This window comes from Protopterus annectens, chromosome 11.part0, assembly GCF_019279795.1.
Source record: "Protopterus annectens isolate FY-2018-M chromosome 11.part0, PAN1.0, whole genome shotgun sequence".
Taxonomy (NCBI): domain Eukaryota; kingdom Metazoa; phylum Chordata; order Ceratodontiformes; family Protopteridae; genus Protopterus; species Protopterus annectens.
The window spans coordinates 992068088-992140176 of NC_056745.1; positions in this window are offsets into that span (position 1 = coordinate 992068088).

Genomic DNA, 72089 nt, shown 5'->3' on the forward strand with positions numbered 1-72089 from the left:
TACACAAGATGTCATCCTAGTCCAAAGTTTATTACAGCTTTAAAGCTTTATGGGCTTTCTGCAACTGCTGTCTGGCGGCCACTTGGTCACTGTTTATGGTCTAATATGAAACTAGAGCTAAAGACAATGAATGGTGCATAATAAACATCAGAAAGGTGTTTAACAAAGCTGTCTTCTTCTCAAATTCAGAGCCTATTTACTGTGCAACATATACCAGATAAACTCTGTGTGTGTGTGTGTGTGTGTGTGTGTGTGTGTGTGTGTGTGTGTGTGTGTGTGTGTGTGTGTGTGTGTGTGTGTGCATGTGTGTCTGCGAGCGTTTGTGTATAACATTTATGAAAGATGGTACAGTAGTACAGAGAGTAGCATTATTGCCTCAAAAAAGAAGTTCTCCATTTTGGTTCTCAACTGGAATACCTTCTATGTGGGGACTGCTTGCCCTCCCTGGGTTCATATGCGTTTTCTCTGGGAAATATGGGAAATGAAAACTACAAGCCCTTTTGGAGCTATTTTGCATAAGCTGACAATGAAAAACATTATCTCACTAAAGGCTTTTTTAATCATAATCAATTTATGCTCCAGTTCTCCAAAGAGTTTATCAGAACTATACTGGGTGAGGCAGTTACCCCTGTTGTAGAGTTCCAGCCACTGAAAGGGATTTCCAGCAGTTTTAATAGAGCCAACAAAATGTTCTCAGGACCACTGACAAAGAAAATGTCTTGTATGCTATATTTGGGTATGGAGTCTGTAGGAACTTCTGATGTAGTTAGATCAGAGAGAGAGAGGCAATCACTTTTCTTCAGCCTGGATTGTTGAAGAAAAACAAGCTAAAATAGTGACTGAATGCATATAGCACTAGGTGTTTGGAGTATAAAACAAATATTATTAAATTAACAATAGTATGCACTTTCATCTTCCTTAAAAATACTTCTTTAGACTGAAGATAATTGTGAACAATTAAATAGCCGCAAAAAGCCATTACATAAAAAAAAGAAAAGTTCCAACAAAATAAAGTAAACAATTAAAAAACAATGAGTCAGGTTAGGTAACATATTAAGAAAACTATTCTCACCATTAGCAATAATGCTGTTGGAACCTGTATTTTAAAACACTTTTGAAATTCAAAGCTGTGTTCAAATCTTATTAAATGCAGGTATTATACTGATGCAGAAATTAGTGAAGTAGTAAAAGTAACAGATAGGCTGGACAAGCCCTGGGATTCAGGAACATTCTCAGCGCCATTAGTTGCTGGCTATTGCTTGACTGCTGTTATCATGTTGGTGAGAATCTGTGATACCAAAACATAATAATGTCTCATTGAAACACACATCATTAGTATTTCATTATTATGTCTCTGAATCCCACGTCATTCTGTCATACCTGACCTTGCTAGTGTTTCCCCCAGTGACCCATGCATCATGATTGTACAGGACTTACCAACACATGCACAGACACACATGCTCATGCACACAAATACACACACAGACATCTAACAAATATATGCACAGACATCTATGCACACTTGCACATACTCATAGCCATTCACACACCATGCGCCCACATTCACACACACACACACACACACACACACACACACACACACACACACACACACACACACACACACACACACACGTATGCGGTCATGCATACAAACACACACAAGGGCATCCATGCACACTTGCACATATTCATAGCCATTCACACACCACAGGCACGCACACACACCCACACACACACACGCGTGCTCGCGCGCGCACACGCACACACACACATACACACATACACACACGCACATGCACACACGCACACACGCACGCACACACACGCACACGCACACACACACAACACACACACACACACACACACACACACACACACACACACACACACACACACACACACACACACACACACACACACTCATATACAAAACACATAAATTTATAAGAATGAGTGATATCTAGATTTCTTCATAAATAGTGACCATTCTTCTATGCACTGTATTTTCATCTCTCAGTCTTTCTCACACAGTCCTTCTTCATTTTTAATATGGAAACTCAATAAAAACAATGGAGTACTTATAGGATTTAGGAAAAGTGCAAGCATGTTCTTGTATTAAAAATGAGAAGACACAATTGTAAAATCACAGTCTTTGCTTACTTTAAGTAGTGGTCCCCTGGGTGCATGAAAAGGCTATCCGCACACTAGAGAACATTATGTTGATGGGCACATTGTATGGGCTTTGTTAGATATGCATGTCCCACAGACTGGAAATGGATGACTGTCTTGTTTTCCTACATTTATGGATACCATAGCATGTGTAACACTTACCACAATGTCTACAGGAACTCTTTGGAGACAAACTATGAATACCCTGGATATTTTGTAGTTGTCAGCTTGTAGAATATTCAGGATGTTACTCCATGTACTTTCTTCTTATGTAGAAGAGCATATCTGCTATGACAATACACCAGGGTACTGAACTACCACTGTTCATGGCTTCTATAATATCACATCTCCTCCCACAAGTGCCAGGAGTCCTAAATTGCACTAATGTGGTAATAAAGGCACCGACAGAGATACCTCAATGGGAACGTCCATCATCCCATCAATTGGCACTTAATATGCAATACACAGTGGCTAATAATCCTTGTGTTCACACAGGAACCTGGCAGTAGCCTATAAGTCTAAAAGTATTAAAAGCGTGTAACCAGAGTCTAAGCTTTAGCGGCTTTTCATTTTAGTTGTGGTCTTGTAACCAGCGTTTGAGTAGCCTATAAGTCATCAATATCACTGTTTCCTGAATGGAAACATCAGATAGAGCCATCTTGTAGGTAAACGTAGGCACACTAGTACAGCTGCACATCCACAGCCTTATATAAAATGGATACAGAACATTAACTCCATCTCAATTTCATCCCCCATCCCTAATGTGTTAGAACTAATGCAGGTTACCTCTACAGCCCTGGCTATTGATTCTTGTATGGAACCTAAAATGCATGACAAAACAGCAAGACACCACCGTCCATGTTCAGACTGGAAAAGTGATTGCATGTGTGTTTGGCCCAGTGAAGTAATAGTTATGCTACCTTGGTATGTCTGAGAGGCTCTGCACTATGTATGTACTACAGCATGCCACATATTCAGCATGCTGCCTTCTGCATAACATATTCTGCATCATCAGGCAGGACAGGTAGCATTACCAGGACCCTTTGGCAGTGCAGAAGTAGGGTCCACAGTGACTGAATAAGCATCCCCCAGTAGTGACCCGGACACCAGCAGATTACCATAAGCAGCAGTGCTACACCCTTCCAGATACAGTCATACACTGAATATGACAGCACAGGCAAACATCTAAACCATTTCTATGAGCCCTGACATGTACACAGTGGCAGTGCAGTGACAAACAAAATAAAATGAGACATGCAGTGTTATTTAAATTCTATGCTGGGTAGTGAATGGTCGAATCATACTATGCATCAGATACCTTCACTTATACCATACAAATTGGGGGAAGGGCTTGGGTTACAACCATCCCATCATCATTTGCACAGGTACCTGATACACATGTACACATGCCAGCCTTACACCATCTGGAAGTGGATGACTAAAGGCCACCATAGGATAAGATGTGGTTTATGGAGATGACTGGAATCTGTGTCAAATATGATCTCCTCAGTGGTATAGGTGGTGGTTGCAGTACAAGATCATGTAGTAGGGAGACTGCAACAGGTGGTTATGGGAGAGGCAGTCTTGGACCCTGCAGTAGGAGGTCAGCACTGTGAAGAAGACTGTGCAGCCCCAGATCCCCTCCTTGTCACAGATGTGGTTGAATGGGAGAAACAGGACTAGAATAGTACTGTCAAATGAAGTGGCCCTCCCAAAGCAGTCCTGCAACATGGTTGATCCCACCATTTGCTGTGGGTATAGTGGTAGCTGAACCACTGCAGGTGCAGACTGTGCATTTTAAGGTCATCCTGTGTCTCTACCATGAGTGCACATGCTTGCAGTCATGGACCATACTGAGGTGCAGGACACCAATTTTAGCACTGGCTAACATTCTCAGTGAGGTGGGTATTGTTGTGATGTAGCCCATCTTGGAATGCCCAGGGCTGATCATATCATTGTTCCTGACCTCCACTGTCTCCTAAAGGCCACACACACAGCAGTAACCATCTCTGGTTCTGCATGTGTAACAGTGGGTTGTGCATGAATTATGGTCCTAAATATTTTTTGGTTGAGGTTGGGAGGTGACGATGTGTAAAAGGCCAGCTGAGATGATGGATGAGGCTGTATCACATCTTTAACCTACCTCACAGTGGGTCTATGAATATAAGATCTAGTGTGCTCATCATCTCCTCCTAGGCTTCCATTAGTGGTTGCCATGACATCAGTCAAGTTGTTGGTTCTCTAGTGTGGGTGGTTATTATAGCGCACTTTGCAGTTCATCGAGGGTGCTGTGGGGAATCTACATTGTTATCATGACCAGAGGATGAATGCCACTCCATGAGTGAGACTGACAGTGTCACTGCATCTGGTGATTTGTGACTCAGTATGCATGCTGACATTGTGATTAGACCCTGGAAGCAGACTGACCTCTGCCTGCTGCTGTTGCCCAACCAGTATAGGTTTGATGCTTCTGTTGTTGCTTCCCATGGATACAGGCGCATAACATACTGTGTGACAATGTTCAGCCCACATGCACCATAGTCCACAGTGTACATTTTACTGACAGCTGCAGATCCACAGTCAAATATGAAAACATCCATGTAGCAGTGGTTCCCCCTTCTATATGTTTGAGGCACCTGTGAAGAACAGAGGAAGGGGGTTACTGCATGCAGAGCTTTGTGGGTGCACTCACAGAGGCAATATTCCTTCTACTGTCTGGGTATATACATGGAGAGATTTGAGGCATCTAGCCTCTCTCAGAACCTCTAATGATACCTTGTGCTTTGATGCCTGTTCAGTCAGCATTACCATACCATGCAAGGATGCAAGAAAGGATTTTTCTTCTGTCATTGTGGAACCTGAGAGAGGACTATCCCTGATGCCTCTTGCTCTGCTGCTATGTTGCTTGCCTTCGTTGAGATCCTTCAATATCATTTACATGGTTGCGACATTTATGTATGGTGTGCATACTTCCACCCACAGCATTCACTTCATCCACCCTTGTTTCCAACGTGCACTCATGCACAGACTTAGGCACCTCCTCTCCTGAACAGCTGCCATCCATTTGCCCTGAGTAACTTTCGAAAAACAACATTCTCTGTGAGACTGAACTTGTCCAGTTTCTGTTTTTCACCCCATTTAGATGGCATTCATACACCTATGAGGGCAAGACAGCATAGATTGTAAAGGCAAGTAGGGGGTGCTCAGTGGTACCTATTACACAGTGAAAGTAGGCTGGTATGTTAGGACGTAGCTGTGTATGCCAAGATGAGTATACCTTGTGGACCTCTTATGTTCTGCACACTTTCTAGGACTGTATGTCTGAGGCGGGGTGGCCATTCAATGTCAGTGGGCTGCCATCCCTTGGGAGGTATGTGAAAAGGTGCATGAATGCAACAGGTTAATGATGCTGATATTATAAAGGCTAGAGCTGCCTTGATGGGGGTGCTAGTTGTTGAGTGTTATTTGACCATCATCCCCTGCTAGGAGTGTATGTGAATAGGTTCAAGAGTACAATGATTTACAAATATTGCTGTTATAAAAGGAAGGGAAGGGCTGCCTGCATGGGACAGTTGTCTGTCCTATGTCAATTGATTGTCACTTGCTAGGTGTGTATGTGGTCAGGTGCATAAGTGCACTAGGGTACAGCTGTAGCTGCTTTTTGCAGCATAAGTACATTTGACCACTAATATTAACCCAACAATTACTGTCTGGCTGCTATAGTATAAGTACACCTGCCCTCTAACATTATTCCAACAATTAGTGAGATATAGGCAGCATGCAAAAAGGAGATAATCACTTGTATGTGACATTAGACATATATCTGTTAACTTACTACTGTAAACCTCTGTGCAGCACTTATGGGTTGTCTGTGATGACTGCTCTGATTCTGTACTAGTTGAATGTGATTCAAACTGCTGAATTAGGTTTGCCACTTGTTTTTCCCTGATGTGAGCTTTGATGTACAAAATGTCAGAGCACCCATGATCATACCTAACAAATTTTAGTTTGCACTTTAGTTACACCACACTAATGAGGCTAGATCCCAATTCCTCTTTGAATTGCTGTTTCACGTGTGCACATTGGTGACATGGCACAAGTGTACATTTAGCTGTATGTCAGTAGCATGCTTGTTCATGCAAGCTTTCTGGGTAATGTCTTGCACATCTACAAGGTGCTGGGGTGCACTACCTGTGATTCATGAAGGGCAGGAATCTCATTCTGCTATTTTGTTTTGTATTGCATATGTATAGATGATTCCTATGTTAGTGTCACATGGACAGCAACTGTTTGGTGTGCAAAGGAGAACAAAAGTATGCTATATCTCCTGCTTATCCAGTTCAGGGGATGTCTGTTGGAGTCCTTTGCAGGTCATTTCAGGAAGATGGATGCCTGGTATGATCTGGCAGCTCTGCTGTCCAAGAGAACTTTCACTTTGTGTACTGGTGATCAGTGCAGGCACTGGTTTGTTACTGTTTGACACCATCAGCCTGAAGATCACTATTGGTATAAAGCAGAGGTTAGGCAAGGATGCTCCGAGTGGGATAGTAAATTAAGTCTTTCCATCTGCTGTGTGTTGTGCATTTAACTAATGTTTCTACTGTTTGTAAAATATTTATGTCTAGTTTTTAATCTGACAGATCCCAGGATATTCCAGGTTAACTGCTGGTTGTGTTTGTATGTCTGCTGTATGTACTGGTGGTGACAGCTGTTCTGCTGCGAAAAAAATGTTGTACTGTTCACAGGGCTGTTACCCTAGGGCATGATGGACACCATTTCATGCTTCTGCATTATTGTCCATAGGTATGCTTTGTGAATGCTGCAGTCTCTTTTCATTTGTGCATAACTACTTTGTGTAGACTGCTGTCCTACATGACAAGAACCAGACAGCATTTAGAAGCTTTGCATATGGCCATGCTGCTATAGTTATATATTGGGCTGTGGGAAGCATTTAAGGCTACTGCTTGTTTGCATGTGTGTGATGTTGTATAGTTACCCTATTATTTGCATTTCACCTTTCTCATATAATTTATGTGATGGATTTGCTTTTCCTTTTCTCTTTCTGCAGTGACTAAGCATGTGGAGAATGCTGCCAACCACCACAGGGAATATTACAGACTTTAGGCACATTGGTATTTGTGGTATCTATTGTCCTTTCCTTTGTTATATTTGCTTTATCTCCACAAGGTCCTCATCACTCATGTCATGTTTCACAGCTTTGCCTTCCTTCTGCAGATCTCCATGGTCCACCAGAAATGAAGGTGCATTAGTTTCGGTCTGTTGTCATTTCAGCCTAGTCTATAGCTGAGACTGGTGAGTAGGAGGGGATTGTTAAGGGTGGGTCCTGGCCTATCTTAGGCAGCTAACCTGCCCCAACTGCTGACCTCGACTACACCAGGGCTAAACCTGGTAATGGAAGCTGTGGCTGACAAAGAAATCAATGATCCATTAGTTTACTCTTCTTCATCACCTCCTGCAGTATGTAACAGACTTGCTGGACTGCCCTTGTCACTGTGCTGTTGGACCCAGAACCACCACCTGCTGGGTCCCAATAATCTATTCCCTCTGGACTGTTCAGTGTCTGGCAGGCTGCATGTACACAGGCCTATCCCCAATAATTTATCCTTTGTTTATCTCTGTATGTATCTCATATCTTCCCCATTGGGTGTCCACATTTGTCCTTGTTTTTCTTTGAGTGCCCATTTAACTCTGCTGACTGCCGCACACTCCATTCTGCATCCCCTATGTATTTTACCCTTCCTCTCTTCCATTCTCTAAATAAAAATGGCTTTTTTATCCATCCACCAAAAAATACCCTACCTTCCCCAGCCTGCTTTACCTTAAAAGGGATGCTTCTGTGTGTTCCTCTGCTTGTTATACCTTAAATATTTTATTTGCTGTGCTCCCCATTCTGCCCTTTTAATTAACCAATAAGGTTTCTGACTTGGTGGGTACTCTTACACTGCTCCTTTCTAGTCCATAATGCTTTTACTTCAGTGTGTATGCCCCAGCACTTGCCATTATGGATGACAACTTGTGCTATTTGCTTTATTTCCAACTCCCATTCTCACAAGTTTTGTGCAACATAAGCAGAGATAGCTCCCTTTTGAAAAGTTGGCACTTGAAATGCCAGGTACTGACACACAGAGGGAAAAAGATCGAAAAGCCAGGGGAAGAGTAAATCTTGAACATTGGAACACCAAAACCAAGGTACGCCAGCACACCCTCCAAGAGTGACAGGCTTAATGTTAGCAAGGAAATGTCCACTTCCAAGAATAAACACAGCAAATTTTATTGCCACATAAATACAGCAAATTCTATTGCCACATTAACACATTTTCATCAACAAAATACATTTTCATCACAAACTTCATCAGACAAGACACCTGAAAGACAAATATAGGTTCACAGGTTCATAGGTAGGTACTAGGCTATCTTCTCAAGGGCCTAAGTAAGCCTAGCCAACAAGGTTCCCTGGATTATGCCACCTAAGAAAGTTAATTTCCTGTGCCCATTTTGAGCAGAGCCACAGAAGTGATCCCCGGGGTGTATTTCCTATTTCCCATCCACTCATCAAGATTTTTCTTGAAGAGTGCTAATCAGGAACTTTGCTTGACATAGATGGGTAGCTTGTTCCAGAGTATAGGAAGTCTCTGGGACAGGAATCTATCTCTCCAGCATGTCCTGTTTATTGTGGTGACAAGGTTTGGGTTCCTAGAGCATGTAGCTCAGAGGGATGGGATTTCTTTAGGTGTAGCATGTCCAATAGCTCTGGGTTTAACATAGTTTTATATATTAGGCAGAGAACTCCACGGAGTAGGCGATATGCTACAGAGTAAAGCTGGAGTTTTTTGATACGGTCAGTACAGGGCATCTGTTTGAGGCCAGTAATCCTCTTTGTGAGGTACTTCTGTGGCCTTTCCACCTGCTGCAGATGTCTTGTGAGGTACATTCCAACAGGGGCGTTGTACTCTATAATGGGTTTAATGAGTGCCGAGTAGAGGGGAACAATGACCTCTTTTTTCCTGGATGAGAACCCTTTTGTGATGAGGTGTGCCACGTAGACCCTCCTTAAATATTGTAATCAATTAAACAATCAATTAATAAGTTAAGCCACCCTAAAATTTAAAGCTGCAAATTAACTTTTTTAAAAAATAAGTTCTAACTACACAACTCTAAAATGCTTCCACATTTTAAAACTTTATGTAGGAAAATCGTACGTATATGCATATCATTACACACAAAGCTTTTTCAAACATTTCCTATCTAAAACCTGTTTAAAATGATGATAGTACATTTATTAAAACTTTAAACATTAAAATTACAACCAAATTGTGGGAAATGGTAATAATGTAATAAAGCATATCTTATCAAGTAGTTGCCAGCGTTGCAAACATTTTCATACATAACATGCAGGTCTAAATTCCCTGCTTATAATCTTGCTGCTCTTAATTTTGGTATGGGTCCAATCATTTTTCACAGGGGAACTGAGTCCCCCATACCCCTGCTACTTATATACACCAACACAAATATCACAGATTAGTGGTGAAAGGGATAAACTTTCTTTACTTACAAAACTATGATCTCAGAGATAAAAACTGTATTGCTTCACTTTTCAATCAACTACAAAGCTTTCTCTCTCTCTCTCTCTCTCTCTCTATATATATATATATATATATATATATACACACACACACACATACACGTGTGTGCGTGCGTGTATCTTTTGTTTTTCATTTTTCTGTTTCTGTGATTACACATATTTTTTTGTTGTTGTTGTATCTTTCGGCTTTTCCTGGTTAGGGGTTGCCACAGTGGAACTCCGGTCTGCTAATGATTGGCAGTAGATTTTTACATGCTGAGTTACCAGCTCTGATGCACAACCTTCAATGAAGGTACGCCCATTCACGCATGTCTCCACACAGAAGATGCTTTAGCTGAGAATCAAACAGGACAATGTCTTACTGTGAGGCGACAACGCTACCGCAGCACCACCACCGCAATACTACACTGATATATATACCTGCGGATATAGTTTGAAATATTAACGTTTAAATACATTGAATTAAAAAGCAAGATGTTGAGAAAAAAAGAGAAGTAATTTTTTTTGCAGGAGACAAACCCCCTGCTAATTATATATACCAACTCCAAGATCACTCTGTAATGGGAGAAAGGTAAATTCCCCTCATCCCCACTACTGGTGAACTCACAAAAGCTTAATGCATTTCGACCACTTCTGCCAGTTGAAAAAATGTTCAAAATTACAAACGTTCAATTGAAGTCACTAAATCATGACACATGATTGAGTTTCAGACCTTTCAGAAAATGCATAGTACCACAAAATCTATTATTTAAGTTTATAAGAGCAATATTTAAAATCTGCCCCTATTTTTGGGCCTTTGTCCTCCCATTATTTTAGGATTTGCCTAGACTTCTTGCACAAAGAGGTTGAGAGGTATGGAGTTAGATAATGTCAGAAGAGTGGAAAGGAATAAGCCAAAGGGCCTGCTTTGTTATATGACTGTCCTACTAATCACCTTAATATTTGAACACAGAATAGAGATTGCAAGTTTTGTTATGTGTCTGAAGAAGTTCACATGTAATAAAGTGAATGAAAGCGCTAGATTTTGTGTCTGTGCTTTTTGGCTCTACAACTTGGGGCAGTTGTGTTCGTTTTGTTTTACAGCCTAGATTTTAGTTTTTTTGTACATAAAGTAATTTTAACTAAAAGTCTCATAGTGTCAGCTGCATTATTTATCTCTATAAATATATCTGTATTGTGTGTGTGTGCATGTGTGTTTTTATATATATGTGTGTGTGTAGGTATATATATATATATATATATATATATATATATATATATATATATATATATATATATGTATATATAGATATATATATTTATAGGTGTACCATCAAAACATTGAGCACACATTCACGAATGTGCATATTGTTAACACCTTTACTTGAAACCCATAACACAGATGTTGCAAAATGTCGCAAAAACACCGAACGTCGACTTTCCGACCACTCTACAACTAAAAGCAAGTGCTAACATGGGTCAAAAAGGGGGTGACATTTTGCCTGTGTGTTTGTGTGGGTAACTGAAATTAAATGGAACACCCAAAGATCAACATCTACAAAGTCGACCACAAAAAGTTGACTTTGTAAACATCGACATGCTCCTAAACATGCATACATTTTTTTTTTTTTATTTTTTTTAGGGGACAAGCCCATGAGGGGTTTGTGCCCCTCCCCACACCCCCTGCTATATAGTTATATCTATAATTGTAATTATGTGTGAATGAACATGTTGCAATAAATATGTGCAAATGTACATAAGGTCAAGCATCTATTGGGCTGTAAATTTTAAGTGAATGACATTTAGAGAAAATTCCAGTTTACACAATTGGCAATAATGATGAATTGTTGCTTTATGTTGGTTACTAATGTAACTATGTAGTGTTTAGAATTCTGCAGCATATCTCTCATTTTGCCTTCTATTTTGCCATGTGTTTCATAGTATTCTTGATTTCCTGGTTAATTACTAAGGATTACAGTCCATACGTAATGCCAGAAGTTGGGGCTCAGTACTTTATTTTGTTAAGAAAGTTTATGTTGATGCAAAACCCGTTGTCCTATTATCTGTTATGAGAACTAGGGAAATATTAAAAATTGCCCTTGATTTCCTGTTCTGCTTTATGGAACCTTTTGTCATTGTTTCTAGTTGATTTGACCATGGAGATGCCATATTAATGTACAGAGGTGTGCGAGCATATGCTTCTCTGCAAAAACTCTTAAATAGCCTAATCTTTCAAATTTTTTAGTAATATTTCATAACATACATTGTCATATACCATGGCAAAAAGAAGAAAAACAAATCCCTTGTAAAACAGTATGCATACAACCTAGCTTAATTTTTTCATAGTCTGAATTCTTGCTAGCAAACAGGTCCTATACTTTCATAAGAATTTTTTGGAATATACCACTATCATGCTGGTGGCAAAATCTCAATAGTTTATTTTGTAGACATTCTATCACACATCACTCCATATGCATAGTAATAGAGGTTTGGATACACAGTCCTTTGCAATTTATTACTGATTCCCTCTCCCCATATTTTTATCTGTGGGCATCACAGTGGTTGCATTTTAAAGAAATTGAATACTATATTATATATGTAAGAGCAATGTGTGTGTGTGTGTGTGTGTGTGTGTGTGTGGGGGGGTCGCATCCAAAAAGATGATTTGTGGATGAATCAGTGCTACTTGTGGCCATCTGCCATGCACTCATTGATATATATATATATATATATATATATATATATATATATATATATATATATATATATATATATATATATATATCCGCAGTAAAAACCAAATGGTGCTGGCAAGAGTTACCTCCTACAACAATAAAATGAACAGCAAAAACCAAAGCAGGAGGTAGCAGCCATGGCTATGTAGAATAACAGCTTTATTAGTAAAAGAGGTGAGTGCTTTTGTGGCACCAGCCACTTCATCAGACAATCAAAGAAGAGTAAAGCACAGCATTTATACCAAGCTTATCATTGCCATCAACTGCCCAATTAATCCTTAAAGCCATATACTTAGTATAAAAAGTTTTATATCTAGTGTGAAAAATTTTAAAAGCTTAAAATTAAAAACAGCTCAACAATAGAAACAGCATATTACATCATGCAACTTAATACATACAATATAAAAGTATAAATATATATAAAAGTGTAAAAATATATAAAAAAGTATAAAAAAGTATAAAAGGTCGAGGGGGGAGAGGGGTACTACCTACTACTTCTTTAAATCTCTATTTAGAAGAATGGGTTTAATATTGATTTTGTCATTCAGGCCTACCCCAATGTTAGCTTGTAGCCTTATAATCCATTCTAGTTCCCTAGTTTCTACTCTATTCCTAATATCTCCACCTCTGTTGTCGGTATAGACTTTATCTATTACTAAAAATAAAAATTTGTGTGCCTCATCATGGCCCCTCACATGCCTGGCTAAGGCATTTATCTCTATTCCTCTGGTGATATCATATACATGCTTCCTCCTCCGGTCTCTCAGCCCTCGCGTTGTCATTCCAACGTAGAAGGCAGGACAGACTGTGCAGTGTGCCAAGTATATAATATTCATACTGTCACAGTTAGCTAATATTCTGAAGGTAAACTCCTTCTTTAGATCTGAATGTAGAAATCTACTTCCAGTGTCAACGAAGGTGCAGTAATTATTTATTGCAGGGGAAGGTTCCATATCTGACTGCATTTTCTATTCTTGTTTCCATGGGTTGTGGTCCACATAATAATCTTTTTATAGATTTTTTATTCTTATAAGCAAATCTTGGGGTCTCACCTACCAGCCTTTTAACGTCATCATCAGCACATAGTATATTCCAGTTTTTTTTATATACTTCCTGTAAAGATCTAATGTTACTCGAGTAGGATACTTGTACTCTCATGTGTTTCTGACTCACAGTTCCTTCATCTATGATAGTATCCATATCTGAAAAGTATGGCTTACCTGTTCCTTCCCTTGCCTCAGATAGACCCACTAATGACTGTTGTATCTCTTTTTCACTGTATCCTCTATGTATGAACCTTTCCTTCATGTTCTTGATCTCTTCCTCATACTTAGTTTGATTAGCTGTGAGTCTTGATGTTCTCAGTCCTTGGCCTCTTACAGTGTTCTTAAATATATGTCTCGGGTGCATGCTCTGTCTATGGAGATAGCTATTCCTATAACATCCTTTCCTATAGATTTCAGTTTCCAGAATACCTCTATCTTTTTGAAGTATCCTGACATCCAGATAATCTATAACATCATAGGAATGCTTCAATGAAAACTTAAGGAAGCTGGTACTATTCTCTATTTTGTGGAAGAATGATAGAAATGAGGCTACATCACCTCCCCATAGAATAAAGAGATCATCCACAAATCTCCTGTAGAACTTCAGATGCCTTCCCATCTCAGTCAGTAGGAATTCTTTCTCCCACATAGCCATAACAATATTTGCGCTCCCATTTGCACATGAAGTGCCCATGGCCACGCCATCCTTTTGTCTATATAAATTTCCTTCAAACAAAAAGATATTGTTCTCTAATATCAGTTCCATCAACAGTGATAATAAATCAATAACTTGTAAATCATATGTTTCGTCTTCCATTAAATACTGTTTGAAGAGCTCAACACCTTTACTATTGGGGATGACTGTGAATAGAGATTTCACATCCAACGTAATCATGAGCCATCTATCCTCCACAGATATACTCTTACAAAATGCATACAGATCTTTTAAAAACTGTTTTGTGTCAGTTAATATATATATACATTCTTTTTCAACACAGTTTTAAGGTGGTGCTCTACAAAAATGGACAAAGGTTCAGTACACCAGCCCCTCCCTGATACAATGGGTCTCATGGGGGGGCACTCTGGGATGTTTATGTATTTTAGGGAGTCCTTTTATGATGGGTAGAACAGGTTTGTCTACTATGAAGTACTTGAATAGCTCTTGGCTAATAACTTGACACTGTAAGCATTCAAATAATGCATTGTATATTAACATGCTGCTTACATGCACCTGTTGATAATGCATTGTATATTAACATGCTGCTTATATGCACCTGTTGATAATGCATTGTATATTAACATGCTGCTTATATGCACCTGTTGATAATGCATTGTATATTAACATGCTGCTTATATGCACCTGTTGATAATGCATTGTATATTAACATGCTGCTTATATGCACCTGTTGAATATCTACTTTCTGATAAGAGATGTCATCATTCAACATTGTCAGCATAGATTCCTTATAAAAAACATAATCCATCACCACTAGAGAACCACCTTTATCAGCTGGTCTCACTGCGATGGAGCGATCATTACACAACGACCTTTTATACTTTTTTATATATTTTTACACTTTTATATATATTTATACTTTTATATTGTATGTATTAAGTTGCATGATGTAATATGCTGTTTCTATTGTTGAGCAGTTTTTAATTTTAAGCTTTTAAAATTTTTCACACTAGATATAAAACTTTTTATACTAAGTATATGGCTTTAAGGATTAATTGGGCAGTTGATGGCAATGATAAGCTTGGTATAAATGCTGTGCTTTACTCTTCTTTGATTGTCTGATGAAGTGGCTGGTGCCACGAAAGCACTCACCTCTTTTACTAATAAAGCTGTTATTCTACATAGCCGTGGCTGCTACCTCCTACTTTGTTTTTTACTGTTTATATATATATATATATATATATATATATATATATATATATTCATGGGAAATATCAGAATGGGATAACGCTTCCTGAAGACCAGTAGGTCATAAGTTTGACAAGTGAACCTAAGAACTTATGAACCTGTGTAAAGGGAAAACACAAGTATATTGGAAACTCTGTTAGAAAGATTGTCTAAGAGGCTACTATAGCTAGCACAGTTTGTTTTGTACTGCATGATAGCTGCTATAGCTGTTATTTATACTGAAGTTATGCATCAGTTAATGAGACTTCAGTTCCTTGCAGATTAATGGAAAGGACAGTTAAAAAAACAGGTGAGGTTTGTGAAAAGTTGAGGAGTTTTAAGATGGGGAATTGAATAGATTCCCACAGAAATGGTCATTGTAATAGTATGCAGAAGTTCTATGTCTTTGTGACCAAGGTGAATGATAAAGATATGCATGCCGATATGCTTATGTTCGGGTATGTATCTATTTATTCCATTTGTTGACTGCGTTAGTCTGAATGAGCAAATTACTCCTTTTCAGCTGAGTCCTTGAGACAAAATGCCCAACATACAAACAACATAGAGAAAGAGAGAGAAAAAAAAGATGCAGTCAGTTGTAACAAATAATTCTACTAACACAGTATAGTGAACTGCCACAAAATTACTAGCAAAGAATCATTATGTTTTCAATTTTTTGAAGTGTGCACCACATTGCAGGCTGCAGTGTACAATACAGATTTCAGCAAGATCTTTGAGGTGTGCCACACAAAGTGGGAATTATATACTTTTGCCTATGTCAGTGAAGTAATGGCCACCAAGGACTAATGCTGAGAAGTAAACAACTATGGGCTTAAGAGTGAAGAATCTTATTAGGAACCATAGAGAAGTGGTGCTCAGCTCTCCAAACAACAATGAAACAGTATTGGTTTTTACCACCATAATTATTCTCAAATGCTTAGAAAGTTGCAGAGTATTAGTGCAAAAGTTAAATATGATTTTAGAGTGCATTGTTAAGAAATAGGAGTTGAAATTTGAAAGGTTATCCTGTGTGTTTATGTGATTGCGTGTGTATGTATGTGTATGTGTTTGTGTATGTGTGCACATGTGTGTGAGTGAGCAAGTGTGGGGAAGTGCAAATGTCTATGTGTGTTTGTGTATATGTTTGCATGTTGTTGTTTTGTGTGTGTGTGTGTGTGTGTGTGTGTGTGTGTGTGTGTGTGTGTGTGTGTGTGTGTGTGTGTGGGTATTCCTTTTATGTATGAAGTGCTCCTTTGTTAGGGATCATAATGTGACTTTGGAGATTATATAAAACATGGTGTGATCTCAGAGATCATATAAGACCATATAAGATTATAGATGATGCTGTCCCTATTGTTTCCCTTCAGCTTATGTCAACAGAAACAAAATATAAAGTATAGTGAGCTTTGTTCTTTTCTCTGATGCATTGACAATTGTATTATCAGTATGTGTAAATATTTTTTAGTCTGTACCCCAGAAATGGCTCATGGGGATCAGTGCACTATTGCGGTTAACAAATCACCTAAATAAGTAATGATAAATAGTTTGTGGAGATAAACTATATATTCATACTATTACAGAAATCTCTTGCAGTGTACTGTATGTTATGCAGCATTATGTATGGTTATGAAGAATAGTATTAGGAAAAGGATATGAAATTCCTTGAGAGATTTTTTCCTAAATAAGATAATGAAGTTACTCAAATATGATTAAATCAGGGAGTGTGTAGATCAGAGTGTATGCATACTTTTAAGAAGCTTTCCATTGGCTTGCACATGTGTATAAATACTGAGCATGTGCGAGCCAGACTGCCATTTTGTAGAGAGCTGTTGAGATGTAAGCATGTATGTATGTAATGGTCTGTCAGTTAATCAGTTTGTTTATATTTAATGTTACTGCTATGCATCCTTGATGTGTTTCTATATAATAAAAGTATATAAATGAATTACCCCAACTGTTTCTCTTGAATTATAACATCAGACAAGCAACAGTGTGTTTGTTAAATCTAGTAAAAAGACAAGTGAGGGATATGATGTGGACATACAGAGTAGTAAGAGAGACAGTGAATAAATTTCATTTATTTATTATTTGTTTATTTTTATTTGTTAACAAGGCTAGTCTGAGTTAGTCAAATGGTCTATTTTCAGTTTGAAGCCTAGGGAGAAAAGCACCTTTGAGAAAGTTACTGCAGTTAAATGTTAAGCATTTTCATACACAAATGATGCTCATAGACATTAAAAAGAAGTGGCAGTTAAAAATCAAACTGACACATGCATTAAATGTACACATATTTACATTTTGTATACAGTTATAAACTATGTAAATAACAGAATAATAGTCATATCCTACATGTGAGCCTTTTTGAGGGGTTTAGCTTATCAAATCATTGAAATTCACTACATAACAGATAGGCATAGGATTTTGGACTCTTTGGATTGCAGTAGGCAACATTATTCATAGGCTCATAGGTTCATAGATGCTTACTAGGTTAATGACCAGAAGGCCCTTTCTAAGCCTAGCCATGCATCCCAAATCCCTGACAAGTTCTGATATCCTTGATAAGTGAAAGCATTGGCCTGGAAGATGAACCATTTACAGGTTACCTGTGTCCATTAGAGACATAGGTGCTAAACCAGGAATTAATTTCCAGTTTCCCATCCAATTGTCCATGTTGCACTTGAATTGGGTTAGGGAGGAACTCTGCTTTACATGCATGGGGAGTCTGTTCCATAGATGGGGTAGTCTCTGGGATACACACCTATATCTCCAGCAGGTCTTATTTATATCAGAGGCAAGGTTTAAGTCTTTAGAACAGGCAATTTTGGTGCTGTTTGTTTTGTGGATATGCAGGAGGTCCATCAGAGTGGGGTCTGACAATGCCCTGTATGCCAAGCATAGATCTCCTCTCAAAAGCCTGTAGGAGACAGAATACAGGGATGGGGCCTTGAGGCAGTCTGCACAGGACATATTACACTCTGTATTTTTTAATGAGGAACCTCTATGGATGTTCAAATTGTTGGATATGCTTGGTTAGATATGTACCAAAGGGGGCAGTGTACTCAATGACAGGTCTGATGAATGCCAAATACAGTGGAACAATGACTTCCTTGGACTTAGATGCCATACCAGATGCCATACCTTTGTTTATAAGTCGCTCAACATAGAATGATTTCCTCACCACTGTAGACAAGTGATGATCAAAGGCTAAGATTACTATCTATGTGAATCCCTAAGTCCCTGAATACTGGGCCAACTCTAAGGGGTATATTGTCAATATGATAGTTACCAGGGATGGGTGATTTCCCAAAGGATACTATTATGCATTTATTGGCATTTAGTTTTAGTCCATGGCTCTGACACCAGTTTTTTGTCTGTGTCAGCCCCTCCTGGAGAACATTTGTGTAAGTGTGAGATTCAATGACAACTCCTAATTTGCAATCATCTGCAAATTTAGTCAGCCAGAGATCACTGACATTGGCCTTGATTTCTGAGAATTAAATGCCAAAAAGGAGCGGACTAAGGACTGACCCCTGAGGGACTTCACTTGTGACTGGCCTCTTTGTAGAGGTTGTTCACATTTTAAAGGTTAGTGGAGCATTACAGTAGCTATTGTGAAACAGAATATATAGATTCAGAGAAAATAAGAAATTAAAATTGGGTAAAAGGATTGCAGGTAGGGGAGGAAAGTGCCAATGAGAAGTAAAAGTATATTATGAGTTAAAGAAGAATAGAAAGGGTATGATATAGGTACAAAGTTAATGGGATAAAGTTGGACTACAGCTGAAAAAACAGTATATCTCTCAACCTCTTAACACCAGAATTCTGAACAGATCCAAAAATTATGGGGGGGGGGACAAAAGCCCAAAAACAGGAACAGGTTTTAAATATTGCTCTTATAAACTTACAATTTTGCTAGAATAACAAGTTTTCCATTAACATGTATTTTCTGAAGGCTATGAAGCCTAAATCTCAAATGTCTGTCATTATTTAGTGACTTCAATCCTAACTGATTTGCCAGAAAATCACAAATTTTGTGAAGAATGGACCAAAATATGAGCAAAAAATCTGGACATTCTTTGAAAATCTGAACAGTTGAGAGGTATGCATACCATCTGGATGTTAGATAAGTTTTTAATTGTTTATGAAATAATTACTGTCTACTATGTTATTTTAAATTTACAGTTCCATTTGGAGGTTAGATATGCTTTTAGTTATTTTATGTACACCTTATGATTGGTTTCAGCTCTTACTTCTGGAGCTAGATAATCCTGCATTTTGGCTGAATAGAGGGAAACCTCATGGTGATTATGCAATTGGAGGGTCATTATCTGGTTTTGATTTTTAGATTGTAAACTTCTTGGAGGGTTATACTCTTATAGTAATTGTTCAAGTGATCGGCATTTAGTAGATTTGTTAAGTTGTTAAGTGTCCCTGGGATTCATGAAGCGTGCGCCAGGTACAGGCATAGCATCGGCATTCCAAAACCAAATATGGCCGGCGAGCGATCCAGGTACGAGCTGTTCCCACGTGCACTACCTGCGTATGCTACGCCCGCACAGCTCCCGGGCCCTGCATGCTAATTAACCCATGTGCAGCAGTGTAGCATGCAAATGAAGGTATGTAGCGATCCAGGAAGTGGTGCAGGCATAGTGTAAGCATGCAGAAATGTAAACCGTAAAAAACGGTTTACATTTTTGCAAACATAAAATTGGAGCCATGACAGCCGACCAAACACATGTATTATATTGTTAATATATGCCAATGGCTAAATATATAGCCATTGGCATAAAAAAAATGTACAAAATATAAAATTAACATTTAATATTTATATTCGCACTATCGCGAAGTGGAAGTGCAGGGCAGCGGCACGCAAACAAGATCGCAAGGAAAATAGAAAATTATAGAATAAAACTGCAATGTAACACATATCATGATTTCCCCATAATAGTGAATGGCAGGCATGCTACACCACACCATGGCGCAAGGGTTGCTAAGGGGCTGTGACAGTATTATGTGTGGTAGCTAGGAATTAGTAGGCAATGCCATGCAAATGAGAGGAGTAATAGTGAATCACAGATTCCTCTCTGGTGTAAGGATGCACCTCACAGTGTAGCATTATAACATCGAGGTGTGCCCTTGAGATAAAGATGACATCAAGAGAGGGGTGTGTCACCTTTGCTGTAAGCACATTGGAGCATTGCTAATTCGGCTTGCCCGTAGCTAAGCAAAGCTGCAGGATAGGGGTTAGCTGAGAGTACACAAGGTAACTGATTATGCATGTGAACGGAGTTGAAAATGTGCTTAAACCCGGCACCGGAGCTGAAACAGGAAGGATATAGGAAAGAAATAAGGAAATGCTGCAGCAGGGAAATTGGAGTACAAATGACTAATTAACACCTAGGAACCTACAGTGGGCCATTGACAATAGCTAACAAGGCTGCAAGCAGCTACCTGCAGAGCAGAAAAGGGGAGGGGCTGTACTGCAAAGAAAACAGTAAAGTGTCACAGCAGAACAAAGCGGATTTGCAGTATATCAGCTACAAGACACATTTTGCAACACATGACTGGGTAGGAAAAGTACAAAACAAGAAAGACGGTAGGTGGATGCATGCCTGATAATGGGAGGGGATCCAGGTTTAAAAGTGAATTAAAAGACAACAGATTAATCAAGGCAGGCAAGCATAACTCCACATTAAAGGCCTCACACTTGAAGTACTCACTGTATAACCCATAATTAAGATATCCTGCAGCTGGAATTGCTGATACACCCAATGACATCAGCAGCATCCATAGCAAAATAGAATAAAGTGTGAAAGCACCTCACACACACTTCTATATTCCTATACACTCTGCACCATTGGTGTATACAGACAGGGATCATTTAGTATGTACATGTTAGGGGCTGCCATAGCTTTGATCCACCAGCTTGTGTTGGAGACTGAAGGTGGTGTGGAGGATGATGCACACAACCACCTCAGGCATCAGAGGAGGAGAAGAGTGTTCAGACCCAGGGTAACCTACCAGGGGCTACATGATCTGGAGATAGTAGAGCATTACAGGGTGAACAGGGACACCCTGCAGGAACTTGTGGAGCTGTGCTGGCTACGCCTCAGAGCCAGAAAAAACAGAGGGGAACCCATCCCAGTGGATAAGAAGGTATGTGTAAGCCTGAGAATACTAGCTACAGGTACAGGTACCTTTCAAAGGCCAACTGGGGATATCATGGGGATCACAGGCATCAGCATCCAGGGTACTTCACCAATTCCTGGATGCTATGTTACCACATGCCAATGAGCACATATACTTGCCCCGAATGCAGGAGGAGTTGGCCAGCAATATGCATCTCTTCCACCATGTGGCAGAATACCCGGAGGTACTGGGTGCAATAGACTGCACGCACATACACATCAAGTCACCACCTGGTGAGCAGGGTAGGCACTACATAAACTGCAAGGGATACCCCTCCATCAACTGCCAGGTCATGTGCAATGCCCGGGTATTATTATGGATGTGTGTGCTGGCAGCCCTGGAAGGTATCATGACTCCCACATCTGGCATGCCTCACAGCTGTATCAGGTATTTGCCAGGGGGGACATCCCATATGGCCACCTGGTTGGGGATGCTGGCTATGCACTGGAACCATGGATGATGACTCCCATCAGAAATGCACACACACCCATGCAGGAATGCCATAATGAGGCACACGCACAAACCAGAATCATCATAGAGCGTGTGTTTGGGATGCTTAAATCACAGTTCCATTGCTTGGACATATCTGGTGGAGCCTTGCAGTACTCTCCAGGCACGTGTGCCCACGTCTTCATAGTATGTGCCATGCTACACAATATGATCCTGCAGAAACAGCTGCAGCAGGGACAGAATGGTGAAGGCCCTCACAGCCCACCACCATTGCCAAGGGCCCCACAGGCACAGAGGTACTCCAACCACGAACACCCTGAGCCAGCCCCAGTAGGCAGATGGAGGCGTGCCCAGAATGCCCATGTCTTGGCAAGGAGGGAACGTATAGCATGCACACTGACAGTGTAGGCACCTAGGGACTGGCACTTTTCTCCACCTGCACACACAGTAAAAATGGATGGCAGACACGCACAAGACTACCTGTAAATTGTCATGTATAGGCAGTCTGCTGTGTGCATCCAACATAGGCAGCCCTGAACTATCGCACACACAACTGCTATTGGCACAAGGTAAGTCAACACCTGAACAGTAAATTAAGCTATCAGCATGTGCTGATACTGTATGTATAGGTTCATAGGTTGATAGGTAGGTACTTGGCTAACAGCCTGAGGGCATTCATAAGCCTAGCCAAAATGTGTCAGTTTTTGTCTCCCCATTGATTCATGAACTGTCCCTCTGTGGAGCAGAGCCAATGGCAGGATCCCTGGGGTGTATCTACTGTTTCCGATCCACTCTTCCAGGTACAGGTACCATGAAGACTGTTAGTGAGGGGCTCTGCATAATGTAATTAGGGATGTTGTTCCAAAGTATGATGAGTTTCTGTGACAGGAATCCATCCCTCCAGCATCTTCCAGTTATTGTTGTGGCAAGGTTCAGCTCACTACAGTGTGTGGCTCACTGTGACATGGATTTCCATAGGTAGAGCATATCTATTAAGCCTGAGTTCAACATGGCTTTGTTGGCCAGCAGAGATCATCTCTGAATAAATAAGATGCCACTGAGTAAAGTAGGAGTTTATTCAGTCTGGCTGCATAGGACATATGTTTGAGGCCAGTAATCCTCTTGGCAAGGTACATTTGTGGACCTTCCAGCTGTTGGATGTGTCTTCCGAGGTACATCCCAAATGGGTTATTATACTCTATGATGGGACTGATGAGTGATGAGTAAAGGAGCACTACAACCTCATTATGTCTAGATGCAAACCCTTTAGTAATCAGATGGCCTACATAGATGGATGTCCTAACTACTTTGGAGATATGATTGTCAAAGGAGAGATCACTATCTACCTTAGTCCCCAGATACCCTATTACCTCATCTGTATTAAAGTGGCTGCCACTTATGTGTTAATATGTGGGTGTTTAACATTCCACAATGGAATGACCATGCAGTTTGTGGCACTTAGCTGGAGGCAATGACTTTGACACCCTGTGTTGGTCTCCGTGGGGCCTCTTGAAGGATGTCTGTGTCAGCTGGACTGTCAAGTATGGCTCCCAGTTTGCAGTCATTGCCACACATGGTCTGCCGTAGTCCACCTGTGTTTGCCTGTACCTCTGAGAAGTATATGCCAAACAGTAGGGGTCCCAGGACTGAGTCCTGTGGTACACCAGTCATGACTGGTTAAGAGTTGGACCTGGAGACCGCTAGTCATACCATGTGGGTTCTGTGTGTAAGCCCACTGGCAACCCATCCTGTGATGTATGGGTGTATGTACAGGCTGGTGAGTTTATCAATAATACCTGAGTGGGGAATGGTGTCAAAAGCCTTGGTGAGGTCCAGGTAGTATGTGTGAACCACCTCTCCCCTCATCTAACGTCTTGGTGAATGTCTGTAAGACGTCAAACAGGTTCAGTAGGCATGAACTGCACTCAGCCAAGCTGACCTGGATTGGGTCAAGTGTTTGGAGATTACCAATGTCTTTGCTAATGAGTGCCATGAGGATGCACTCCCTAGCTTTGCAGACCAGACTAGTCAGGTTTATGTGGTGGTAGTTACCATGGTCAGTTGTGTTTCCACCTTGTTGGAGTAGAATAACCATTGCCACACACCATTGTGTGGGCATGTAGCCTGTGAAGAGGCTGAGGTTGAAAGCTTAATTAGGTGGGGGGTCAGTTTGTCTTGTAGTGTTTGCAAGATGCAGTCTGGGACACCATCTGCCTCCATTGGTGCTGTGTATTGCTGTTAGAGAGGGCCATTTCCACCTGTGTGTCTCTGATGTCTGGGATACTGTACTTTTCGGGTATTGTTGTGGGCTCTTTAGGGGGTGAAGTTTGCACTGAATGTATCTGCAAGGATGTTGGCGATATCAGTAGGGTCAGTATATTTTGTGCTATATTGCACCGGCACAGTGCAAATCTGTGTGTTACCACTTAGATCCTTGACATAGCCAAAGAAGGCTTTATGGTTATCTTTCGAATCCTTGCCTTTTTTCCTGTTGATGTTAGCCGTGGATGATTTCACGAGGGACCTATGTTTCTTACTAATACTGGTCATGGATGTCTGCCCTTCTTGGGATTTGCTGTTTTTCTGGACTACTGTCCTACGTCTGTTGTATAGCCTATTTATTGCAGGGGTCCACCAGACTGGTGTCCTTGTCTAGGAGGAGTGAGTCTTAGTTTACCAGTGATGGCACATTCCATACATCCTTGTAGGTGCTTATAGAGTGCATTTGTAAATCTGTCTGTATCTTGAGCAGTATTTTTCCTTAGAGTGGGGGCTGTGAAACCCCCCACCCTGTCTCTAGTAGTGTGAATTTAGCTGTAGGAAAGGTATACACTGTGGTTTCCGTGGGTGGGGGAGATGGTTGGGTGTGGAAACAGTGAATAGATCATGGTCAGATCTAACCAGTGACCGGTTTACCTCTGCCCTGGTGCACCTGTTGCCCATGTTGGTGATTACCACTTCTAGTATGTTTCCACCCCTCATTAGGGAGTTTACCATATGATACAGGGCATATGAGGTGCTAAATTCCAGGAAGAGCTGGGCCTGGAAGTGAGTACTTGAGTAAGTTTCCCAGTTAATGTTAGGGTAGTTGACATCGACCAATACCAGGGTGTGTGGTAGGACTGTCATGTTTTCCATTGTTTCCAGGTAGGTGGAGTGGTGGTCCTGGGTCATGGAGGGTGATCTGTAGCAGGCCACAGTTTGCATTGCAGTTGTGGCTAATGTTAGCTGCATATGGATGATCTCAGAGGTATCATGCTTCCCCACTAACCTGGAGGTGTAGGTATCCTTGATGAATATGGATACACCCCCTCCATGTCTGTGTCAGTCCATGTTCTGTGTCCAAAATGTGTGGCATGGGTTGTAGTCTGGTAGTGCTGGCGTGCTCTCAGGAGCCTTAAAACAGGTCTCAATTACTACACAGATGTTGCCCTTGTCCATACTGAGGAGTGCTGTGAGTGTGTGCATGTTGTGATCACAAAACCTGGTGTTGAGTAGCATAACCCTCATTGATTCTGCTATTGTGCTGTTTACAGAGGTGGGATTCACCTTTGAAACTTCCCTAAAAAAGGCACCATGGGGGCACCAATAGCCCTGGCCAGTATTCCAAAGCCTAAGGCTGACACATAAGCCGGTATGGTAGTGTTGCATGCATGTTTCCCATCTGTACAAACCAAAAAGAAAAGATAAAACTGAAGACCACAGACAAAGAATCCACTTAAAACACCAGTTTATTGCACCTCTAGCGCTTCAGCAACCGCCTTCAAGGAGTATAAAACATCACATAACTTACACAGTTTATATACCCTAATACATCTAACAATTAAACAAGCAGTTTCCCATCATTTAATCGAACGTTTGCTTGTTTGTTTGTTTAATTTAACTGTGGAGGCTGCCCACTAAAGTGTGCTAGCCTGTGTAACTATTTTATCACTGTCTCTGCATTTTCTGTGTATTTCTACAAAAAAAACAAAAAAACCCCAAAAAAATAATCCTTGTTTTCCCACCTTTCTCGACTAGTTTAGACCAGTATACAGGCATTGTTGTATTCTGGGCTGTGGTGTAGTTCCTGTGTTGTCCATTACCTTACTTGGATAGAAGGAAGTGTCTTTGCTCACAGTGGGAGTGGGGAGCCTTGAGCAGCCTACCTGTCCTTGGGGGAAGTGACCTCAGCACAAGAAGCTGTAGTAATTGGTTGTTTGGGACCATTCCTAGCTCTTTTTTAGTTCACTGCTTAAAATCCACCTCTGGGCGTTTTTTTCTGGCTATACTGCTCAGACAGGCTCCACGTGGGTTTACAGAGTGGTCCTAGCAGCAAGGAACTTGAAAAAGCGACTACCTTCTGGATTTAAGTATATTTGCTTTTTTTTCACTGGAAATAGCTTCTGTTGCTTACTTTAAACTAGCCTGAACTGTTTTTTCCTGATTACTGCATTTATTTTTAAATCTCAACTTAAAGTTACATTTAGTCAAATTTAATCGAAAGTTTGCTTGTTTGTTTGTTTAATTAAACTGTGGAGGCTGCCCACTAAAGTGTGCTAGCCTGTGTAACTATTTTATCACTGTCTCTGCATTTTCTGTGTATTTCTAAAAAAAAACAAAAAAAACAAAAAAATAATCCTTGTTTTCCCGCCTTTCTCGACTAGTTTAGACCAGTATACAGGCATTGCTGTATTCTGGGCTGTGGTGTAGTTCCTGTGTTGTCCATTACCTTACTTGGATAGAAGGAAGTGTCTTTGCTCACCAGTGGGAGTGGGGAGCCTTGAGCAGCCTACCTGTCCTTGGGGGAAGTGACCTCAGCACAAGAAGCTGTAGTAATTGGTTGTTTGGGACCATTCCTAGCTCTTTTGTAGTTCACTGCTTAAAATCCGCCTCTGGGGGTTTTTTCTGGCTATACTGCTCAGACAAGCTCCACTTGGGTTTACAGAGTGGTCCTAGCAGCAAGGAACTCGAAAAAGTGACTACCTTCTGGATTTAAGTATATTTGCTTTCTTTTCACTGGAAATAGCTTCTGTTGCTTACTTTAAACTAGCCTGAACTGTTTTTTTCCTGATTACTGCATTTATTTTTAAATCTGCACTTAAAGTTACATTTAGTCAAATTTAATCGAAAGTTTGCTTGTTTGTTTGTTTGTTTAATTTAACTGTGGAGGCTGCCCACTAAAGTGTGCTAGCCTGTGTAACTATTTTATCACTGTCTCTGCATTTTCTGTGTATTTCTACAAAAAAAAAAAAATAAAAAATAATACTTGTTTTCCTTCCTTTCTCGACTAGTTTAGACAGGCATTGCTGTATTCTGGGCTGTGGTGTAGTTCCTGTGTTGGATAGAAGGAAGTTTCTTTGCTCACCAGTGGGAGTGGGGAGCCTTGAGCAGCCTACCTGTCCTTGGGGGAAGTGACCTCAGCACAAGAAGCTGTAGTAATTGGTTGTTTGGGACCATTCCTAGCTCTTTTGTAGTTCACTGCTTAAAATCCGCCTTTGCTGGGCTTTTGTGGTCTCGCTTGTGTTAAACAAGGTTAAACTTTTCTGGCTCCTGCTCTTCAATTTTTCCCTTAGAACTGTTCTACTTGCAATCTAAACAGCCTATACTCTATCTGAAAAGCTCAGCACTTGCTCACAGGTAAAGCACTCTTAAACAAAGAAAGTACTTCATTCACCTAAATTCTGTTGAGTACCCATCTCCCTATAGGTCCTTTCTGACTCAATTACACAGCAATCTTTTTCACTATTTCTAGCATGTCGAAGGGTCAGTTGCTGGCGTCCTCTCCTGTTCAGCTGGTGAATCTGGGAATCTTGAGGCAATGTTACAATTGCCTCATGTACACAGACAACCCTCTCCTCCTCCCAACAAATACAAATATATGCGAGAGATGCAACTATATAGCCAAACTGGAGGCTGAGCTTTCTCAATTCAGAACTGTCAAGACCAGTCAGGAGGAGAAGGTAACCACGCACACCACAAACCCAGTCTCACATAGAACTATCACAACAGCAAACCAAACACATAAACACACAAAACATACTCGGGGGCTGATTAAAATCTACCAAAACAACAGAGGCCTCCAAAGCAGACACCCAAGCAACCACCACCTCAAGACATAGCACATGCAACACATAGTTCACAAAGTCAGTGTGCTAAACAGTCACAGCCCTTAAGGCCAAACAACATGCCAGACACACTCGTAATAGTTGACTCCATAGTCAGACACACTGACGTCCCACTCACCAGACTGAACAAGGAAAGGGTCACATTAAGCTGCCTGTCGGGAGCTAGAATCCACCACATAACACAAGCACTCAGGTCACTCCACAGCAAGTACAAATATGACTCAGTCATTGTACATGCCGGTGTGAACGACCTGAGACGTACCTCCCTGGACAACATGAAAAGAGACATAGAGGAGCTCTCTGATTATGTAGCCCAGGCCGGTATGACCCTGACCCTGAGCAGCATCTTACCCTCACCAAGAATGATGCCACAGTACAAAGACAAAATTATCAGTTTTAACAATTGGCTTAATTACTGGTGTCATTCTAAGGGGATCCAATGTCTGTCTGCTTGGGATGACATGCTTGACAAGCCCCGCTGCTTCACAAGGGATGGCTTGCACCTGTCACCCCTGGGCTTCCGGATATTGGCCAAGGCTCTTGCCACCCCCATAGTGCCTTTTTAGGCAAGGCTCAAATGACAAAGCTACCTCCTAGAAAACACAAGTGGAAAAAACTAAGGGTAATGCTGCTCAATGCCAGAAGTCTAAACCTCAAGATGCATGCCTGAAGCCCTCCTCAGTATGGAGAACATTGATGTCTGTGCAGTGACTGAAACCTGGTTCAAGGCTCCTGAGAGCACCCCAGCACTATCAGGTTTTACCTCATATCATGCTTTCTGGCCCCAAAACTTGGACCGAACCACAAAAGGAGGGGGTGTATCCATTTTCATCAAAGATACCCACACCTCCAGGTTAGTGGCAACGCACGAAGCATCGGAGACTATCCAGGTGCAACTAACCATAGGCAAAACTGGATTACAGTTTGTAGCATGCTACAGACCACCCTCTCAAACTCAGGAACCCCACACAGCCTTCCTGAAGACACTGGAGAGTAGGAATGTCTCTCCAAATACCATCATTTTGGGAGACTTCAACTACCCAAACATAGACTGGGAACATTACTCAAGCCCCAACACCCTAGCCCAAAGGTTCCTAGAATTCATAAACTCAAATGCAATGGAACAACTAGTCACCATTCCCACAAGAGGAGACAATATACTAGACCTGATCATCACAAACATGGGGACAAAATGCTCCACACCGGAAGTATATCCCTTTGGTAAGATCAGACCATAAATTAATCTCACTGGAAATCCACATCCGCCCCACCCCTGCACAAAAGACCACAGTGAAGAACTTCTCAAAAGCAAACTTCACACTTCTTAAGACTGAAGTGGTATCCTTCAAGGCCCCTGGGCCAGTGGAAACCACAACCCACACTGCTGAATCCTTTGCAAATGCCTTTTATGAGCACCTTTAAGAATGCATGGATCATGCAATCCCAAATAAAACCAAGACCCATTCCCCCAAAGGCAGGCACCCAGTCTGGTGGACCCCAGCCATAAACAAACTTTACAACAGGAGGAGGAAGCTACTACATGACAGAGCAAAATCCCTAAAAGGGAAGGCGTCTCTGATCAGTACTAGCAAAAAACTACGATCACTCATAAAATCATCCAAGGCCAACTTTGAGAGAAAAATGCAAAAGACACAAAAGACAATCACAAGGCCTTCTTTAGCTATGTTAGAAACCTGGGTGGAAACTCCCAGATATGCTCAGAGTTAGTCCAAAATGACACAAAATACACTGAACCCACTGACATTGCCAACATTCTGGCAGACAGGTTCAGTGCAAATTTCTCCTCCCCCCAAAGGAGAAATAACTATCCCAGCAGTGTGTAGCCTCCCTAACATCTCAGATGCCCAGGTGAGAGCCACCCTCTCTAAAGCTAAAAACACAGCATCAATGGGACTGGATGGTGTCCCCGGGCTGTGTACTACATGAACTCCAAGAGGACCTAAACCCACACATAAGGTTGCTGTTTAATCTTAGCCTTACTACAAGATACGTACCCAAAGAGTGGCGTACGGCAACAGTGGTCCCACTTCACAAAGGCGGTGCTTCTACGGACCCTGGAAATTACCGCCCCATAAGCTTGACGAGCCTGGTCTGCAAAGCTATGGAGAGGATCATTATGGAACTCATAAACAAAGACATTGGGGACCTACAGACATTGGATCCTACCCAATTTGGCTTTGTCAAGGGCAGATCCTGCCTTTTGAACTTGGTCGACTTTTTTGAAACAGTCACTAAGGCCATTGATGAGGGTAAGGCAGTTCACACAGCCTACCTTGACCTTGCAAAAGCCTTTGACACAATACCCCACTCGGGCATCATAGACAAACTCACCAGCTTAAATGTAAACCCATATGTCACAAGATGGGTTGCAAACTGGCTCAAGAACAGAACCCACAGGGTCAAAGTTGCTGGAGCTATGTCAGACTCTAAGCCAGTCACAAGTGGTGTCCCACAGGGCTCAGTCCTGGGACCCCTCTTGTTCGGCATTTATTTTTCCGCGGTACAGGCAAACATAGGAGGATTGTGGCTGACAAAGTTCGCAGATGACTGCAAACTGGGCGCCATAATTGATACTCCAGTGGACACAAACATCCTTCAGAGAGGCCTCATAGAAATGGATAATTGGTGCCAGAGCCATGGCCTTAAGCTGAACACCAAAAAATGTATAGTCATACCCTTTGGGAAAAACAAGGTACTGACAAATTACCACATAGGCGGTAATCCATTAAGTACGGAAGAGGTAATCAGGGACCTAGGGACCCAGGTTGACAGTAACCTCTCATTTGACACTCACATTGCCAAAGTGGTTAGGAAGACCTTCTATATTGCCCACCTTATCATGAAGGGTTTCACATCTAGATCAAGAGAGGTCATTGTGCCCCTATACTCTTCTCTTATCAGGCCAATGATTGAGTACAATGCCCCATTTGGGATGTATCTCACCCGACACCTGCAGAAGTTGGAAACACCCCAAAAGTTCCTCATCAAGAGGATAAAGGGTCTTAAACATATGTCATATGCTGCCCGACTGAAAAAACTCCAGCTCTATTCAGTCACATACCGCCTACTCAGAGGTGATCTGTGCCTGACGTACAAGGCCATGTCCAATCCTGAATTAATGGACATGCTCCACCTCAGAAAATCCAAATCCATCAGAGCCACGAGAACAAGTGACTTAAACCTCAACACAGAAATAAATAGAATGTGCTGGAGGGACAGATTCATAACCCAGAGGCTCCCTACACTCTGGAACAGAATCCCAGTCCATGTTAGGCAGAGCCCCTCACTGACTCTATTCAAGAGAAATCTCGACGAGTGGATGGGAGATCATAGGTTTACCCCGGGGGTCATCTCTGTGTCACTACTAGACAGAGGCATAGTAAACTAAACCCTAAAAGGGCGTAGTATTCTCATCCTAAGGGGTGGTGTAAGCCACATACACTCTGGCTAGGCTTATAAATGCCTTAGGGAAGATAGCCTAGTATGAACCTATGAACCTATGAACCTATAATCTGTGCTTGTTTCTCATCTTTCCTGTAGGTAACCTATATAGAAAGCCTTAAACTTATACAAGTCTTCTAGCTTCCAAGATAGGCTTTTGGAGTGATTAAATATCAGTGTTCTGTATGCTCTTGCTGTACTTAACTGTTTTCTGACTACATGGTGATATTTCACTGTATATTGTGATCTAAAAGCTCTGTTTATTTACATATTATGGATGTCATGGCCTGCACTTTAGAGATTCACAGATAGGTAGTAGGCTATCTGCCCAAGGGCAATTAGAAGCATAGCTACAGTGTGTTGGCTTTCTCCGCATCATTGATGAAGTAACTGAGCCTCTGTCAACCATAGCCAATGAAGTGATTCCAGGCAGAGTTGCTGGAAGCTGTTGAAGATTGGGGTGGTGGAGGGTTACAGGGGCACTTAGTGATTTTAAGAGGGCATGTTAATGTGAAAAATCAACACCATTCAATTTCCCCAACAGGTCTTGCAGCTATAAAACTGGAGGGGCTCCCCCACCCCCTGGCTGTATGGTTCTGGGACACATGATCCCAGGGGTGTATATTCTGTTACCCATTCACACATCAAGGTTTCCCTTGAAGTGTGTCAGTGAGGGGCTATGCCTATTGTAGTTAGGAATGTAATTTATAGTCTCTCATTTAATTTGTTATATGTTTTTATTTCAAGAGTAAGTGAAGCTCAGTGGGTTTGGGTGCCTCCACCCTTTGCTTAGCCTAACTTACACATAGCAATCATCTAAATAGGAAATGGGCGGAACCAACATTAATGTCAATAGTGTAATGGTTGCAGCATTTGCATAGTATCTGTGCATTCGAGGTTCAAATCCCAATAAAGTCAGGGATGTTTATCATGTTAAAAAGTATACCTTAACCACAGCTTGCATATATAGGTAGTATTCGTCAGTGCAATAAACATTTGAAACACCCATGTGTGCTGGAGAGTAAAGTCAACAGAGAATGTAATGTTATGTAAGCACATAGTGAGATGTTACTTCACTGAACTGTATATATCCTGAGTAGTTAGCAGATGTGGCTGTGTTTGCGTGCACAAATTATACATTTAAAAGTTTATTTAACTGTTTAACTGCTGCTTTAATATCACACAAACACTTTTAAAAATGCTTGCAACTGCTTAAATGAGCCTTACTCTGGAGTAAAAAACATTTTTAAAGCATCACAGGTGTTGAACCCTGGACCATGCACACTATAGTCATGGGACTTACCACTAAGCCATTGGAGCTGTATACATGTTTCATGGTCTTCAGACAACACCTTATACTATAGGCATTCCACAGTACTGACCACAAATGGGACAGTCACTTTGTGTACATATGTACAGTACATTGTAATGTACTGTAGTTTGTGAATCAACATGTACAAGTCTACATATGTATAACTATTACAAATTAATACTAAATATATATATATATATATATATATATATATATATATATATATATATATATATATATATATACATGTCAGGGATGTCTGCACATATATATATATATATATATATATATATATATATATATATATATATAAATACAGTTACATCTATAGCCATATATATAAACATCTATGAACACACTTCGTGACACAGAAGCAATCCAAAGGAATTGAAGTGTACACAAAACACATGCAGCTGTGGTATTTTAACTATTAATATTAACCTAATTCACCATAGAAGGGATGGTTGTTGTGTATGTGGAGATTGTGGTGGGGGAGGAATGATGGGTAATGAAATCATGCATCAAGGAGAGCCTGGGTTGGATGTTCAATAAGTGAACTGAAGGCTTATACATGGAGTATGGGGACAATATAAAAAGGACACAAAACAAGAACCATTCTCATCCATAATACACCCTGTCATGTCACATTGCAACACCTAATTCCACAAACATATGAACATTAACATGTATCATACATATGTACACCAACTGACTGTCACATTTGTTTTCAGTAGTGAGGAATGCCTGTAGTAAAATGTATATTCTAAACACCACAACATTTGTACATATCTCAGATGCCTTAGTGGTAAAGTCAGTGACTGTGGTGTTCATGGTCCCAGGTTCAAGGGCTGTTAATTTATTTTGAGGGCCAGAATAAGGGCTGTTGGATGCAGGTGGATTAAAGCACTTTTAAGCAGTTATAAGCGGGTTTGCGTGGGTTTGTGCGATGGTAAGTGGCGTTTAAACATGGTTAAATGGATAAGCGTTTCACAGGTTTAACCTTTGCTTAACGCTGCGCAGTCCATGGGACAAACCTGCTTACAACCGCTTAAATGTGCATTATTCACACTTTCCCTACCAGTGCCTACTCTGAGAGCTAAAATAATAACCCCTTCCAGGATTAGAACCAGCAACCATGTACACCATCCTCAGAGTAATCTACCACTAAGCTATCTGAGCTGTACCTATGCCAGTTGTGTATTCAGTCAGGTTAAAACACAAAAGGGAGGATTGTGTGGAAATAGGACAAACCGCCATGTACCCAATGAAAGGTGTATGCTCTCTCTCTCTCTCTATATATATATATATATATATATATATATATATATATAGAGAGAGAGAGAGAGATACATAGATACATGTCGATATATAGAGATATACATATATATGTAGATATATAGATAGGTTAAAAACCTACACATCTATGGAGGTACAGATAAACGTATGCAATAATATATATTATATATCTATATACATATATATATATATATATATATATATATATATATATATATATATATATATATATATATACACACACATACGTACATACATACATGTGTATATACAGCATCTGAAGTGTTCATATCTGAGTATAACATGGACCATAGCAATCACACATTCTGCCCCCCCAAACAATATGAACATAACATATGAAGAGTATATGCCAATACACTATTACAAATATGTTCTATGGACACAGTCACCAGCACAATTACAATGATTGCAAATATCCATGACAGGAGTACACAGACCGCTTTCATTCAGCAAAACTTTATTACATTCCGATGTATTGCCAAATGGATTCAAGGACTAACAGTACCTGCATGCTATACAGGAAGCATTTAACAGTGCCTTAATGAATCAGCCTGCAATTACCATAGTATTAGTCCACTAAAGGATAGGTGTTCACATAGGGAAAGAACCCCCACACACATATAGAAGATGTATAAAAGTGGTTCCTACACACCTGCATCTGCTATGTACACCCACCATCATCTCCCCCACACCCAAACTAATTACAACAATACATACTGTCAAACCATAACCAATTATTCACCCACTGTACGACATCTGCTGAAACCTTAACATACCTGGACACAGACACACTAACATGGCCCTATGTGAAATAGCTGCTGTTATACAATGGAACAGCTACTGATGTTACAGGGTTTGTTTGAACTATTTCCGTTTCAGAGGGTTGAAAAGTAATTACACCAGGAAGTGTTACCGTTTACTGATTATCAGCACAGTATGATACACATTAACACCAAACTAAAGATGACTGGTAAGCACACTGTAAACCCCCTAACATTATATGCATAGCCATGCAGCCCTGAGCTGGTCAAACATCCTGGCCAGACTGAAACATATGCAGAAGTATTAGGTACAGACAAACCCTACAGGATACATATGTACTACCTGTAGAACAATACAAAATACTGAAACACAAACCAAAAATGAGTAATATACCAGTCAATAACACCTCCAATTACTAAGAAGGCATGTATAACATTTAGTATGTCTGTGTATGTAGTACCTGTTCTGTAAGAATTACAGTGTAATCAATGCATATAGTGGAAATAGCTATCTTGTAGTGATGTATTGTTGAGCAGTAGTAATGCTTGTAGTATTCTATGTGTGTACTGCTGTAGGTCACAAAGCAAACTCCTCATACACCACAATGGATGATATATATGGGCTTGGAACTCACCAATTCTCTTCCAGCCACTGTCAGTGTCAGGGCTGGTCCAACAAGTATGTGCTATAACAGGGGATAGTATATGTCGATATATTGTAACAGTAGACATATGTATGGTGTATAAGTAAGATGAACATGTCAAAGGTGGGCTTACTGTGCAAATATGGTTTGCATTGTGGGATACTGTGCCAGTAACTGTGTAATGTACAGTATTTTAGGCAGATCTGTATTCCATTTTACATAGCATTTATGTTATGTTATGCAAATATTAGTTATGTCTATTGGCAATCACAATACTCAATAACAGGATACATATGACTTGTATTCATCTGACAGTTTAGCAGCATGATAGCAAAGATAATTGGAAGAGCTAGGTAACTATCCATGCACATAACACATGTAATATCCACCTCTCTAGTATCATTTGCAATAAATAACAGCTGTGCATGTGTACATGTTATGCAAATGTGTAGTGACCCTTGTTACAGGGCTTGGCCAAATGGCTATGTGCACACCTACATAGAGTGGATATTGAGAGTAGAGGCACACTGGTTGAACTTTCAGGTTTGTGTAGCCTAACCTCTTATTGCCAGCCTAACTGTTGCTTGCAAATACTGTATGTAAGGTAGTGCACAGTACTGGTAATGAAACAGGTTGCATATCATCTTTAACTCCAGTGTAACATCTGCAGTAGGAGTTTAAGATGTAGGAGACTACTGCCCATGTGTAATAGCTGCTTCACAGGTGATGGCTTACACTATCTGATTATATCCTGATCATGTTGATAGTGGCAGCAGTCTCTGTTGATACATGACTCTGTTTGGGGAGTGGGTGTCTGTGCCCAACAGAACTCATGGTTCTGGTGGATATGTGAGTATATACCCAGAAAAGGAAACAGACCTGTAGACACTTGCACCATCTGTAATTAACTATAAGGATGTGATGTGCTCCTCAGACCAGGATTGCTGCTAAAGGTAGCTACTATGTTTCTGTAATAGCCAGTGCTGTCACGTCCATAACGCAAATGATTACTTGTGAGCATCATTGTCTAAAACATCTTCATAAGCAATAAGTACACTAAATACACTACTTGGTACTTGTTGTACTGAATGCTCATACAGGCATGTCCACTAATCAGCTACTGGTGTTTACTAATGTCAGCTTTGTGTATGTGGCCATCTTGGGGGAATGCAATCTCTATGCCATGTACACTGCCAAACCCACCTAACACCACACCCCACACATTGTCTGGGATGCAGCTACAGGGGTAAGCTGGAAGGCAGTCCAGTCTACAGCCATGAGTGGACTGGACAGTCATGAGGTGCAGGTTAACACATGCATCTCATCATCACAACTAGCACATACCCTTACCAGAACACAGAAAGGACACCTGCACATACTACCAGAAATCACATACATTCACAGAGGCTTCTAAGTATCTGGCCAAGCAAGTGACCTCCCAAGCTGGAACAGACAGACAACAAAATACACAAACTGTATGAAATAGTTTGCATACTTGTGCCACACCTCAGAACACGTGGCCAGAATCATGCCCAACAGTACTCATTTGTGAATGCAAACTCTAGCACTATGTTGCACACCAAGCTATATGAGGGCAAACATACTGTCAGCTGCCTGTCTATCATGATTAGCCACATACCCATACATTCAGACCACCTTTTGAACTATACACATTGCCCTGGCATATTCCATGTTGTTGTGCAGGACCTGTGATGCAGTAGCCTGGACAGCATGGAAACACACATGTAGGAACTGTCAGGTCTTGTAGCCTATGTAGGTATGTCCCAAAGCCTGGGTAGCATTCTGCCATTGGCCAGAATGATACTGCAGTGCAGGGACAAAAGGATTGTATTCCACAATTGTCTAATGTACTGGTGCAATTCAAAGGGTATCCAGTATCTCTCTGCCTGGGATAACAGACCATGATGCTTTGCCAGACAGGGCCTGCACCTGTCACCCCTGGGAATCTGGATACTGGCTAGGGCTCATGCTTCCCCTATAGTGCCTTCATCATGCAAAGTTCAAGTGAAATTCCACTACTGTAACAGGGACAGCCAAGCAATAAACTGCGGGTCTCGCTACTCAGTGATACATTTCAGAAACTCAGTATGGACTCACTTATGTCAATCCTTAACATGGAGAACATATCTGTGCAGTGACTGAGCACACCTGCATGACCATGTTATAACACATACCTCACCTCTTACCCATTATCCTTTATTGGAACACATGGGCCACAGGTGTGTCCATATTCCTGAAGGATATGTACACCCCACGCTAGTTACACTTGCATAACTTCAGATGCATTATGCTGAGCAACTACCTTTGTGCCAAAGTGGAATCCAAATTGCACCTTGTGACAGATCACCCACCATGCCTCAGAATTTCCAACTGTCATATTGTGCTGTAATGGGAAATATTAGGTTTGAGACAGAAAGCCATAATAATGGCTACTCTCAACTATTCCATTATGAACTGTGAAGACCCCTCATGTACCAACACCTGCGCTCAATGCATGTTGGATTTCATCAACCCCAATGACCTGGATGACCATAGTCACACAAACAGGGCTAACAGTATGCTACACATAGTCAGTCTCCAAAGCCAATGTTATGCTTCTTAAGAGTGAAGTGGTGACTATCATGGCACCCATGCAGATGAATAATGCATGTGCAAATGCTGAATCCTATACAAATGAACTTTAAGCACTCACATAAGTGCAGTGATTGTGCCATTGAAACATAACCAAGATTCAACCAAACACAAACAAGAAGGCAAACTGGTGGTACCCTGCTTTAAAGTGCACCAGAGATGGTAGTAACTGTTGCAAGAGTGAACACACATGAGTGGAGGTGATGCCTGGTCAACCTCAGTAAATTGCAGATACACCATATAAAACCACACAAAGCTACTGTGAAACTAATCAGCCACATATTATGAAGCCAGCCACAGAGCATTCTATAGTTGTGTCATGAATTGTAATGGCAACAACAAGACCTGCCATGCTTCACAGCACTATGGCATGGGAAGTACTGCACCTACAGAAATAGCACCTGTTCATCCAGATAGGGTCTTGGAGAACCTAAACCCACTCCCACCTCCCCCCCCACAACAGGTACACATATTTATATATCCATGTACACTACAGAGCCCCTGTAATAATCACTATGCAGGTACAAGCTGCACTCTCTAAAACCATACATACAGCTTTCATGGGACATGTCAACATCCCAGGGTATATCCTACAGAAATGTCAGAAAAATTTGTTCTCCACATACACATCATGTTTAATCATAGCTTCATGTCAGGCTATGTACACACTGAATAGTGCATAGCAACAGTTAGCACACCCTACAAGGGGGGGAGACACTGCTGATAATGGGAAATAGTGCACTACTACCATGCTGAGTCTGGTCTGTAAGGCCATGAACCGTGATCAACTTATTTGATGTAGTCAGTACAGATGTAGATGACAGTAAGGTTGATTCACACAGCATATCATGACCTTGCCAGGTCTTAGGACACCATCACCCATACTGTGTTCCAGCTACACTCAGTAAACTAGGTGCATATTCCTATGTCACAGGAGTGGTTGGCAACTGGACTGCTGGCAGAACCAACACTACAGAAGGTGTCTGACTAATACATGCACATCAAACCAGTGCCAGCTACAGTAATACAGGGTTAATTCCTGGTACTCCCTCTCTTTGTTATCTATACCACACAGACTAACACAGAAGGCCTTTGCCTATTGATTTTTGCAAATGACTATGAACTAGGAGCAATAGTTGACTCAATGAGTGCTGCGGTCAACATACAGAAGGGCCTTTGTGGGTCGATGTGTGGTGTGTGATGTATGGCCACAATCTGACAGCTAAGTATTGTATTGTCATCCCCCTATGTTAAAAACCCTGTACCCATGAACTACCACCTAGGCAGCGGTCAACATAATGAAAACTGTGTGTGTATGGGATGCAGCTGGACAGTAGTCTTTCCTTTGATAGTTACTTCACCACAACCAGTCAGGTAGTCATACATGGCACCCCTAATCATGACAGGGTGCCATCCATGAATATAGAGATCATTGTTCAGCCATACTCAACACTCAAGTGACCCATAATAGATCACATATCTCCTTTAAGGGTTATTGTCCATGTTCAGATGGCTTACACTGACCTTCCCAATCCCTAGCTCCACTATGTAGCATGATGCTTACCCTGAATAAAGCCATGTCCAACCCAGAGATGTTGGACATGCTACACTTACACATCCTGATTTCAAATAAACACATACTTCATGGACATCCACCTTTCTAGTACAAGGATCACAACATGCCTGACAGATCTCTGTCCCATACACTTTACATACTCCTGCCATACTATGCATCCCTGTCCAGTGAAGGTGCACATTGCCCCTATTTGTGACATGGTGTGATGACTGCATGGCAAATATATCAGTAACCCTGTGGATCAGTTCTGTGGCACTGCTTGAACTGGCCACTGAAACATACCTGTCTGTTGGTTACATAGGTTCATAGGTTCATAGGTTGGTACTAGGCTATCAGCTCTAGGGCCTATACAAGCCTAGCCATAACAATTCCATGGCTATTTCTCCTCACACTATTTACTTCCCCGCACCCCTGTCTAGCGGGGTGACTGATGTGATCCCCAGGGTGAATTTCCTTTCTCCCATCCAATCGTCAAGGTTCCTTTTGAAGATGACCAAAGAGGCACTCTGCTTGACATGTATGGGCAATCTATTCCAGAGTCTGGGGAGTCTCTGGGTCAGGAGCCTATTCCTCCAGCATGTTTTGTTTATTGTGATGACAAGGTTTAGATCCCTGGAGCGTGTGGCTCTGAGGGATTGGGATTTCTTTAAGTGTAGCATGTCCAACAGCTCTGGATTTGACATGGTCTTATATGTTAAGCAAAGATCGCCTCTGAGAAGACGATATGCGACAGAGTATAGCTGGAATTTTTTAAGGCGGTCAGCGTAAGCATCTATTTTAGGCCTGTGATTCTTTTAGTGAGGTATTTCTGCAGCCTTTCCAGTTACAGATGTCATGAGAGGTACATACCAAATGGGGCATTGTATTCTATAACGAGTCTAATGAGGGATGAGTACAGAACAGCTAGGTAACCTTTCAGCCTAGGCTCATAAATGGCCCTGGGCATATAGCCTACTAGTTCACTATGACCATACATGCTATAGTTTATATCCAACCCTTCAAATACCATCAGGCTTGCCATTGTCCTATGAGTTTCACATGTGCAACACTGGTAATACATGGCAGGATGCTAAACAGCTGTACAGTGCCATGTAGATGTATATGCCAAAACACATACATGTAAAACGTTTTGTGAGAAAGTCTGCAGGGTCACAGGTCAAGTCTCTTAATGCTGTGTATAACTATATATGTGACATATACACAGCATTAAGGTCTATTGCATTAATGTGAACACATCCAGGCATGTGCTAATAGGTAAAGACACCAGTACAGGCAAACAGACATGCCCACATCAAGACATCCACATGGAGTATGAGCAATGTCATCACTTGACACACACATATATGGTGATAACATCAAATCACCAGTAAGTGTCAAATGTGTGTGAGTTAAACATGTCAGTGGTGTTAGTGTCATGTAGATTTGCAAAGACATGTTTGTAATCTTAATAAATGTGATACACGTATGTTCAGCTATACTTCTGTACTTCTCTGTGAGTTACTGTGACCTGCCTCCATCATTATGTCTTCCAGGTATGTCGCATGCCAGGCTGCCACCATACACCTGCTTGGAGGATGAGGTCCTCATCCTATACCTCCTCGACAACCATGTAACACTCTTCAGCCATGTGCCACAGGATGCACAGCAGCGGGATGCCCAGTGGGATGAACTCCACAGGGGATAAATGATGTTGGCAGCCACAATTGCACCTATCAGCAGGTGCGCTGACACTGTACGGACCTCATAAGATGGGTGAAACAGCATGCTAATGCAATCACCAGGGAACAAGGTGCAACATGTGGAGGGCCACTCACACAGCCCCCACTCACATGTACCGAGGAGCTACTGGCTAACCTGGGGACACCTGTAGACCTCCATCCACAAGCTTTAGCTGATATTGTGGAGGTGGGTGTCTCTCAACCACCGAGCTTGGAGTTGCCTGGTAAGTCACTACTGCACATATAATACAACTATATTTCATATAGTTACATGTGTTACTGTACAATATGTAATGTAACATCATATGCAAGGCATGTATGCACACATGCCACATACTATAGTCTGCTACTCTATGTATGCACAGATGTGCATACTCCATAGTATAATCTATTGTACTGGCTTATGTGCTAACATGGACATTGCGTCATGTAGCTATCACACAGGTGTGGATAATGATCTTACTGCTGTGACACTCCTATTTAGGTACCTCTGGTGTTTTGCAGCAACACTAGCCTGTTGCAGGTGAGATTGTTATTTACCAAGCTTGATAATGCACAGATCATATTAATTGCATGCTATCTGCCATGTGGCCATTTATCACACGTACACATAATGTATGGTGGTCCTGTTAATATATACTGGTCAGACCTGCAATGCATCACAGTGGTTACTTATGCGCAATAATTGAAGACTATATGAAACACCTACACTAAACCTTACAAACTGTCATTTCCAGATGTGTGGACAGCTGTAAATACAATGGTGGAGGTGTAGTTCACTCTAGGGACAGGTACTACAGATCAGCAGCATTACGCATTACGCTTAAAACCTGAGCTTTGGCCGGCTAAGATCTAGCTGTATTCAACTGGACATATAAGAGAATTTAAGTACCTTTTATCTGCACTTTTTTTCAAATAATGCAACATTTTAATTGCTTTATTTGTGATGCATTGAATATTAACTGAACTGGAAATTTTGACTCTGTTTTTTCAGTTAGTGCTTGCTAGATTTTATTGCCTGTTAGAATTCCCGCATAGACAGTAATTGCAGTCGGGGGTAGTCTCATTCATTGATATTCTGTTACTGCCTATTTAAGTGGTACATTTTGGAATATCTTCTGCTTAAAACCTGAGCTTTGGCTGGCTAGGATCTAGCTGTATTCAACTGGATGTCTAAGAGAATTTAAATACTTTTTATCTGCACTTTTTTCAAATAATACAACATTTTAATTGATTTATTTGTGTTGCATTGAATATTAACTGAACTGGAAGTTTTGACTCTGCTTTTTCAGTTAGTGCTTGCTAGATTTTATTGCCTGTTAGAATTCCTGCATAGACAGTAATTGCAGTCGGAGGTAGTCTCATTCATTGATATTCTGTTACTTCCTATTTAAGTGGTACATTTTGGAATATTTTCTGCTTAAAACCTAAACTTTGGCCAGCTAAGATCTAGCTGTATTCAGCTGGAGGTATAAGAGAATTTAAGTACCTTTTATCTGCACTTTTTTTAAATAATACAGCATTTTAACTGATTTATTTGTGTTGCATTAAATATTAACTGAACTGGAAGCTTTGACTCTGTTTTTTCAGTTAGTGCTTGCTAGATTTTATTGCCTGTTAGAATTTCTGCATAGGCAGTAAATGCAATTGGGGGTAGTCTCATTCATTGATATTCTGTTACTGCCTATTTAAGTGGTACATTTTGGAATATTTTCTGCTTAAAACCTGAGCTTTGACCAGCTAAGATCTAGCTGTATTCAACTGGACATATAAGAGAATTTAAGTATCTTTTATCTGCACTTTTTTCAAATAATACAACATTTTAATTGATTTATTTGTGCTGCATTGAATATTAACTGAACTGGAAGTTTTGACTCTGTTTTATTTCAGTTAGTTCCCCAACCAACCTCCCTGGTTTTGTTTTGGTGTTAATCTTGGTGTCTTTGAAACTGGCTGCCCCTCTTGAAATTTGTGTTTGGATACTCCTTCTGGGCCCATCTCATTTGCTCACACAACTGAGTACAGTGAGATCATATTCTGATTTCAGGTACTCCTACTGTGTACAAAGAGAGCATCTGGGAAAGAAAAAAAATTTAAGCTGGTTTCCTGCCTTTCCTGTCAGTGGTCTAGACTGTTTGTAGGCTTATGAGCCCCCAAGCCTTTCTGTGTTGGAAGGAAGCCTTCTAGCTTCATTTTGTTTCTTAGAACTAGCCAGTTTTCTAGTTTCAGCACTCAAATCTGTTTCTTTGAACTCAGCACTTGTTCAGAACTCGTTGTAAGCACTTAAGCTGCAAATTACTACAGCACTCAACTTTCCTCACTTGTCTAGAGGAAAGCAATTTTCAGTACTTAATAAATAAGCACCTATCCAGGCATGTCTAAGGGTCAGTTCCCGGTGATTTCTCCTGTCCACCTGATGAATCTGGTCAGCTTGGGACAATGCAGCAATTGCCTCATGTACACAGACAACTCTCTCCTCCTACCACCCAACACTACAACCTGTGAGAGATGCACTTATATAGCCAAACTGGAAGCAAAGCTCTCTTCACCCTAGACTGGAATAGACAGGCAAGAGGAGAAGTTAAACACTTGCACCACACTACACTCATCCCATAGTCCCTCAAAACCTACACCAGCAAAACAGGCACATAGAAACACAAAACACACACCTACATTCACGGAGGCTCTCAATAAAAACCTGCCCAAGCATCAGGGACCTCCAAAGTAGAAATGCAAGCAAACTCCACCAGAAACACAACCCAAATGACAGATAACCCACAAACTCAGTGTGTCACTCAACCACATCCCATAAGACATAACAACGTACCCAACACTCTAGTCATAGGTGACTCTATAGTCAGGCACACTGATGTTCCACTCACCAGGCTAAACAAGAAGAAAGTTACTGTCAGCTGCCTGTCAGGTGCCAGGATCTGCCACATAACTCATGCACTCAGGTCACTCCAGAACAAGTGCAAATATGACACTGTCAGTGTCCATTTTGGTGTGAATGACCTGAGACGTACCTCCCTGGACTACATGAAAAGAGACATGGAGGAGCTCTCTGATCTTGTAGCCTAGGCATGTATGAACCTAGCCCTGAGTAGCATCCTGCCATCACCCAGAATGATACCACAGTACAAGGACAAAATGATTGACTTCAACAATTGGCTAAGCTTCTGGTGTCATTCTAAGGGGATCCAGTATTTGTCTGCCTGGGTTGACATGATCGACAGGCCACAATGCTTTGCCAGAGATGGCCTGCACCTGTCACCCTTGGGATTCCGGATACTGGCTAAGGCTTTTGCCACCCCTATAGTGCCTTTTTTAGGCAAAGTTCAAATGACAAATTTACCACCATAACAGGTACAAGCAAGCAAAATCTGAGGGTAATGCTACTCAATGCTAGAAGTCTAAACCTCAAAATGCACTCACTCGAGGCACTCCTTAAAATGGAGAACATTGACATCTGTGCAGTGACAGAGACCTGGTTCAAAGCTCCAGAGAGCACCCCTGTGTTACCAGGCTATAATTCATACCACACCTTTTGGCCACCTAACCTGGAATGAAGCACTAAAGGTGGAGGCGTGTCCATATTCATTAAGCATATTCACACCTCCAGGCTAGTTGCACAGCATAATGCATCCGAAATTATTCAAGTGCAACTAACTCTGGGCAAATCCACAATCCAAATTGTAGCTTGCTACAGACTCCCCACCATGCCCCAGGATTCCCACTCTTCATTTCTTGATACATTGGAAAGTATTAGGGTACAACCCAACACCCTAATAATGGGCGATTTCAACTACCCTACCATTAACTGGGAAAACTACTCATGTACCAACTCTTTTGCTCAACATTTTCTGGAATTCATAAATTCCAACACCTTGGATCAACTTATTCACACCCCCACCAGGGGCAGCAGTATCCTAGACCTGGTCATTACCAACATGGGCAAACGGAGTTCCACACCAGAGGTCAATTCCTCGTTGGTCAGATCCGACCATAAGCTAATCACCCTAGACATGCACATCCCGCCCCCACCCCCAATTAGGGAAACCAATGTAAAAAACTTCTCCAAAGCCAACTTCACATTTTTTAAAACAGAAGTGGCAAACTTCATGACACCCATGCAGATGGACAATAGAGGTACGACGGATGAATCCTACACAAATGCACTTTATAAGCACTTACACAAGTGCATGGATCATGCTATCCCTAATAGAACCAAGATGCTATCCTCCAAAAAAAGGAAGCCGATCTGGTGGCCCTCTGCCATAAACCATCTCTACAACAGAAGAAAGAAACTGTTGCAAAAAAACAGTAAAATCCCATGACTGGAGGAACTCCCTGGTCTACCTCAGTATGAAGCTGAGATCCCTCATAAAATCCTCCAAAACTAGTTACAAAAACAAAATTGCCACTGACTCTAAAGACAACTACAAAGCATTCTATAGCTATGTTAAGAATCTCAATGGCAACACACAGATCTGCTCTGAGTTACAGCACAATGGCACTAAATATACAGAACCAATTGATATTGCCAACATCCTGGCAGATAGGTTCAGTGCTAACTTTACCTCCCTCTCACCCCCTAGAGGGCCCATCTCTATACTGGAAGAATGTAAAGTTCCTGTAATCATGGCTGCACAGGTAAAAGACACACTCTCCAAAGCCAAGAACACAGCATGCATGGGACCTGACAATATCCCAGGCTGCATTCTACATGAACTACAGAATGAACTGGCACCCTACCTAAGTACCATGTTCAATCATAGCCTCACCTCAGGCTTTGTGCCCACTGAATGGCACACCACGACAGTTATCCCACTCCACAAAGGGAGAGCCAAAACAGACCCTGGGAACTACCACCCCATTAGCCTGGGGAGCCTGGTCTGCAAGGCCATGGAATGTATCATCATGGAACTCATAAACAAAGACAATGGCAATCTCCAAACTCTGGACCCTACCCAGTTTGGGTTTGTAAAAGGCAGATTATGTCTCCTAAATCTGATTGACTTCTTTGAAGCAGTCACCAAAGCCACAGATGAGGGTAAGGTTGTTTGCACAGCTTATCTAGATCTCACCAAGGCTTTTGACACCATCCCCCCACTCTGGAATTATAGATAAGCTCACTAAACTAGGTATAAATCCCTATGTCACAAGATGGGTTGCCAACTGGCTCATGGACAGAACCCACACTGTGAAAGTAGCAGACTCCAAATCCGACTTCAGACCAGTGACAAGTGGAGTACCACAGGGTTCAGTCCTGGGTCCTCTACTGTTTGGTATCTACTTCTCTGAAGTACAGGCTAACACAGAAGGTATTTGGCTAACAAAGTTTGTAGATGACTGCAAACTAGGAGCCATAATCAAAACTCCTAATGATGTGGACATACTACAAAAGGGCCTCACTGAAACAGATGCCTGGTGTCAAAGCCATGGCCTGAAGCTCAGTGCCAAAAAGTGTATTGTCATCCCCTTTGGTAAAAACTTTGTATCCATGAACTACCTCATAAGTGGTAGTCTACTTAATGCCGAAAGTGTGATAAGAGACCTTGGGACACAGGTGGACAGTAGTCTCTCCTTTGATAATCACATTGCCACAGTGGTCAGGAAATCCTTCTATGTGGCTCACATCATCACAAAAGGTTTCTCATCCAGAAAAAGTGAGGTAATTGTTCCCCTCTACTCATCACTCATTAGACCCATTATAGAGTACAATGCCCCTTTTGCTATGTACCTCACATGACATCTACAACAACTGGAAAGGCCACAGAAATACCTCACAAAGAGGATTACTAGCCACAAACAGATGCCCTATGCAGACCATCTCAAAAAACTCCAGCTTTACTGCGTCGCATATCACCTACTCAGAGGCGATCTCTGCCTAACATACAAAGCTATGTCAAACCCAGAACTGTTGGACATGCTCCACTTAAAGAAATCCCAATCCCTCTGAGCAACACACTCTAGGGACCTAAACCTTGTCACCACAATAAACAGAACATGTCTGTGGCACCATTGCAAAGTAGGGACAGCCATGTCAAACATGTGTGTACAGTCACATGCACATTGTCTGTAGACTCAGCTCAGGGGTAGGCAGAATAATGTTGAACAGACATGCACTGCTTTGGGAGAGATATGCAAGCTAGGGCTCAGGCAAACATAGTATTCACTCCACATACCCTTCTGCACATGTCCTCCTCACACATAGGGGCAGTGGCCAACACAAAGCATCAGTGGCAGATGTACAGAGGTTAGCGATGGTCTGTTAACATGTGGGGTATGTTGCACAAAACATGGCAGTGTGGTGCAATGGTGCATAGTGCATGCATTGTGTTGAAGATATGGGGTATAAGCTACTAACACAAATGGTGCAACACAGGGATGTATGCTAACTACTACTATAAATGTGTAAGGTGCATACCTTCTGCTATAACACATGCATGCTGTTGTGTGCAACTCAGGGATGTATGATAACTACAACTATAATTGTCTAATTGTCTAAGCTGAATGCCATCTGCCATATCACATGCATGTTGCATGCCATTGGGTGCCATAGCATGTGTCTGCCTGTGTGTGTCTGTCTGTGTGTGTGCTGTGCTGTATAACTTGTAATGTAGAGTTCTTGTCTACCCCCACAGGTGTTGATGTAGATGCGTTGCCCTCCTGCGGTCCACCTGATGTTAGTGTCCCCACAGACTCTAGCAGTGATGATGAAAGTATGATTGAGGCACAGTCAGGGTTGTCAGGGGATGAATCTGTGTCATTGGTTGCCATTCCACCTGTATCCCCCTCATCCCCGCACACAGTTCTCCTGCCTACACATACCCCATCACCAGTGGCTATAGAGGAAGGACAGTTGGCAGATGGTAGCATGTAACAGGGAAGTGTGGAGACTATGGAAGGTGTGCCTGCCAACTGACTGGTGATGTCCCACACAGGCATGTGCCCAGTGCTGCTCTTAGGAAGACCACTGGCCAACATGCGCCTGCAAGACAAAGCACATCAGCTGGTGTCACCAGACACATGTTTCAGGCTGTAATGGAGGCATAGGCACGTGCTGAATCCCATAACAGAGAAGGTCTGAGGCTTCATAGGGCTGCTGTCCATTCTTTAACTGACAACATCCAGGCAATTGCAAATGCTCACCATCATCTTGCAGATATCTTGGATAGATGATTGGGTGACATGGTGGGAGTCCTTGACCGTGGCATGTCAATCCTCGAGCGTGGAATGTTTGTGCTGGAACATCTGGTGGGAGTGAGGCATCAGGCACGTGGACATAGGCCAGCTACATCACCTGTTGAAGGTCTACATGAACATGCTATTTCACATGCCTGCTCCCATAGTGGCAGTAGCAGCAGCAGTGCAGCTGGTGCTATGCTGTCCACACCAGGACACAGCAGGCCACATGCATGTGGTCCTGGATGGTCTCAACAGGGACACGGTTCCAGTGGACATGTGTCATCAGACAGTACCCAATCTGGACCTCTGCCTGGTAGTGCCTGTGCAACCCCTGGCAGACGCAGGTCACGTGGCCATGTCCAGACACTGTGAATTGTGGAACCTGCCCTGTACAGTCTGCAGCTGTCAATAATACCCCAGTGTAGGCCAGCCACATGCCAGATGCGTGCATACACACACACACACACACACACACACACACACACACACACACACACACACACACACACCAGAAACAAATGTAGGGCACCTCAACACACACATGCATAACATCCACGCACGCCCAATGATATCAAAGGCCCTAACCCACACACATGATGTCATCCAATGGTGCAGCCTAGGCATCTGGCAAACATTATCACCCTGTGCATATGATAATGCCTGTGCCACATCCCTGTCATCCACATCATCGGTACAGGGACATGCTCATATGCTCTGATGCACAGGGTGAACACACTAGGAAGACAATTGTAGATTAATATCGTTGAGTAGTGTTTGACAGGCAATGGACATACCATGTATTACAGTTTTAGAATGCATTTGGTACATTTGACAGTATGTATCATGTGTAACAGTAACTGCACGTTGATCTTGATGTTCTGCCTTCCTCTTTCACATGTAAGTGCATGTGCCGGGGATGTCAATGTTTGCAGTTAGTGTCCCATATGTAACTGTTGACTACTCACAGGTCTGTATGACAATACCTGCATGCACTTTGTAGCTTCCACATCGCAGTTTTAATCTCTCAAGTTTCAATTATGTTTACTGATCTAATGATCCAAGAGCATGATAGCTGTGTAGTAAGCTACTGTGTTCAGAGCCATCACATCCATAATGGGTGACATCACAGGTATGTGGTTGTTACCTGGGGTGGGGAGGAGGTAAAAGAATGGTATAGTAGATGACAAGGGTAAAGGCCAGTGGAAAAAGTGGCTTCACATTGGGAAGCAGTAATACCCGCTCTCATGCAGGATGCAAACACAGACACACCCACACACTCAGGGATTCACAGACACAGTAACACACCACACACTCAGGGATTCACAGACAGTAACACACACACATACACACACACACACACACACACACACACACACATTTGCCAGTGTTGGAATGAGAACCGCTGTCTATGTGCAGATCATCATTATAGTACTACGCAATTACAAGACAAGCCACAGAGATTACACATGTACAGGTAGTCGGAATGGCCTAAGATTGAGGATGTCAATAGGGATACTAGATTGCAGTGAGTGAATGTGGGGTGGGGGGTTCATCAGTTGGCTATGTAACATCAAGCCACACCCCAGGGTGTACATGTTTACAGGTGGTTAGAGTGCCCTTTTAAGATTGATGACATCAACAGGGATACTAGATTGCATTGAGTGGATGGGGGAGGGGGCCTTAACATTTTACTATACAGCCTCACACCAGGGACCGGACAGCCATACATACACACACACACACACACACACACACACACACACACACACACACACACTGAGGCATTCACAAAGATATACACCTATGTCACATACATACAGACACTTGACATGTGTGAGATTCAACCACCTGCCTATGCCATTCTTTCTACACTTCACTCTGTACTGATGTCTACCACAGTGTTCAGGAGAGTGAAAAACATTTGGGATGTATTCCCCATCATACATGACATATATGGACACACACACCCACACGTGCCAGTACTGTGAATCAAACACCTGCCTATCGCATGATAGGTATTACAGAGTTACAGCACTATTGTATGTGTTACAAAGCATACTGACTCTTTCCTTTGCCACCTGTGCTGGTATATGCACAATATTTGCACAGGGGAGGTGTTACTGTTACAGGTGTCAAGAGGTTTGCCTTCAGTGTCACCCTTACTGCATTCTATGTTGTGTGCCTTCCACTTCAAGTAGCAAAACCGTAGCATAGCAGTTACACAGGTTATTGTAGGAATGGTTGTAACACACCTGTGAGCTGTCCTTAGTAATCATTTATCTGCAAAGTAGCCCCATCACTTAGTAGTCATGTCCAAACATCTGTCCATTCCTAAAGTACAGCTTACTGTACTTTGAGCACATCACCATATACAGTTGGCAATGTTGAGGCTGCATTGCAACAGCATGATGTACTAAGACAACAGTCACCTTCAAACACCAGACACTGCACATGCATGGAATCTAAACACACATCAATACATGTACACATATGCAGTCTCCATCAGTAAGTAGACTAGCAGGTCAAGAGGATACATTCTACACCTTCCCCACACCATGCGTGAAACCTAGCTGAGCATTACACCATAATGGATGTTCTATTCATGCACTGGCAGGGCACACAACCACCTTCACTGAGTAGCCAAATGTACATTCATGGCAACAGCACATATCAGCAAGACACACACATACAGCAATATTCCATGTCATGATCCCACAAACTGTTACTAGTTCCACAGTGAAGCCAGGGCACTGTAATGGACAACAGTGAGCACTTCATATATGATACACACACCTCATGATTACTGGAAAAGTGCCAGCAATGTGCTCTGTTTGAGCTAGGCATTACACTCATTCAAGCATGTGTGAGGTCTGTGGCTTGTAAACATCTCACCCCAGCATGTTCTGGCTATTGTGGTAATAAGGTTAATGTCCAGACAGCACACAGCATGCATGGCTTGTAAGTGTTGACATGGGGTATATGTAGGAGCTGTGGGCACACATGGCTGTACATGTCATGTACATATCACCTGTAACTACTCAGGAACATACAGAGCATAGCTGTATTTCCCTGAGTCTGTCAATACAGGCCATGTTTGTAGGTCCTATGATCCTGTTATTTGGGTATGTTTGCAGACATTGCATTAGGTGGACATGTCTAATGACATACATGCCACATGGGTTGTTGTATGATATGATAGGTGTCATGTGTGACCAGTAGAGAGGGAATATTACCTCTGTCAACATAGATATCAAACCTTATGTACTGTTATCATTCAGCAGCTATGGACCTATCCGCCATGTGCACGTGTGTAATGAATGTAGCCACCTGTATGTAGAAAGGACAACAACAGCTATGGTATTTTCTTTTATGTTGTATGAGTGTGGGATGTACATATCCAGGGCAGGTACATTTAGGTCATATCCAAACGTGAGGGTGTTGTTTACTGGTGTACAGCAACAGTCGACTGTGTTAATGCTGACAACATCCAAGGGACCCTGGCATGTGTACAACTTACCTGGTTACAAACAGTGGTATAATTGCATTGCATAACACATTATGCAACTGTGGCAGTACATGAGTACCTTGCACAGATGATGTAGGGCTACATACAGTCCACCAATCAAAGGTTATTTGGTGTTCTACCATACTATGTCATACCACATGTATGGATGTGTGTTGGTTGTCTAAGGACATGTTGGTGGATGTATGAGGATACACCCTAGAATGCAGCTTTTGCCACGGTCACCTGTACCTGACTCATCAGTGATGACTTATGTCGGAGTAGTGGTCTTTACTTGCGAGTAGCCTTTATGAATATGTGGATACCACCACCTGGAATGGTCCATACCAGTGTTATGGCCCACATGTCTGGATCTGAGTTATATGGTGGTAGTGTAATTGTGCACTACAGAGCCTTCAGCCAGGTGCTCCTCACTGCACAGATGTCAGTATTCCCCAGTGTAGGTTCTGCATTGACAAATGGATTACAAAAGCCACACATCTAGCACTGGTTAGCATAAGCATCCAATGAAATTGTCTTGTAGGTGTCAGGGTGTTACATCTGTGTTTAGGACTTTTGCCTTGGAATGCCACTATATGGGCAAATGTGACCTAGGTATTATCCACACTCCCTTGAATCATGGATGCATGTGCTGTGTGACAAAGGCTTGTCTTTCAGTCATGACATCCCAGAATGACAGACACTGTACAACCTCATAATTACTGCAGGACATTGGCTCATTGATTTGGTCAAGCAGCTGCCACTCATACCATGACATCACTGCGAGTGGCAGTAATGTGGTTGGTATCAAATGCTATATCTAAGGTGATGGACACCAGCAGACATTGTGTATATGACCAATGTCAGATATACTTAGTGTAGCAGTCCTGCTAATAATGACAACTACTAACACAGCCGGGAGAGGTCATCTTGACACCTTCACCTCAGCACCATTAGACAATGGGGCTCACATATTATGCTTGCACATGCCACTGTTCCAAGTATAATGCCGCTGTCCACAACCTGCTATTAATGTATGTCTTTCAGGGCAGCAATGTGTGTGACACATGCTGTAGTTAGCATCCACCTGTGTGTCCCAGTTAACGTATTGTCTGTCACTTCCACACATGCATGATTGTGTATACTTCACATATATATGTCAGCACTTCATGTACATGTATGCATATGTATCACACAGCACAGACACAGACATATCATTTATGGGCCACATACAGGTATCTGGTAGTAAACCTGTATGATGTGCATATATATTGACAGTTAAGATGTACATAGCTGTAAACCTGTGTGTTTACAATAGAGGTCCATTACAGCATGTTCTGTACATGTACATGTATGAGCATGCACACTGTGGCCTTCCGTGGTTAGAAATAGAGTGCATCCCAAACAGCCCTGTGCTACTGAGTGTATGAGCGTACCCACTGCCACCTTGTGTAATTTGAGTCAGTTCATCCAAACAAGCCCTTTGTTTCTAAGTGTATGAGCATGCCCAGTGTAACCTTGTGTAGTTGTAGTCATAGTGCATCCCAAACGGCCATGTGCTACTAAGTGTATGAGCATGCCCACTATCACCTTGTGTAATTGGACTCAATGCATCCAAACAAGCCCTGTGATTCTATGTGTATGAGCATGACTACTGTAAGCCTGTATAGTGATAGTAGTTGTCCATTCCACAGATGGGCATACTCCAGTTCAGGGCTTGTTGTGCTACAAGTGTACCTCTCAGGTCTACCTATGTCTTACCTGAAGATGATATGTCATGTTTGTGCATACAGGTTGTAATGGACTCTTACTTTAAACACACAGGTTTACAGCTATGTACATCTTAACTATCAGTATCCCTGTTGTTGTCCTCACTCTTAAAAGGGCATTCTGACTGCCTTGAAATGGATAATCTCTGTCATGCATCTCGCAACTGCGTAGTACTATAATAGTGATCTGTAAATAGGCAGGAGTTCTGATCCCACCACTGGCAACTGTGTGTGTGTGTGTGTGTGTGTGTGTGTGTGTGTGTGTGTGTGTGTGTGTGTGTGTGTGTCAGCAAATGGCTGAGTGTGGTTGTGTGTGTGTGTATTTGTGTCTGCATTCTGTCATGTGAGTGGGTTTTGCTGCTTTCCAAAGAGAAACCACCTTTTGCACTGGCCTTTATCTTTGTCATCTGCTAAACCACCCTTTTCCCCCCACCCCACTGCAAGTAATCAGTCCTGTGATGTGACCCAGCTCAGAAGCAGAATCAGAGTAAGTGTAATTGTACGGTGTCTGTGGCACATACCCCAACTGCATACCACTCTACTAGTTACCTTTACATAGGCAAGACGTGTATGCACAATACTGACAAGTGCGTGTGTGTGTGTGTGTGTGTGTGTGTGTGTGTGTGTGTGTGTGTGTGTGTGTGTGTGTGTGTCTGTGTGTGTGTGTGACTACCCTGTAGCCAGGCATACACATGTGTTATGTCTTTTAACATGCTGCACACCATGGTAGCCATCTGTGGTGAGTGGAGTCTACAAATTATTACATAGTTAGGAATAGAAAAGAATAGACAGTCAAGAATGACTACAGTTGGGTATGTTGTTTTTCTGTGCCACTGTCAAACAGTGACACAGAAGTGGTCCCTGGGGTGTATGTTCATACCCATCATCCCCCCACCCAGACTCCACAATCCCCGGAGTATATTTCCTTAGCCATTATTCCCCACCCCAAACTTCACATACACAACAACCATCCCTTCTCTGGTGAGCTGATTATGATTTAAATGTTATAAAACAGATGCCTCTGTTTTGTGTACACATCAGTTCCTTTGGATCCCTTCTGTGTCACAAAGGGTGTTCAGACATGTGTGTATATCTAAATATATATATATATATATATATATATATATATATATATATATATATATATATATAGGTGCATATATGTATTTAGTTATGACAGTTGTACAGGTGTAGACTTGTGTATGTTGTTTCACAGAGTACAGTACATTCAAGGGTACTGTACATATGTACACAAAGTGACTGTCCCATTTGTTTTCAGTACTGTGGAATACCTGTAGTAAGATGTGCATTATAAAAACCATGAAACATGTATACACCCCAGATGGCTTAGTGGTTAGTCCAATGACCTCTGTGTGCATGGTCCAGGGTTCAAGATCTGCAAGGTTTGGTGATAATGTAATTTAGGATTGAATAAGACACTTTTATGTTGGTTTAAATGTGTTTTCATGACAGTAAGCAGTGGGTACACAGGTACAAGATATGTACAACTCGCAGTACACTTGAAATGCCCTTCTTTTGCAATTCTGCTGTTGTCACCAACCTAGAAATACACCTCTGGGACTACTGTAACAAAATCTCAGTAGTGCAGCCTGTAACTGCATAATGCTGTAGTGTAATAAACTAGTTTGGTAACTGTTCTAATCCCAGACATGCTAAGTGTGTGTGCCTGAGAAGGGAACAATGCTTTTTAGAGTATGCACACTCATTATGCTTTACATACTCACCTTTGGCAATCCTGCTGATGTCACCCACCTAGAAATACACCTCTGGGACTGCTGTACCTCAGTAATCTCTGTAACACATCCTGTAACTGCATACTGCTGGAGTGTGATTTAGAACTGTGGTAGGGATCCATCCACAATCATGGCAGTTATGTATGTTTTCTGTGTGTTTCAATGTCTGTGTAGGGAGCAATGCATTATACCCTACTCACTTGTAGGACATTTACAATGCCCTACTTTGGTACTCCTGCTGATGTCATACCTTGTAAAATACACCTCTGGGGAATGCATTCCCTAGTAATCATTGTGGTGCATCCTATAACATCTCCATGCAGTAGTGTGATATAGAGCTTGGTCTTGGGTTCTATATCCACACACGCTGGTTGTGTGTGTCGCACTGTCTGTTTTGTGAGCAATGCATTTTGGGCTACTCACTTGCAGGAAATCTGAAATGCCCTACTTTGGTAAACCTGCTGAAGTCATTCCTTGTGAAATACACTGTTGGGGATGGCATAACCCAGTAATCTCCGTAGCACGTGCTATAACTGCATAATGCTGTAGTGTGAAAAACCTAGTTTGGTTGGAGTTCTATTCCAAGACATGGCATGTGTGTTTGACAGATCCTGTGTGGAGGAGGCTGTGAATGTCTAACCACTGGACATGTTGAAGAGCGTTTTTTGTAGTTTTCCTATATGGTGGCCATATTATATGTCACAATGTCCACCTCACAAGTTTTACAGATTTCAATCAGCCAAGAGACTGGGTTGGTAAGCCATATCCCTACATCTGGCAAAAGGCCTGGTGAACACAGTAAAGCAACCCTACTATTACCCAGAATATGATCTGGACCCATGTGTCATACACAAACACACTTGCCTCACAAGGTTTACAGATTTCAATCAGCCAAGAGACAGGGTTGGCAAGCCATATCCCTACATCTGGCAAAAGGCCTGGTGAACACAGTAAGCAACCCTACTATTACCCAGAATATGGTCTGGACCCATGTGTCATACACAAACACACTTGCCTAGAATATCCTGCTATGTTACTAGTACCCTGCACATTGTTGACAGATAGTAGGCATGATGTGATTGCAGTGGGCCACAGAGGGCATGGCACCCTGTCCAACAGTACAATAGGCAAATAATTGCGGACAATGCACCTTCACTATGTTCCCCACTGGACGACTGCAACATATGTGGTGCCATCAAATGTGATCCACAAAGGAAAAGGACATACAATGCCTTACACACATGCCCTGTATGGACAGATGCCACTGACACCAGGGAATACCTGTATCATGCTGTCATTGCAGGTGCAGGGTCAACCTGCTGTCTATTAGCAGGTCCTGCCACACCAGGCCAGTATTGGCACAGGCCAGTACTGGCACATCTGATGATAACAGTCAGTGTACACATGTGCCAAGCAAACCTGGTACACTTAAACATGTCACTGTACATTATTGTGGGACGTGCACATCCCAGGCATTGTCCATGTCAAGGACTATCAAACACAGACATGGCATGTATTGCAAAGCAATGACCACACACAATGGTAACCAGGATGATAGGACAGATCATACAATACCCATCTGTGTGGGACATTGCAGACACTACACCCCTGAACCACACTGCAGACCACTGTCAGGTGGCCTGATGCCATGATTACCCCTCACCCAGCCTTGTACAGCCATCTTGCACAGCCAACCACTACACACCCATGAAGCAATGCACACATGCATGTCAGTACTGGCACCTTGTGTCTGCTTGTGGGGTATGATGTTCCCAACCACAGTCACACCCAGTATAACACCCATTGACATACTGACTGATGTCAGACACGTTCACATGCCCTTGCCCATAGAATCTCAGGATATCCCCTGTGGTGCACGTAATACCTGTGCATTACTGCAGTGTGGCAAACTTAGTAGTTAGGAAGTGTATTTGTGAGCCTGCCAAAGTGTGCTAATGTGTCTGAGTCCTTTTGAGAGTGTGGTTGTGTTGATAATGACATCTGTTCATGTGGACAACCATGTGTGCTACACCTAATGTATGTCTACTATATCTCTGTTGCAGATGTCGCTCACCAGCACACATGTATGTTCTTACAGCACACCAGCATGTCAGCTATGTGGCACATGGAGTAACTACATGCACTTGTTATAGTAATGGCTAGTCAGTCAGGGGTTTGAACCCCTGTACTGGTAGGTGTGTGACAGATGATGTTTAGGTTTTGGTCTCCCAGCCCTTCTCTGATGTACATTGCCTCTGTGTGTCCCTCCCACACATTGTCTGGTGGATATGGAGTTCTACACCTGCTCAGCAGCAGCTTGTGTTTTGTAAGTGATGGTCATGATCAGGTGATGGCCTCTGCACCTATTGCAGTCCTGCTCTAGCTGACTGCTTGGGGAACAGCTGTGGTGACATTCCCATAGCCAATTGCATGGAAACACAGTACAATATCTAGGAACATCATGCCGGTGTTTGCCCATGACAGTCGCTGTGAGTGGAACCTGGATCTGGTGTTTGGTAAACAGCATCACATATGATATCTGGATATTCCTCAAAAAACATACACAGTGGAAAATAGCCTAAAGACAGGAAGGTGATGTACTAGACATGACTACAGCATGTAAGTGTAGCTATGCTTCATTGAGACTACTGCCAATTTAACAGGTTGTGTGTGGTAATGGCTAGTCTGCATGTTTTAATAACTGACAAGACAGTGCTCTGTTTGTGAGGAAGCCCCCATCTGTAGGGTCATCTGTGGACTGGTTAGTGTGTGGAACCATTTGTTTCTTGTGTTGCTCACAGAACACACATCTGTGTACTGCAGAAGCATAGTGTGAGGATTGCAGTCAGTACATGGTGATAGTGATGATGGTTACTGCCATCATATCCCTGATTGGACATACGTCACATGAAACAGTGGTATGACAGTCACTGTCTGAGGTTATCACAGTGACATGCCAATAATGGGCCACTGTTCATAGCTGCCGTCACAAGTCATCTACACTTTGTACAGATTTCATGAAGTATATATGCATGTGTTGTGCTCCCTCTGCAAATGTATGACATCTGTTGTATTGGGTTAATGGTCATATCTATGTATGCTGTTATAAGTAATCCTGAATGCTGTTGACTATTAATAAGCCATATCTGTGTTAAAACTGCAACACCATAGGCTGTATGGGATTAGAAGTCCCGGCGGAACCACCTGTCCCACTTCAGCTGGCCATGTCACCGGACACCAGCACGTCTGGGGCCCAGTCTTGGACCTCCACCTCTGTTGGCTTTGCATGACCTTCTGGTGGAACCGTCACTGAGGATGGGGCTTGTCCCCGCTGGGAGCAGGTCCAGACAGGAACTTGTCAGCCATCGTACAGTCCAGGACATGGTGCGTAGGGGGCTCAATAAGGGGTTTTGAGGCCAGATATGCCAGCTCGAGGCCAGAGTGTCACATTTAGAGGGTGATCCTGCCCCTCCTAGACAGCCCCCAGCACAGCCACCTTTGCGGCTGAGAAGGTGCAGTGGTGGCTGGCCATGGGTGGGGACCTCCATCCCACTGTTTCCATTTGGGAGCTCATGGGCTTGTGACTGCTGAACACCCTTCCCCGTCCAAGGTGTATCCCCCCACATGTGTCATATACCGCCTCTGTATGCTGTCTTGTCTGTCATCCTACCCAACCTATCCTCCACAAGCACACCTACTCTCCTTCCCCAATATCCGACTCTCACCTTACGAAAATGGAAACAAAAGGCCAGTCTGTTCCCAGAACAACATTTGCACCATACATAGCTGTCCATTTCACATACCTGTCCACTGGACACATGTAACTTTTTTAATTTGCATCACAACATACTACTGTTGTCCTCACCCCACTCTCAGGCCACGATCCTGGTATGCACATGACTCCTAAAGGTTCCAGGTACACGTGATGCAGACAACTCCATTGTACACACGACACTACCGGTCCAACTATGGTTACCCCATTTAACATTTTAATGATGATGATGTTGCACACTGCACCTTGCAAGAGTACTGTTCTCACATCATGATTGGACAGGAACTGTTTTGTTAATGTAAATAAAATGCACAAAGTAATGTATTTGGCCAATGTACAAATGTTTGCGTGTATTAATGACACATGTCTGTCTGAGGGAGTCTTGATATTACACAGGACAACACCACTACATAATACAGGAGTTGCAGGTGTTTCCCTTTTCATTCTTTTTTAATGCTTTGTTGTCACATGGTATGTTCTTGATATATATCTATATCTATATCTATATCTATATCTATGTATGTATATATATATATATATATATATATATATATATATATATATATATAGACATAAACACACACATACATCTACATAATGGAATACATTTCCTATACTGTTGAATGACTGTGCTGGATGCTATGTTTGTGATAACATCCAATGTCTGTATATCTGCCATGGGTTAGCGGTAAATCACATTGGCTGTGGTGTGCAGGGTCCTGGTTTTGAGCCTTGCAGAGGCTGTTTATTTTGTTGCTGGGCAGAACAAGGGCTATTGGATACAGAGTTATTAAGGCACTTTTAAGCAGTTGTGAGCGGGTGTGCATGGGTTTGCACGATGGTAAGCAGTGGTTACTTTTGGTTACAGTTCCTTATACTCAGTTGCCTCCTTGATTACTTAACCTGTGTAGGCAGTGCTTACCCCCGCAAACAGGCTGAAACCCGCTCACTGCTGCTTAAAAGTGCTTACTCCTGCTTACCCCTGCACTAATTTCTTTAAAAGAAAAGAAAAAAGGGGTGATAGAAAAGTGGTGAAAAAGAGGCACAAAGAGAGAAAGCAAGGTAGCTAGGGATGTGCAGGAAGGGTGTAGGGAAGGTGCATAGCTGTCCATTTCTTCTACAGCAACGTCAGTGCATATGCAATAAATTTGGTGGTACATTTGGACACTCACAAACCTGAGAGAGGGGTGAGGACAACAATAGTATGTTGTGATGCCAATTAGAAATGTTTACATGTGTCCAGTGGACACGTGTGCAAAATGGACAGCTATGTATGGGGCGTGCTTTTTTTTGCGGGAACAGATTGCCATTTTTTTCTTTTATTTTAGGTGAGAGTGGGATGTTGGGGAAGGAGATTAGGTATGATCAGGGAGGATAGGTTGGGTAGGATGACAGACAAGACAAACAAGACGCATACAGGGGTGGTATATGACACATGTGGGGGGAACACCTTGGCCGAGGAGGGGTGTTTGGAAGTCGCAAGCCCATGAGCCCACAAATGGATACAGTGGGACTGAGGTCCCCACCCATGGGCAGTCACCACTGCACCTTCACAGCCCAGAAGGTGGCTGTGCTGGGGGCTGTGTAGGAGGGCAAGCTCACCCTCTAGTTGCACCACTCGGCCCTCAAGTGGGCATAGGCATTCTCGAATCTCCCTGTCGAGCTCCCTACGCAGTACTGCCTGGACCGTACCACTCATGACATGTCCACTCCCGCTCCCGGGGGGGCAAGCCCCATCCCCTGTGGTGGTTCCACCCAAAGGTGGTGCAGGGCCAATGGACGAGGAGGTCCCAGGCTGGGCCCCAGATGTGCTGGTGCCCTGTGCCATGGCCAGCTGAGTTAGGACAGGTGGGTCCGCTGGGACCGGCCTTCCCATACGAGCTATGTTGTAGCATGTTTAAGGCAGATATGGGTTAGTAATAGTCAACAGCATTCACAATTAGTTATAACAGCATGCATAGGTATTCCCATTACCCAGGGCACCAGATATAACATAGTTGCAGAGCAGGCAGAACACATGCATATGTGGGTAAACAGTGGCCATTACAACAACATGCAGGTTTCATTGATAGCAACAGGACACCGATATGGGAGTATTTTAACATGGCACATGCATAGAAACAGATGTGAATATTTATAAACCAATAGGACATATGTCCCAACAAAGGTTAGGAGTGTAGACATACCAAATGAGTTGTGTAAATCGGTTATTTTTGCACATATGGTAGGGGTGAAAGAGAGTGAATTCAATTAACAACTAATAAATCCTTGTAGTTTTCACAAAACATTCATAGTCACTGCAGTGGTCTGTCCCTTACATGTATTATTACACTACCCAATGGCGTTATATTGTACAATGGTATGTTTGTAGATTAGTATGTAAGGGACCTGTGTCTTACGTACAGGCTTGACAAGATGCAGGTGTTAATGCAACATGTTTTGAGACTGATGACTGCTATCATACACTTTGGGTGAGATGCTGGGATGACAGGTATGTTTGCATGTACATTCTCTGACTATGTACAAGTCTATCAGTTATATGTCATTTGCAGCTGCCTACATTTCCTGGATCATCACACTAATTTGTCAGGGGAACAGGGCAAAAGGCAAATGATGTGGGCCATTTATCAAGACATACTGGGCAGATTGGAACAGTTGAAGGGTATGAATATGCATACTCCTTTCTATTTGAGCATTCTAGCATACTCTGTACAGTTGTTAAGTCTATATATGCATACAGCTTTCTCACTGAACATTCTATCAAACTGTGTGCAGTTGTGTGGAATGATTATGCATACAACTCACTGGCACTCCTGGGATCCAAAGCCCTGCTGTGTGTGACAAAAGCATTACAGTTAAGATCACTGTACACTATGCTATCAGGCAATTGTTGTGAGGCTTTGCAATGTATTTCGTCTAATATGACTGATCTGTTTGCAATTTTGACATTGTTATGCAGCACTTAATGCACATTTTATCTGCATACCACAGTGTGGGTAATACTGCTTACTACAACAGTACTATTTAATAACTGCAACAGTACAACAATATATGACTGCAGAGTAAACAGAAGCAATGCAGGGCTTACACCTTTATTTGCAGCATATTGCACAATGTATGCTGGTACAACACTTTCTGAGGCTCTTACATTTATTTTTTATGACAGTACATGCAGGCTATTTACTAACCTGCCTTGTGACGCATCCTTTGCAGCCTAGCATAATAGGCTTGCTGGTTTACAGCATGCTCATCTGCAGCTGTCAGAGAAGTACAGTGATATTTAGCCATACCTACCCATAGTATACACAAGCTAGGCAATTATTAACTACGTATTGGAAGGAGTACTTACTCAGTTCTGGGGCATTCTGCATCTGCCTTGCTTCCTGGATCCACTGTTCCAGGACATCCCCCTACACCACTTCAGGTCTGCATGATGGTGCCTGACCTACTCACCAGTCCAGGGGATACCTGTGGTGCTAGTGAGGTCATGGGTGAGACTGGCCCAGGTCTCCATTTTGTACTGCGAGCCCGGGTACTGTCCCTGCAGCAGTCTCCTGTCATGGTGCTTTACCAGGAGCCATACCATGAATTTGGACTCCTGGATGCCCCAGCACTGCGCTCTAAAGCAAGTGCCTTCTCTCACTCTAGCCATTCTGCCTGCAGGGGGATGCTACAACCAGTTATGAGCCATATTCCCGCCTCTTCGGTTTAAGTAGGGCCAGATTCCCGCACTTTTCCATAATTGGCCAGTTTAGAAAAGGCTAAGCTATGGGCACACCTGCTTACTTCAGGTTGGCACTGCTTAAAGAGGTGTACCTGTGAGAATATTGTATTGGCTTCCTACACGTTGCTTACAATTACTTAGTTAAGCTGTGCTGCGGTTAGCATTGCTTATTGGTTATCTAACATTATATTTGCCTTTTGTCGATGATGTCTTACTCATTACAGGCTATATATGTGTCTGGTATCTGTCATTCATGTGTACATATACTGTATGGGGTCCTGGGGACTTTATATCTTTATTACAGTGACACCTCAACTCTATGTTTACTGCAGTACTCCTGTACATAGAGTCAGTTCACACATGTGATTTGATTTCCCTGTTGTAAGGATTAGTTTGCTGATACCTCCTTTATATGTATTGCTATCATGGTGTAGTGGTTTACTACTATGACTGTAATGTACAGGGACCAAAGTTCTAGCCTTGCATAGGCTGGTTATTTTGTTGCTGGCCAGAACACGAGCTGTTGGGTACAGAGTGATTAAGGCACTTTAAAGCAGTTGTGAGTGGGTGTGCGCGGGTTTACACGGAGCTAAAATGCTGACCTCCAGATACAGTTTCTTACACTCAGTTAGCCTCTACATTGGTTCACCAATGTGATACTTGCATACCGGTGCACAAACAGGCTTACACCTGCTTGCTCCTGCAGTTGCAAATGCACTGCATTTGGTGTTTGCATCTGACACTCACACCCCTGGGTGGGGGTGAGGACTATGATAATACCTTCTGATGCCTATTACATTGGCTTACATGCCTACAGTGGGCTGTTGCGACCATGTGTTCGTAGGTTTTGTGTAGTGGGTTATGCAATGACACATATGGTCATACCGTACTTAGCCATTTAAACTGGACTGTGCTGCAGTGGGACCCATATCGGGAATGGCTGCCCATTAGGCATAAGCATGCCGGTCGACTGTACGGAATCCTTGGCCTGGCCAGAGTTTGCTTCATACTGTTGGTGTATTCCTCTTACAATCTGCACCTGTCTGGCAAATACCTGGGAAATGACACCATTAAATACAGACAAGTAATTGGGTTTAGGACCCCACATCCTTCAGCTGAGTCATGCTAATGCATACCTATTATTCTATCAGCTTTCTAAGGTTGTAAGTGGAATATGTACTTTCCATCCCTATCAGACCTCTCAAACAAGTGGGGACAAATTTCAACTGAATCAGGGACGTCAAGAAACACTCAAGGACAATCAGGGACACTTTTAAAATATTAGTGCTATTAACTTGAAACATTGACAGAATCAGAGCATGTAAATGAATACACATTTTCTGAAGTAAAAGGAGTTTATAACAATTATTGTCAGTATTCATTAAGTGTAATTCACCACCTTTCCTCCAAAAGTCACTAGTTTTAGGAGAGATTAAGAGGGACAAAATTAAAATTTGAGTCAAAATCAGGGACGTACCTGAAAATCATGGACAGTTGAGAGGTATGGTCCCTATTTGTTGCCCCAACAGTTTATGTCCTGTCCAGCGGATTTGCTCTTAGGGGTTGATAGGTATGGGTGTAAGCTCTGTCCATTTTGGAATATTACTCACATCCCTGGGGTGGTCCTAATACAACTGCGCCAGCCAACACCTGCACACCTAAGCTCATAATTGCATACCCATAGTTCCCCCACCTGCCCCTCCTCTACAGCACTCATCCTTACTGTGGGTGCAGGTGGAGTCTAAACACACCACTACACACTGCCCACTCTCCACATGTCAGGACCCATGTCGTACGTTGTGTTGACCCATGGGTTATCAGGCTTGCACAACCTACTGGTCCGTGTACATCTACAGTCTGGTTTGATGACTATGACAGGAACTGACTCCAATAGTCAGTAATTTGTGGGGTGTCCCACAAGGGACATTGATGCCTTTGTTTCAAGATTAGACCTGGCAGGTCTCTCCCACTGGTAGTATATTGCCTGTGGTCTGGGAAGCAGTGGTATGTTTACTTTTATAGTGTGTCTGTATGTTTCACCGGTCTAGCTAGGGGGGGGTGGGGTGGGTTGATGCTACGTGTTACACTTTTGTTGATTGGACCCCTCACCCCCATATGCATGGCCTGTGAACATATGTAATTCGTAACTGATGTATCATATCCTAGCTATATACATTATATTTACACACACACACACATATATATATATATATATATATATATATATATATATATACATTACTATATACAGATATATCTGTATATGTATGCATACATGTATATATTTATATATTGCTGTCTATATATATATATATAACGACATATGGGTGTATGGGTGTCTGCATATGTATATATCTATATGTGGGTATGTATATGTATTCTGTCTCTGTATGTATACATTTGTACTACGGAGAGGGAGAGGTATATCTCCATGTAGCTATGGGTAGATATACACACACACATACCTCTACATATATACATCTACATCTGGTTATTCCATTCCTTGCCATGTAGATTACACTTTGCTGCAGTGGGACTCACAGTGGGTGTGGCTGCTCGTTGGGCGATGCCTCTGCCCAATGAACAATTTTGCTTACATCCCTGTGGTTAAACTATATAAAGGTTGTTAACTGGTGGGATGTTTATATAAAAATTTAGTTTATATATATAAAACTACCATTACAACCACCACACCAGTTGCTGGCTTATTTTTTATTATTTGACACCTTTGGCGCAACTCCCCTTAGGGCTGTTGTCCATATAGACCCACATCAGCCAACACCTGCACACCTAGACCCATAACTAACTACCCATAGTTTCCCCACCCGCACCTCCTCTACAGCACCCATCCTTATTCTGGGTGCTGGTTGGGGTCTGAATACACAGCTACATGCTGCCCACTCCCCACTTCATGGGACCCATGTCATACATTGTCTCAACCCATGGGTCATCAGGCTTTCCCACCCTTGTATTTCGGGAATGTACACACTACGGCCAAAAAGTTCGGTGCATCACCTTCTTTTGGTTATATGTCAATTTTTGGGGTGTCCAACAAGGGACGCTCCTGTCTGTGTTCCAAGATTAGATTTAACAGGTGCACTGTGTACCCCCTTGGTTGTATCCTGCCTGTGGTCTGGGGAGCAGTGGACTAATTACATTGTTTACAGGTTTGTGTGTATGTTTCCTCTGTCTGGCTGGGGGGGAGTCATGCTACATGTTACATGTTTCTTGCTTGGGCCCCTCGTTTCCATTGGCATAGCCTGTGAACATATGTCATTCTTGTGTGCTGTTTCCTATCATAGCTGTATATCTGTGTATATCTACACACACACACACACACACACACACACACACACACACACACACACACACACACGCACACACACACACACACACATATATATATATATATATATATATATATGTCTGCACACTATATATATATATATATATATACATATATATATATATATATATATATATATATATATATATATATATACATATATATATATATATATATATCTGTAAGGCTAGGGTTGCCACCTTTTCAGATGGCCAAAGTGGGACAATTGTGGTACAAACATCAGATTTTGTAGGCCAAAACATACCCACGGCCAGTACAAGGGACAGAACTTCACTTTTCTGCCTAAATAAAAGCTTATTCTTGTAGCATTTTAGTTGCTTATTCTGTATTCTGTTTCTTATAACATTTAGGTGTTTCAGATACAGAATAACTGTTTTATGCAACTATTACATAAAATATAGGAAATAATTTTGCCTTAATATTTCAGGACAGTTGCCATTCTTACAATATTTTTGCAGGACACAACTGCCCAAAGAGGGACTGTCCCTCGCAAAGTGGGACAGGTGGTAACTTTATGTAAGGCAATGCATACCCCCACACAGACACACTTAAACACACTTACTGGTGCTTATTTATGCTTAAACCTGCTTACTAGTGTTTTTATTCATTATGTCACTGCCACTTCACTCCAGTTCATTTTTAATTGTTATTATGGAGGTTATACAGCAGACAGATGTCGAAATATGTTCATATTACCAATGGAAAATGGTATGTGCTGCAGTGGGATTTGGAACGGGAATGTCTGTTCATTAGGTGGATGCTCTAACCACTACTCTATTGCTGTGCTGCTTCATTTGCATATATACCCATATACCCATGACTCCTGGTTCCCCAAACACCCACCCCAACACTACACTAACACAGCAGTCATCCATTCTCCAGTTGGATACATGGTGTATCCACTCCACTACACATTGGCCACTCCCTACTCCTGTAGACCCATCCCATGGGTTGACTCACTCCATGTATCCTCAGACATCCCAAACATTTAGTCTACAAACACTGGTGAAATTAGTGACCAACAGGACACTATTCACAAGTTTTGTGTTGTCCCTCCTGGGACACACATGTCTTTATTTCAAGATTAGACTTTATAGTTCATTACATCGTTACTCCCGTTAACATGACACTACAATAAATTAATAGGTATGACTATGTGGTAACGTGCACGTTACACATGAGAGCTAATAATGTACGAGTTTGGCAAAATCATTTTACAATTAGGACTGGTTTAGTGATTCGCGTTGCCATAGCAGGCAGATCACAGGAATATTTCCACGTGTGAGAAAGTCCTCACATTTGATTTTTTGAGAACAGCACTGACTTCGGACATTGTACATACTTCTACATTTTAGCAGTTTTGTCCCTTCCCTCTTATGCACATACTATTATTCTAGCTACTGCCGAGGTTTGTAGGGGCACTTTCATGTTATTTATGTCTGCAAAAGGAATGAATGTGTTACAGGGAATGTACTTTTACATATAGATGTATGTATGTGTTTATGCATATGTACTTATAACAAACTCGCTGACCTCCACAAGGCGGGCCAGTTAGAACCAGGCCATCCAACCCTGACATGCCTGGATCCATAATTTCATACGCATAGTTCCTCCACCCCACCCGAGTTTGACATATACGCAAACCATCCATTTTCCAGTTGCTATCTCAGCCATGACACACCTCCACACATTGCCCTCTCCCCAGCATTAGGGGCCCTACAAGTATGCTGTCCCAATCCATGTATTATCAGGCTCTCCCACCATTTAGTCCTTGAACATACCTGCCCTTGCCTGTGTAATGGTCGGAGGTCCAACCATACTTGCAATTTTTGGGTAGTCCCACCAGGGACTACCCTGTGATTGTTTATAAAGTAGACTTAGCAGATCAGCAATGTTACTCCCACTGGTAGTATCCTGCCTGTGGTGTGAGTAGCAGTGCTTTGCTCACCCCTGCCAGCTGGGTATGATATACACTGACAGCACTAAATAATACTGGAGTTGCTGTTGATTCCCTTCTCATTCTTTTTGTATGCTTTATTGTTACGACGTTCATTCTTCATATACATACATATATATATATATATATATATATATATATATATATATATATATATATATATATATATATATATATATATATATGTGTATATATATATATATATATATATATATACATATATATATAAAACTCACAACCAAAGTGAAGTCTGAAGAAACTTTAGTGCAATTTTTATATTATTTCTCATTATTTAAAGACTGGGCTGAGTTGGTTTTGTGAAAGGTCAAATGATCCTGTTGCATTATATGCTATGGATAATGGCCATGTTTTGTTCTATGGGTACTGTGTAAGTTTTTGAGGTGATTATTTGAAAGACATACTCTTTGCATAAGAAGACTGTGGCCACAGCACATGTATACTTAATGGCAGCTGGTTATTACAGGTATGTGTAACATTTTACTGTAGAGACACTGTGAAACTGTGATAAATCACTGCTTTTAGCTCCTATACTGCGGTGGTACAGCGGTAGCATTGTTACCTCACAGTAAGAGGTTCTCTTGTTCGATTCTCGGCTTGGCTTGGGAGTGCCTTCTGTGTGGAGTCTGCATGTCCTCCCCATGGTTGGGTAGTGTTCAAAAGACATGCGTGCATAAATAAGCATGCCTTTGTTGAAGGTTGGGCATCGAGCTGGCACCTCAGTGTTTTGTAAAAATCTACTGCCAATCATTAGTGGACCGGAGTTCCGCTGTGGCGACCCCTTACCAGGAAAAAGCCGAAAGACAAACAACAACATATATATATATATATATATATATATATATATATATATATATATATATATATATATTATATATCTGTACTTACACATGCACATACATCTACATAATTATATACATTTCCTATGCTGGGCACTGCTTACACCCACACAAGCACACTCAGACTTGCTTACGGGTACTTATATATGTTTACTACTGCTTATTTGTGCTTACATCTGCTTACTAGTGCCTTATTCATTATGACACTACCACTTTGATTGCATGACATTAGTTAAACATTTCATGCAGTTCTCCATTTCACATTTACATGTTATTATGTAGGTTATACAGCAAAACGACATTCCACATGGAAAATGATATGTGCTATAGCTGGCCTCAACTGTGCATGCCTGCTCATTAGGCAGATTCTCTAACCATTACACTATTGACATTAACATTAATTCCGCATGTTTTTCTATATTTGGTTGATTTTGGTGTGTAAGCTACGCTAAGCAGGGGGCAGCGACATGCAAACATGCTGCGCTTCGCTTACACTTTCGATATTACAGCAATACAAATGTAAAATAGGGACACGGGTAATCTAATTGTGAAAGTTCTAGGGATGGGGCTCAACATTCCACCATGTGCTTGTGTGTTTACTACTTTGATTTTATTTCAGTATTCTTAGACACTCTTGTATGCTTAGCATACATTTCAGTATCAACGGACACTGAATTAATTGCTTACTATTAGAGGTGGGCTCTAATAGTAAGCATAGTAGGTTGTACAACTGTGGGGTCATTTTTCCGCCTCTGTAGAGCACTTGATCATGCCCCCTGCACTCGCATACATTTCCTGTGCACGTCGAGGGTGCGGCAGCGCACCCTCATAAATATTCATATTGCGCTGCTGCACCATCTGTAACGGGGACGCTCGGTGCAAGGCTAAAACTGTCCTTGCACCAAGCTTCATGAATCCTGGGGTATGTGATATTTTTTCTGTTGAGTACGTGTTCAGGCATATCATAGTTCAAGGCAGATGATTCTGCAATGCTGTACAGTAATGCATTGTACTTGTTACAGCAGCAGAGAACAAAGCCATTTTATGTGCTTGTTCAAGCTTTTGAAGTTGCGTTTTTGGGATGTTGTTTTGAACAGAGAATATGTACAATGACCTGGCAGTAATGCTGTATGAGCAGCATCCTGTTCACCCTGTCATGTTAGGAATAGTTTGGTTTTATGCACCATGCCAAGTTTTTGATTTTTTTTTGCTGTTATATAGTTTATGTAATGACTAAATCTAAAAGCCAAATCTATATAAAAACCTAATTCACTGGTATGACTGAGACTTTCTGTTGGTGTGCTATTTTAGAAAGTAATTTCAAGTTGCACAGTTTGTCTACTGGTAAATTCTGATTGGAAAAATATTAGTTTAGCTTTACGTGGCATTCAAGACTAGTTGTGAATCAGTTAACCATTGTTCCAGACTGTTAAGAGACTATAGCATTGTTATTTATAATTGAGCTAGATGGTGAATAGTACATATTACAGTAGAATTGTCAGCATACTGCGTAACTCTAGCATTTCCATATACATATTACATATAAGTATATGAATTGTTGATGTATATATTTAATAATACTAGCCCGGGTATCAATCCCTGGTGTATCCCTATTTTGATTAGTCTAAAAGAAGAGTTATAGTATGTTGTCATTTAATAGACAGTGGCCTATGGATGAGACAGCTTTTGAACCAGTTTATGATAGCTTTTCACATGTTCCATGCACTTATTCTGCTTAGTAGTAGGTTAATGTATATTCACAATTTTTGGAAGCATCTTTGTTTTGCAACTAATTTTGTTTCACATTTCACATTATATTTCTTCTTATAGCTGCAAGTTATTTTGCAAAAAATGAAGATTATAATGTGTTGTTTGATTTTTTTAGTTTGTTTACTCAGTTTTTTCCTATAATCCTCCCTAGAAAAATGACGTCATAGTAGATAATAGCTAGTGATTTACATACATCTACAAAGCATTAGGGGTAAGCAAAAAACTTGCATATTTAGAGGAGAGAATGCTAACTTACATTGTAGTTTGACTGCTGCATAATTATATGTGTTTATTTTGAATGTGAGGTATTTGAACTGCAAGAACTACTTGATAACTGATTTTTCTAGGAAGTAAGAAACTGCTACTGAAGCATCACACATGAAACTACAGTAGCTTATATGCTAGTTTAGGACGTGAGGCATTGTGGGTTTGATCTTTCATGATGTCATGGCAGGAATTTTCAGATCTGGGAAAAATACTGGTGGCTATCTTTATTTGCAAAATATAATAAACCCCCACCCTTTTTGCTTGTAAAACTGTTTAATTTAGTATTATATATGATGAGGACTGTAAACTCCAAAGGTTTGTTGCTTACTCTTGCTATACAACATAACCAATATATTTTAAGTGTAACAGTGCCAAAGGCTCTTGATAGGTCAAGAATACCTGATGCAGTGAAGATACCTTGATTTTTATATAAATTTATATTATTTAGGAAGGCTAGTAAGGCAATTTCAGTACTATCACCAGAGGGAAAACCATGCCTATTTTTGAGTGAGTATGTTATTAATTATTAGGTG